The following is a 72,089-nucleotide window of genomic DNA, read 5'->3' on the forward strand; positions in this document are numbered from 1 at the left end:
GAGGGCACAGTAAAGGCCAGGCTCTGGGTGGGAGGTGGCAGAGCAGAGTGGTGCAGATTAAGATGATAAATGTCGGGATCTAGTAGCAGTGGTCTGAATAGTCTCCACTAGAGAAATGGAAAACAGAGAGGCTTCAGCAAGGGAAGGTCATCCCAGAGTATGTCCAAGATTTACTTTCATGAGAAACAGGATAGCATGGAGAAAATCTGGATTAGAGTAGACAAACCATCTTGTGCAGCCACCGTTGGCATTATATAGTATAGACCCACATAGTTTTGGGATTGGCCAATGAAGTTCTGAGTGGCAGATCATGAAGAAACTGTTTAACCGCCTGATGGAATCTAACGGGGAAAGTCCATCCACGAGGAAGAAGGAGGCCAACAGTTAGACTCTCTGGTCCTGATCCTATTCACAGTGCCTGGTGGATGTCTTCTGACCATAGCACTTTATAGACAACCCAGTAGAAGATGTTGAAGATGAGGAAAGTGAAAGGGAAGACAGCCCGAGAGATGGTGTCAATCCTCTTGGCTTGGTCCACGTAGAGTTTCCTCATGGTTTCTCTCTCCCTTAGAAGAGGGGCTGGAGGCTGGGGGCTATAAATGCTAGAACCTTCCATCGGACCTCCATCCCTTGCCTGCAGGAAGTGGCCCAGGCCATAGCCATGGAAATAGAAGCGATTTTCTCGGATGATATCTTCCTCCTAGAATTACATGGAAGAAAAGGCAGAATGTGAGGACACAGCTCTAAGGCAGAAGGATAGAGAGCCGTCCATACAAATATCTCACAGGTGAGGCTATGCAGACAAGGTGTCTAGACCACTGCTACTAGATCCCGACATTTATCATCTTAATCTGCGCCACTCTTTGCTCTGCCACCTCCCACCCAGAGCCTGGCCTTTACTGTGCCCTCTGCCCCTCCTCCTACCACAGGCTCAAATAATTAGCCTTTCCCATCCACAGGCCCTTTTGCATGCTTTTTTTTAATGGCCACAAAACTACTCATGAGATACATATATGCTAAGTATCATATGGTATGTTACGATTTCATTTCCATTTGCAGATAAGCCCCAAGCTGCTTTTTTAAAATGGATAACATCATTTAGAGCCATCTAAAAGCTGGTGAAGTACCAACCCACTGTGGGAGGAACATTTCAGTGTTATCTCTGACTGATAATAAACAGAATAAACAAAAAAAATGAAATCTTTAGAAAGCACAGTTGAGATTTTTAGACTTGGTGATCTTGCATTCAATGACTTTCAAGAGCTACAGAATTCTCCATTTACATGGTATCTTTTTAAAAAATATGTATTTTATTGATTTTTTACAGATAGGAAGGGAGAGGGAGAGAGAGAAATATCAATCAGCTGCCTCCTGCACACCCCCTACTGGGGATGTGCCCGCAACCAAGGTACATGCCCTTGACCGGAATCGAACCTGGGACCCTTGAGTCCGCAGGCTGACGCTCTATCCACTGAGCCAAACCGGTTAGGGCTACATGGTATCTTTTAAAAATTGTTTATCTCCACTCAAAGATGAAAATTCCAAAAATTTTAAATAACCTAGTGAGTTATCCAAATGAGGGTAAAGCTATTACTCTATTGCAGATATATGTGTTTCTCTGCAAATCAGCTGATTTCGACATAGGAATGAGTACATCTAGGGTAACATTTTTAAAAAATATATATTTTATTGATTTTTCACAGAGAGGAAGGGAGAGGGATAGAGAGCCAGAAACATCGATGAGAGAGAGACATCGACCAGCTGCCTCCTGCACACCCCCCACCGGGGGATGTGCCCGCAACCAATGTACATGCCCTTGACCAGAATCGAACCTGGGACCCTCCAGTCCGCAGACCGACGCTCTATCCACTGAGCCAAACCGGTTTTGGTTAGGGTAACATTTCTTATCCAGTACACATTCCTTTCATCTATGCTACATGCATTATGACGAACACATTAACACTGAGGAAGTAAATTTTATATGAGCACTAAGTAATGTAGCAGACTATGCAAAGTTCATTTATCTAATCTTCAGCTGACAACTTTACATAGCTATCACACAGCTGAGAACCAGGAAGTAAGGACAGAAATATAGAGTTAGAAGTAGAGCTAGAGAGAAAAAGAGAGATAGAGAATGGGAGAGATAGAGGGAGAGGGAGAGAGAGAGAGAGAGGCGAGAGAGAGAGAGAGCCAAAGCCCCTGCATGATCAATAGAGCTTTACTCATATAAGAGCCTTTCAGGCCCCCCACTCAGATCCTATTTACTCTTTGTTTATATACAACTCAAACACGCCTAATTTTGTCTACTTCTAAAGGACACACTACCATTCGAAATGATAGTTCACAGCTTGGAAATTAGACAGAAGACAAGTAAATATATACCAGAACCTAGAAATACTTCACTCAAAGATGGTTATAATTTTTAAGAGTATTGATGTTTACAAGAGTAAAAGCTTCAGCTAAGAAAACACCTGAAGTGAAATGCCCTCTTGTGGAATGATGCCAACTACTTTCTTGGTTTGCCCAGGACTGAAGGCTTCCTGAGACTGGGGACTTTCAGTGCTAAAACAGAATAAGAAATATGCTTGTTGAATGGATGTGACATAGATATACATAAAATGTGAATAAAGTAGATTTTTACACATGCTGTGCAATTAGAAGGACATCATAGGGTTCTTATAATGGGACCTCTGAAGTTGTGATAACATATTGTAAAGTGGATTCATAGATGAGATGTTGGTCTGTTGGGTCCCAGTGACCCTTAATTATTATATCACTAGAAGGCCTAGCCCAGTGGTCGGCAAACTCATTAGTCAACAGAGCCAAATATCAACAGTACCACGATTGAAATTTCTTTTGAGAGCCAAATTTTTCAAAGTTAAACTTCTTCTAATGCCACTTCTTCAAAATAGACTCTCCCAGGCCGTGGTATTTTGTGAAAGAGCCACACTTAAGGGGCCAAAGAGCCACATGTGGCTCGTGAGCCGCAGTTTGCCGACCACTGGCCTAGCCTATCATCAGGCATCAGGGAAAGGCAAGCTCAAAGCAGAGATTCGACAACAGATCCCATGTCTTTTCCTGCTTCCTATGGGCTCATGGTACCAACTTGGGAAAAAGCATTAGTCCGGTTCGCTGCTGTGTCCCCATGCCTAGCACAGTATCTGGCATCTAGTAGGCATCCAGTGGATAGCAGTTGAATAAATGAATGATCTGATGAGCCACATGCTTCAGAATATAGGACAGGGAATGGATTTTTTCACATGGTGCCAGATCTTACTCAGTTACAAAGTCCTTGCCAGAAAAAAAAAAATTACTCCTTGCCCTACCTCTGCACAATGTCCTCATGCTCTCAGCCTCTAGGAAGTGTAGCACCTTTGGCATAGGGAAGAATCTCTCTTAAGTTTGCCCGCAAGAGAGCTTTGCTACCCAATCATTGATTTTGCCAGGTTTTGTGGAGATAGTTGTATGAGTAGTAGGCCAGAGACAATTCACAACTGTGGTTTTTGCTTTGGCCCTGAGTCGCAGTGGGGCAACCTTAGCTCTCTGCTCAGTTATTTATGTAACCTCAGTCACCAAAGTCCCTGGCTCACCTAACCTGTATTCTCAAATTCATTTCCACATTATTCCTACTTGAGAGGTTGTGCTGGACCCATTTTAGAAATGAAGAACCAGAGGTAAACAAAATAACCCCCAAATAATTGAAAAATAAGGGGATAAATAAAATTATTTTCTATTTTGCTTTCCAGTTCAGGTCCCTCAGATCCCCCATTCCTCACTGCTCATCTTGATCCCCTCAGCCCCCCAGGAAGAAGAAACAAGCATGAACTATATTTGTTTGCAAAAAGCTCTGAAAGAGAATTGAATCCAATGGCTGTTTCAGTTTTTATAGATCTCATTATTTCCCCCTTTTCTCCAGTCACAGTAAATTTAAAAGGAAATATTTCCAAGGCTGAAAAATGCTATTTTACACAGGAGAAAAAATGTGGCTAATATAGAGTAAGTGGTTCTTGGCTTTAAGAAATTTTTAAAAATGTATTACACCATTTGTAGTTGGGGGAGCAAAGATAAGTGACCTGAAATCCAAGGGTGGGGGTCCTGGATTTGGGTATTATCTATTTAGGCCCAGTTCTGAGGGGTGTGTGTGTGTGTGTGTGTGTGTGTGTGTGTGTGTATGTATGTGTGTGTTGGGAGGGATAATAGAGACTTAAACACCACATTATTGCTTCCACAGTTATTGAAATAGAACATTTTTTGTTGTAGCTATATATAGGGGAGGAGGGCTGGGGAACTAGAGAGGGAAGATATTCCAAAACCAACCTGGTAAGGGAATGCGCAGTGTGGGAGGTGCGGTGTGGAGATGGGAAAGAGTGATAGGTATTGAATGATAGGTATTGAAGTGAAGAGAAGAGATTGGAGAATGGAGGAGGGTGCTGGGGAAGGGACAGAGGCAAGCAGCATTCTGGGGCCAAGCCCCTGAGAGGACTTGGCAATATTTTGAAATTTCTTCCATTTCTCAAGGTATCCTATTGATAATAGCAAGACTTCCTGTCTCTCCAGCTTGAAAAATAGCCCTCACCAGTCAGCCTACAAAGATTGGTGAACTGGCCGAAACTGGTTTGGCTCAGTGGATAGAGCGTCGGCCTGCGGACTCAAGGGTCCCGGGTTCGATTCCGGTCAAGGGCATGTGCCTTGGTTGCGGGCACATCCCCGGTGGGGGGTGTGCAGGGGGCAGCTGATCGATGTTTCTCATCGATGTTTCTAGCTCTCTATCCCTCTCTCTTCCTCTCTGTAAAAAATCAATAAAATATATTAAAAAAAAACCACAAAGATTGGTGAACTGGGTTAAATGGTACTGTGTCCAGAGCCTGGTGCTAGGCCTCAGTGAGGTTATAAAATCAAGAGAGACAGACCCTTCCCTGTGACACTTAGACTAGCTGGGAAGACAAATCAGAAATGTATGGGAAAAGGGTAACCTACTTTAGACAGTGACATGGAAGAAGACCATCATGCAGTGGAGTTTGGTGGTTGAGGAGAGATTAGAAAAGAACAATATTAAGCCTGGAGTCGGGTGAACAGCTGGCTGGCTCCTAGAACACACCTAAAACTCACTTGGCTATGGGTTCCCTGAAAAGCATATGGATTATCTTCCTTCCCTTAAAAGGGCTTCTCTCAGACTAGAGACTGCTGCTTCTCCAGCAGGGCCCAGAGAGAGGTTCTAAAAATGGATCAACTCTGCATCAATTTTGTCAGCCAGCTCAGTGACTTCCAGGATCCCTGCTGCCATTCCTCTGGGATAGCAGTGGCTTTAGGAAACTCAAAGTGGGCCAAGGACTAATGGTTTGGATTTTCAAGTTTTATTTACATTAATAGTAAGCCCAGCCAACTTTCAGGCAGGATCCATGAGCCTAAGTAGGGCCCAAGCTACTGTTGTAACTCATAATTGAGCACTGGTTATGACAGACTCCATTATGAGATCAGGATCCACCTATATACAACCAGGAGGGGATAGGCTGTGGGCAGTTCGGGGAGGGAGAGGTGAAGGGAAGGTGGTGGGGCTAGTGTCAACCAGTAGCTCTACATTAACTGCAGCAGTCTTCTGTTGCTGGGACACCCACACAGGCAATTTAGCTCGCAAAAGGAATCTGGAACTGTTTGGAAGCCGACTCTTCTTTTCCAAGGTAGGCATTGAGAAGGCATCAAGATAAAAATTCCTATAACAATAGGATTTTGGTAGCTGCAGGAAAGTTTGACTTAGCTAAAGAGGGGGTAGGGGCAGTTATATTAGAAAATAGTGCATCCTCTTGCCCTTATGCCAAGTCTGTATATTTTTTCTATCCTTCAGCATGGAATAGGAAGGGCTTATAGGTCTGTTGAAGAATGGGTCTTACTCAAAGAGATGCAGTTATGAATCATTCCACTAGAGGGCAAAATTCCCAGGGCCCAACTAAAGGATTAAAGCAGGGCAAGAATTGATAAATTCCTAAAAACCGTTAGATGAGACAGGAGCCCTGCCTTCATCATGACATATGGTAGGGGTTCCTCAGGAGCAGCTGAAATGGGAGGTGGGGTGTTAAGAGGAGGGGAGCTTTAGTGCTAGACTGTCTCCAACAGGGGGCTCAGAACATCATTTTTCTCCTCCCTTCCCTCTTCCTCCTCCCCAGAGATATGTGCTTGCCCCTCTGGCTTTTGAGCCCCCATACTAGGCAGAAAGCAATGAGTCAGAACTTTAGACAGACAGGAACTCTGTGTGTGATGATTAAGCGACCAGTATGTAGATCAGCAAAGCTTTCAGCTTTGCTCATACATTGGCACTTGTTTCTGTGAGAGTGGCTCAGGCATCTCTGTTGCCATGACAATGTACCTAATACATATTGTCTAGGCAATGGGGGTAAACGGCCTCCATTGTCATGACGACAAGATCCTTACACAATTTCCTCAGGTGATCACTCTATTGTAGAAGATATGGGGTTAGCAAACAAGAATAAGAGAGAACAATTCATATCCAACAACTCTGATGCATCCAATGAAGATCAAGGCAAAGAAATCCAACAGCTAGAAGAGGCAAGTGATGGCTTCTCAATTCCAGCATAGCTATAAGGGCCCTTTTAAAATCCTCCCCTAAAAGGCACCAAGGCTGGACTCTTGAATTCTTTTGTTTTGTTTGTTAATCCTCACCCGAAGATAATTTTCCATTTTATTTATTTTATTATTGATTTCAGAGAGGAAGGGAGAGGTAGAGAGAGACAGAAACATCAATGATGAGAGAGAATCACCAATCGGCTGCCTCTTGCATGCCCCCTGTTGGGGATTGAGCCCGCAACCCCGGCACGTGCCCCTGACCAGAATCGAATCCGGGACCCTTCAGTCTGCAGGCTGACGCTCTATCCACTGAGCCAAACCAGCTAGGGCTTCCATTGATTTTTAAAGAGAGTGGAGGGGATGGAGAAGGGGGAAAGACAGAAAGAGAAAAACACTGATGTGAGAGAGACACATCAATTGGTTGCCTCCCACATGGAACAACTGACCAGGCCGGGGATCAAGCCTGCAACCGAGGTACGTGCTCTTGACCAGAATTGAACCTGGGACCCTTCAGTCCATGGGCCAACGCTCTATCCACTGAGCCAAACCGGCTAGAGCTATTGAATTCTTAATCAGTATATGACAACCTGGAGTACCCTTCTCTTGGGTGGAAGGAGAGCCAAGAGCAACTATTACTAATTCTCAAAACAATTTCATATGGATTAACCTGATAAGGTTCTAATACTGGCTAACATTTTTTTCAGTGTTTATGTGCCCAGCTCTGTGCCCATGCTCTTAATCACTCTAGTAGATTGCCCTATAGACATTAGTGTTCCAATGGACAGATAAGGAAATGGAATCAAAGGGGTTAAAGTACTTAATTTATCTGTGACCATCTGGGGACTAGAATCCAGGGTTTCTGATTGCCTGTCTAGTCCTTGCAGCCCTAAGTTTGGTCTAGTTTGTGGGAAGAGTGGTAGGAAGAAAGGAGTCCTGGGGAGAAAGTTGGCCCCTCCCTAAATATACACACCATGTGCTGGCGCCTCTGCCTTCTTCGAAGTCTTATAAATTCTTTATGCTGACAGGAGACAAAATTCACAGCAGCGTACTCCAGCAGGGCAGCGAACACAAAGAGCAGGCACACAGCCATCCAGATGTCGATTGCCTTCACATAGGACACCTGTAACATCCATCAACAGAGCAGTCAACCTTTCTAGAGTTCTTCCATGGCCTATCCAGTGGGTTGCCAGCCCATATCAACTACCTGGTGTTCTTCAGTTTTATCTTGACTTTCTTCTGTTTTTTAAAGAAGCTTTCTACCATATGTTCCATTGTCTGAAGTCCTATGTCAGATTATCCTTCACCTCTCTACACTGTCCAACCTCCACTTCCATCTGCCTTTCCTCCCTCCCTCCCTCCCTCCCTCCCTCCCTCCCTCCCTCCCTTCCTTCCCTTCCCTTCCCTCCCCTCCCCTCCCCTCCCCTCCCCTCCCTCCCTCCCTCCCTCCCTCCCTCCCTCCCTCCCTCCCTTCCTTCCTTCCTTTTCCTTCCTTTCCTTCCTTCCTTCCTTCCTCCCTCCCTCCCTTCCTTCCTTCCTTCCTTCCTTCCTTCCTTCCTTCCTTCCTTCCTTCCTTCCTTCCTTCCTTCCTTCCTTTTTGTACTTCTACTTCTGATTCTGACTGATTATTCTTTTTTTTTAAATGTATCTTTATTGATTTCAGAGAGGAAGGGAGAGGGAAAGAGAGATAGAAACATCAATGATGAGAGAGAATCATTGATTGGCTGCCTCCTGCACGTCCCCCAATGGGGATCAAGCCCACAACCCAGGCATGTGCCCTTGACCGGAATCGAACCTGGGACCCTTCAGTCTGCAGGCTGATGCTCTATCCACTGAGCCAAACCAGCCAGGGCTGATTTTTTTATTCTTATCTTCTTCTGATTCTTTTATGTTGTTGTTGTTAAACCTTACCCAAGGATATTTTTTCCCATTGACTTTTAGAGAGAGTGGAAGGGAGGGAGGAAGAGAAGAGAGAGAGGGAGAGAGAGAAAGAAACATCAATGTGAGAGAGACACATAGATTGGTTGCCTCCTGTATGCACCCTGACTGGGGCTTTGGATCAAATCTATAACCTAGGTATGTGCCTTGACTGGGAATCGAACCTGTGACCTTTCGCTGTGTAGGCTGATGCTCTAACCACTGAACACACTGACAAAGGCATCTTCTGAGTCTTTTCTTTCAATAAGTAGCAACTAACATGAGTGTTGCATTTGTTGGCTCTTTCCCCCCCCCCCCTCTTTTATGGAGTTCTCAAAGCCATGGTGGTAATTGGTCAGGGTTGGTTATTCCCCTAAGAGACATGTGAGGACACTTGAGGCCTATGAGAAAAAGTCTTAGCCAAGATCACCCAGGGAGAAGGCATAATCTTGGGGTTAAGGGTTCTGAGCTTTTGATTCGGTGGCACTGCCATTTACCTAGGCCGAAGTCTCAATATCATATTAGGAGTTCCTCCCTTTTCCTCCTCCACCCCTGTTCTTCCCTTGACCCTGTGGTTTTTCCTCCAGCTCTTTGTGAGAGTCCCCTGCTAAGGAATTGAGCTCAGTGGCAAGTTGGGGCCTCATATCCCACACGGGAGAGCAGAACAGGGAAGGGATCCTAAGAGAGCGCTACCCACTCCTGGCTATGGAAACTTAACTTTAAGTTTCCATACCCTATCCAGTCCTTAGTGCTGTCCTCTCACTACCTCTCTTGGAAACCCTTAAGTACTTTTCTCTCTTGTTTCCCTTGTGAATATTGAATACTCACTTCTGGAATAGAGTTGTGGCTGAGTGGGACCAAGAAAAGGTTCAGAACTCGAGTTTATGAAGTCAGACTTGTAAAGGTTTACCTCCTCGACTAGATTGACTCCCTACATAGTTTTGAGCAGCTGAGCTCAGCCTAGAGGGGTCCCTAGCAAGAACAGAATTGATGACAGACCACTTCTTTCACCAGCTTCTGCTAAGTTGGACAGTGAAGGTACTGCAGACTCCAGGTAAGGAATAGGTCTCACTGGATAAACCGTTCTTAACTTGGACATTTGGCAATATTTGGAAACAGTTTTGGTTGTACAACTTTGGGGTTGGTGGTGGCTACTAGCATCTAGTGGGTAGAGGCCAGGGACACTGCTAAACATCATACAATGCACAGGTCTCTCTACCCCGCATCCCCTTCACACACACACACCAAGGAATTATCTCGCCGAAAATGGCAAGGGTGCTAAGGTTGAGAAACCCTGCTCTGCCTCTTTTAGGGGCATTCCACTGAGGTGGGTGACAGTGGTGGGTTGCTAGGCAGCCCTGATTAAGCATTCTTTTATTTCCATTTTGCCACCTACTACTAAGAGGGCATCCTCTTTAATTCTCTATCTCCAAGTCCCACTGTGCCCCCAGGGATGTCTAGTAACTGCTGCAAAGATTAACAATGAGGTAATGATAAGCTAGGTCTGTAAAGGGCATTGGATCATCAAAAAGAAAGGACACTTTAAGCAGCAGGAAGAGTCTTGTTAAGGATGAGTTTGTCAGTAGTATATCTTAAATATCTCTGGAATCCATCCACTCACTATCCTAGCTCATCTGAAGGACTGCAACAATTTCCTAAATGGTCTCCCTGCATCTATGCTTGCCATCTCCAATCTGTTCCCAAAACAGTAGCTAGAGTTTTGTTTTCAAAATGTAAATGTGATTATATCACTCCCCATGCTACCAACCATTCATTAGCTCTTCAGTACCCTTACAATACAGTCTATACTTCCCATAGTGTAACATCTTAGTTACCTCTGCCTACTTCTTCAGTTCCATCTTACCCCTTGCAATCTATGATCCTGCCATGGTGAAATATTTCAGTAGTTACCCACAGTATATTCCTGTCTCTCTTACCTCAATAACTTTTACTTTACTATTCACTTCAGATACCACATCCTTTGGGAAGCCTTTCCTAAACATTCCAGTCTGGATTGGTTGCCTCTGCTCTATGTGCCCAGGTTACTTACAATTTCTTAGCATCCATCAAATACAACTGGCCATTCCTTCACTAGACTGAACTCTTGGATGGCAGGGACTATTTCTATCATATCCACTGTTCAATCCCAGTGCCTAGCTGAGTGCCTGGCACATAGTAAATATTTTTTGAAAGAATGGATGAATGGATGGATGGATGGATGAGTGGATGTTTTAGCAATGTATTTTTCTGTACTGGCTTCTGTTTCCTGTTTTTGCCCTCCTCACTACTACCTACCCCAAGAACTATGGGCCATTTAGATTGCAGGATATCGAGAGAATTGGGTCACTTCTCCAACTGCTGTGGCTTTAGGTCTAATCTTTCAGTCCCTGGTAGAATATTCCATTTAGCCTTTCCATTCTACACCGAGCCACCTGGCATTGTATATATCAAGAATGGCAAGGAGACAGAGATCAATGCCTTTGGGACCCCCATATGGCAATGAAGAAGTGGTTTCCTGGGGACATGAGGAATGACTATCCCAGCTGAGTTCCTTCACAATGTGAGCCTCTGCTTCTCTCATCCTCCATAGAGTTGTACTGGGGTGGGATTGGTGTGGTTTTCAGAAGCCCCTGACCTGGCCCCACCTCTTTCTTTGGGGCTTCCACCAAATTTAATGTTGCATACACTCACGAATGAGCAGAAGCTCCCTGATTTACTCAGTCCCTTGTTCTGTGGGGCTGGTCAGTGAAACTATTTTGTTTGGGGGTACATGCCTTCATATTTTGCTTACTGGATAATAGGTCAACAAAAAGGTCATCAAAATCTACTGAGAGGGCAAGACAGAATGAGTTAGAGAAGCATCTCTTTGCGTGGCAGTGGCAGTAAACTAGGACAGAGTTATTAGGTCTGAACTACTTTTCTGCCTCTGGTCTTCATGCAAGGCCATTAGCACAAAACGGCCATAATAGCCCCTCCTTAATACCCCTGACCATTTAGAAAACATAATCATAGGAAAAGATCTCTGACAATTTCCCCTGGGACACTTGATACTAATCTGAACTTTGTCACCAATTATCCCTAAAGGTGTTGGACCACCTCAAAGATTTCCTGGTATCTTAAAAATAATTGGGATCATCACCAACTGCTTTAGCTCTAGGTCTACCACTCAGTTATTTCTACCCTGACACCTAATAATTACAATAATAGCTAGCATTTTTTGAGTGGTTACTATTTGCCAAACACTTTTCTGTGTTAATACATTGTCTTACTTATTTTTTTGTAATAATCCTCTAGAAGAGGTAATATTCTTTTTTCACCCTTGTTTTTGGAAGAGGTAATATTCTTATTCCCACATTATAGGAGAGGAGATTGAAAGGTTTAGAAATTTTCCTAAGGTCACCATTAGTAAATGATAAGGCGGGGACTTAAGCCTAACTATGCCTGACTCTAATCTCTCTTAACCACTACTCACCCTCATTTAGCAAATTGGTAAATCTACTAGGGATGTCCAGATTACCCCCTGTTTAAGTCCTCAGTAAACTTCTTAGGAATGAGCACTAGGAGATGAGAGATCACAGGTCCTGGTTCCCATCAAATCAGAACAGGAGGGAATATGTTCATTGTAAAATCCACAAGGAACTCTGTTGTTTTTGCTTCCCATAATTTCTCTGTGGCCTAGTACAGTGTCTGGTACATAGTATATGCTCAATAAATATTTATAGAATGGATGGGCTTTCTCCCTGTTTTTTTTTTTTCAGAGACTTGCTGACCATAGGACTTTGAGGTGACCTCTAAATTCCATACATGAAGACACAAGGCAGGGAGAACCTAGCCTAGTCCCATCAGCACAAATCTTTTAGCATAATCAAAACATCACCAGGCCCCAGATGAGCAGAGTCCACTGACTTTAATCACTATTTGCTACCTCAACTTTTCCTCACCCCAAAAGAACAGACATTGTCTCTAGAGCTCTTTGTAATAGTATCTGATTTCTGACACAGTAAGAGACAGCTGTTGGTTTAAAATGCTTATATTTCTTTGTTTCTTGTGGGCCATGACCTTGAAAAGGTCATTCTGTATGGGCTGTATTATCCTCATCTGTACCATGGGGGAGGGAAACTTTCTACTTGCTAAGGGTCTTTTCATCTTAGACATGGTAGTATTTCCTGGTGAAAGTCAAAGTAAATCAGGCACTGTCTCTACCTGTTCCCTAGCCAGACAGCATCCATGACCCCAGCTTCCACACTGTTAGCCGTATGTTATGGGGGAAGAGAATGCAGCCACTTGCTCTTGCTCAATGGCTCTTCTCTACCTTAAATCCAAGGAAAATAATGAGCAGGTGGGGTTTGAGATGAATGGGAAACAGGGAGCTCTATGGCAAGCAAGTTCTATTGCATGTCTCTTCACCTTTGGCAAAGAGGCTCGGGAGCCAGAGCTCTGAGTGGTCATGGTGAGCACGGTGGTGATGCCCAGGCCCACACGGGCAGGTGCAGCATCCATGTTGATCCAGAAGGAAACCCAGGACAGGATGACGATGAGTAGGCTGGGGATGTACATCTGAATCAGATAGTAGCCCATCTGCCGCTCCAGGTGAAACTTTACCTCTATGCAGGTGAATTTCCCTGCAAGGAAAGAGTGAGGTATGAGGCCCCGGTCCCCAGCCTGCAGCTGAGCCTGAGAGGCAGGACTAGGGCAGTCTTATCTCCAAGGGCTGGCCTCTGGGTTCCTCAGCTGGACCAATAAATGAGTCTTCAAAATGGTCCCAGGGAGTGCCAAATGTGTTTTGAGGAAGCTCTCAGAGCAGCCATCAAGGACTTGACCTCCTGCACCCAGCATTTTAGTTGCCAGCAGAAGGCCTTCCACACGATATCACTACAAGAGGATTAAGAGCAGAAGGGCTCCAGAGCCAGACTGCCTGGGCTTGAATTCTGAATCTTCCATTTACTAGTTATGTGACCTCAGGGAAAACACCTAACCTTTTTGAGTTTCAGTTTCCTTGCTTGTAAAACAGAGTGATAATAATATCAACTTCATCACTGGGCTATTGTGGGAATTAAATGAGATAATGTATTTTTGGTGTTGAGCACATAGGTAGCTGGTACTACCATCATTATTAAGAAAGCAATGAGCTTATACTCCACTCAAATCTCAGCAGCCTTGCTTGGGCTTGCTGGTACACTAGAAACTCTCTAACAACAATGATTCACTGAAATAAGCACTGTCTATGTCTTAAGCAAGTGAGAGCAGCTGAATAGCAAACATCTGGAAACAATGTCCAAGAGAGACCAGCTGTGGACAGCATGCAGCGGGTTGGTTCCTATAGAGCATCAGGCAGCAGCATTCTATCCACCAACAAAAGTGCATTGGCTCCAGGCACATGTATCAATGCTTTGCCTCCTCTGCCAGCCATCTTTACTTTGCGCTGCTTCCCACTCGCTGAGGCTAAGAAAACACTAGCTCAGAGCTTCTCTTAGAGGCAGAGGTTCAGAATAACCAAAGCAAAAAGCAGAGGATGTGTATACTGTTATTTTATTCTGGCTTAGGCTTGCTGTTATCAGGCCTGACTGATTCCTCAAGGCTGGTGATTTCATGAGTGATTGGTTATGGCTTTGAAATGCTGTGTGATGCTGTGATCTACTGCTCCCCTAGTCCACCCCATCTCACCTCACTCTGGGCTTCTTGCCATGACATACCTTTGCTAAGTATCCATATTTTCTTTCCGGTTATAGCAGTTTTGTTTGTAATGACAAAATTCACACTTGTTTAGTACAGAAAGAAAGTGAGAAGTAGAGAAGGAATAATACTATTCACAAGCTGACAAGCCCCTACTAAGTACTCTGATTTTATTAAGCTTGTCTCATTTAAATCCCATAGGAACTCTTTAGGGCAGGAAAATATTATTTTCCATTTTACAGATAGAAATACTGAGGCTTGAAGAGATCAAGTTATGCTTCTTAAGGGTACCCACTGGTAAATGGTGGAGCCAGAACTCAAGCTCTGCTCTGACTCCAAAGTTCTTGCTCTTATCTAAATATAGTACATCACACTACTTTAAAAACATTTTGTGCTCTTTCCTTCCAGAATTTTAAGCCACGTGCTTTTGATTTGTTTCTTTTACCACAATATATTATTCTGTGTATACAACTTTGAATCTAAGCCTTTTCCATTTGTACTTTCCCCTGTTGATATAAGCAACTTGCAAGCATCCTGTTAAACATCTGGGTAATACCCCACCAAGCAGAGGCACTATGTAATTTACTTAACCTCTGTCCTATTGGTGGATATTTACAACAATTCCATGTTTCTGCTAGTATAAACAGTGACCCAGGAGCCTTCTTGGGATCTAAAGTCAATATGATATTTTAAAATATTTCCTTATAATAAATTCCAAGGAATGGGGATTCTTGGATCATCAGGGAGGAAAACATTTTTAGCTTCTAGATTAGTTTCTCAAAACATGCCCCCTGGACCACCTGCATCAAAATGCTCAGGATGGTTTGTTCAAATGCAGACCAGAATCTCTGAGGGGTAGAGCCCAGGAATCAACATTTGAATAGGCTCCCCAGGGGACTACATACAAATTGCCAGGTTTCACCCCTCAATAAAGGTTATACCAAATTCCACTCCCACCAGCATTTAAAAAAGTTCAAAGGCCCATTCCTCTCTTCACTCCCCATACAGAAACTCACATATTCATAGGGTGGCACACCATAGGAGGTACCTAGGATCTCTCCTCTTCACCCTGTGATCTCTATCTCAGGGTCATAAGTCTTAGCGGCCAAATTGCCAAGGGAATTGAGGAAGCAGCAGGGGCAGATGCTCTGGCAGCTCCTCTCTACTCCCTAGCCCAGTGGTCGCCAAACTGCGGCTCGCGAGCCACATGCGGCTCTTTGGCCCCTTGAGTGTGGCTCTTCTACAAAATACCACGGCCTGGGAGAGTATATTTAGAAGAAGTGGCGTTAGAAGAAGTTTAAGTTTAAAAAATTTGGCTCTCAAAAGGAATTTCAATCGTGGTACTGTTGATATTTGGCTCTGTTGACTAATGAGTTTGCCGACCACTGCCCTAGCCCGTATTTCACACCTGGGTAGACAAGCCAGTCCAAGAGAGTTCAGCAGCGTTGGCAGTAGTAAAAGGTGTGGACAAGAAGCTGGCAAGTGCCCTGAGGCCTATTCCCTCCTGGTTCAGCCCAGTCATTGACTACTTCCAGATGTATCTTCACCACCTTCCCCATGAAGTTGACCCCAAGACAGGTGGCACACTTCCATTCAGTGGCACAGGCCCATTTGCTCTGTAGCATGTGACAGGGACAAGAACATGGGCTTTGGAATTAGATCAATCTGAATTTGAATTCTAAATCAGCCATTTACTAGCTGTGTGATTTGAGCGATTGATTTAACTTCTTAGAACCTCAGTTTGCCCTTTCAGAAAGATGGGGCTGATAACCCCTACCAAAATGAAATGAGGAATCTAAAGCATTTAACACTATATCTGACATAGACTGAACCTTCCATGGAAGTTGGCTGCCTTGCCCCCTTCCCTCCCATCTGGAGGCCCTCCTGTGACTCAGAGCCAGTGAAGATCCTGGGTTTTTACCTGTGTTGTAGTGTTTGGTACAATAGCCTAGATCCTTTTCATCTCGCAAGATAAACTGGGGCAGAGTCAGCCCCTCAGCCACTTGGACAGCAGGAGCATCTTCCAGCCACTCAAACACGAGGTCATTCATGGTATAGCCAACTGAAAGTGACAGAGATGGCAGAGGGTTGCAGATTGTGGGTGTTGGATAGGGGTAGGGTGAGGGTTAGAGCTCGCCAGAAAGAACAGATGAGGAGTAAGGCCTGGATTTTAGGAGCTCCATGCTCATCTTGGGAAGGGAAACCTTTCTGAAGAGGCTACTTGGTCAATTGTCTCATAGGCCCATCCTAAGTGGGCAAATTAGAAAGATTTCCAGCTTCTTTCCTACCTAGTTCTCAGGCATTAGAAAGGCCCAAAGAGAAATTATTCTGGCAGACCTAGAAAGCAGATCAACAAAAGGTTGGAAAGATGTCAAGGAACCCAGCTGGAAACTTCCTGCCATATCTCAAACCCAGGGAAGTAAGCATGTCTACCAACCACATGTCTCAAGCAGAGCCAGCCTTAGAGCCAAGGCTTCTGCTACCTCACCCCAGGGAGGAGAGAACTGTTTATACCTTGCCAGTCATGCGTGGGATAATGTGTACAACATAGACTCTTAGCCTGAGGAAAATGGAGAGCTAACATCCGAACATGCCAAGTTGCTCACAGAGAGTTAGAAGTTTGTGAAGGCTCCTGCTACATCTATGACCATATTCACACATGTCAGGTAGAAATGGAAGCAGAAACACCAAGGCTCACAAATGTCCAGAGTAGGGCCTTGACCCAGAGTAGCTTGTCATATTAGGAAAGTCACATCCCCTTCTGTAAAATGCTCTACCTACTTTTTAGAATTGTGAGAGAGTATTGTGAACCTAGTCATGAAATTGGTTTATGAACTCTAAAGAGCTGACCACACACAGCACATTCTAGCTGACAAACTCATTACATGCTGGAAACAGCTTAACGAGCCTTGTTCTCTGAGGACTGAGTGGATGTCTGCTGACCTCAAAGTCTCACCTTGCCAGGAGATGGCAAAGGAGTGGACATAGGTGATGGTTCAACCTTGTCCTTTAGCTTCTCTGCACTTGGGGCAGCCCCTGCAGGCTGGAACCTCTGCCATAGAGTAGCTCTTGGCTGACTTTGCCACCCTGGGCACTGTCCTAAGCCTAGAACTGTCCTCTTCCACCACTCTACAAAATTTATGTGTTCATGAAGTATTCAGATTCAAAGAGTACCCCACCCCTGTCAACTCTGGCAGTTTTACAGGCATCTTGAATGTCTTAACTCAGGAGGAGTTGAAGTAGAATTACTTCAGGCACTGTGAGAGGGAAGGTATTTGGGGCAGAGGAAGTGCCCCTTAAATGGCCCCTCATAACAAGATAAGGACGTTTGTATATAAGGTGGGCCTTCCCATCCCCAGCCCCATGGAACAGCCAGGTCAGCAAATTGTGGGGGAATGGAAAAACACACTGGTTTGGGTGTTTGCGAGCCCTGGCTTCTAGTCTCATCTGTGTCAAGAATTGTGTGTGCTTGGCGATGTCCCTCCCCACTCTGGGATGCCCTTTTCCTGTCTGGAATATCATGAGATGGAGTTAACTAGCTGGGATCCCAGGCCTTACTCTGTGACTCTCTAGGGACACTTACAGCTCTCCAGCTGCATTGTGCAGGTCTGAATGTCCATGGGGAAGTTCTTGAGGTCCATTGGGCAGGACAAAATGAGGGTCAGCCTGGAAGGGACAGTAAGAAAGAAGTGACATTGGTTTACTGGGACCAAGCACAACACAGGGGACCCTCCTTCCACCCCTCAAGATTCTACTGGCTTCTTCCTTTTGACCCAAACTCTCCCAAATACCTGATGCTGTAGAGCACATTCCCATTCTTGAAGATGCGCAATAACTTGTTGTCTGTGGTCACCTCATGGAAGTTGGCCCCTTTCTCATTGGCAAAGAACAGATCTGGTTTCCAGATAGAGTCCAGCATGGAAGGGTCAAGGTCCAGCGAGTCGTCAGGATATTCTTGGTAGGCCAGTCGTGGGTCATGCCATTGCTGCCGCAAGAAGACATTCACCCGATAGTCCTGTGAAGGTGCAGATATGGGCTCATCTGAGGCAGTGATATTCCAGGGGCCCAGCAAGCCATACATGGACAGGAGGGACATGAGATGGAAATGGTATCACATCTCAGGGGCAATGGGCATTATCCACTGGAAAAGGAGCCTGCCTTGGGCTGATATGGCAAGGATGGAAAGGTAGAAGACATTTATTAAGCACTTACTATGCACCAAGTTGTCTGCTGAGTGCTTTATGTGTTTCACCTCATTTAAATTTCAAACCCACCCTGTGAGGAGGGTGTTGTAATTACCCCCATGTTACAGATGAAGAAACTGAGACAGAGATTTAAGTAACCTGCCTAAGGTCACACAGCTATTCGAGGTAGTCAGGATTTGAACATAGGCTTTCTGATTCCAAAGCCTGTGTTCCGCAGCAAGCTACCTCCCAAGCTGGACCATCTGCTGCTTAGAATAATCTGCCTGTATCACTGAAACCAGGGACTGGGGAAAGAATTCCTCCCAGTGACCAACTTTACACATACCGTGGCTTTAGCCATGACCATGAAACTGGAAGAGGACAACAGAGGGAGAAAAGGCTTGCTATCTAGAGGGCTTCACCCATTCACACCAGAGTGGAAGTGGGGAACAGAGAGACCTTACCATGGTAGTCTCAGTGACGGAACCGAAACTGTTGATGAAGATGTTGCAGGTCACATTCACGGGTGGGCCTAAGGGTAGCAAAGCACAGTCACATTGGCAGGGCATTCCATGTGGCTGGGAACAGGTTCCAGGACTCCCTCCCTGAGCTTAAGGCTAGAGCACTGCTAGGAAAGGGCAGTGCCCATGGGCAACAGGGAGGAGAAGCTCCTTCTGAATTATAAGAGCTAGCCTTGTACCTCCAAATTCAGGCAATAGGAGCTATCTTGGCAGTGTGTCCCCAAAAAGGTGAGGGGAGGGAGGGGTTTTTTAGAATGAATGATTTTTACCTTTAAAATTGGGTCGAATCCTGGCATCATATCCAGATGTCTGCCCCATAAGCTTGTCAAGGAAATCAGAGGGCGACATGGGCTGGGACCCCTTGGTCCCAGATTTGATTTCCTCTTTTGCCAAGGCCACCCTGGACAGGAGAGATAACATGTCTGAGGCCAGTTGTATTCTGCCTTTACCACAGACCCTCTCTTTCCCTGTTCCTAATTACCTCTGGCTGATCTTCCCATCAGGCAGAAGGATGGGACAGAATGCATCCCTGGGTGCCACAGCCATAAACCAACATGGCAGCTCACCAGTAAAATGGCTTTCACATATATTAGATTTTTTACCCTCACCATTCTCAGTGTAATGGGTGTGAGGACTATTATTTCAATTTTACACATGAGAAAACAGGCTTCCAAAAGAAGAGGGACTTGTGGGGCTATAAAGTGGTGCAGCCACTATGGAAAACAGTATGGAGGTTCCTAAAAAAATTAAAGGTGGAATTACCATATGATCCATCAATTCCTCTTCTGGGTATTCATCCAAAGAAAACAAACACTCATTTGAAGAAAGAGATATTTAGCCTTATATTTATTGCAGCATTATTTGTAATAGCTAAGATATGGAAGGAATCTAGGTGAACATGGATAGATGAATGGATAAAGAAGGTACATACACTGGAATATCACACAGCAATAAAAAGGAATGAAATATTGCCATTTGAGACAACATGGATGGACCTAGAGGGTATTATGCTAAGTGAAATAAGTTAGAGAAAGCAAATACTGTATAATCTCACTTATATGTAGAATATAAAACAAACAAACAAACTGAAAGATGAATGGCTTGCCCCAAATCTCACAGCTGGTGAGTGACAGGATCAGGACTCAAACCTAAGGCTCATCCGGCGTTCTATTTCTTTCTTTTTAATTTTTTAAAATTTCTTTATTGATTAAGGCATTACATATGTGTCCTCATCCCCCCATTACCCCACAACCCCCCACTCATGCCCTCACCCCCCCTGTTGTCTGTGTCCCAGCGTTCTCTTTCTGAAGATGCCTTGAATGCACTCAAAGAAAAGTGACCACTCACTGGAAATACTAGTAAAGTGGCCATGGCAACATTTTGCCTACCTGACCTAGCAAAGGATTGGAAGGGCTCAAGGATAATAAATCCCTGAGAGTTGGTTTCAGTTTTTTTGGCCTTCATGCTGAGCCACTCATGCTCTATGAAAGTGATGGCGAACCTATGACATGCGTGTCAGCACCGACACGCGTAGCCATTTCTGATGACACGCGGCCGCTGAGGCGGCCGCATGCCGAGGATGAAACATTGGCTGCTCCTGAGGATGAAACATTTGCGAAATAATGTTTTTTCCTCAAAGTGACACACTACCCAAGTTATGCTCAGTTTTTTGGCGAAGTTTGACACACCAAGCCCCAAAGGTTGCCCATCACTGCTCTATGACCTAGCTCCTGGAGAGGGAGGCTTGGTTTCTGGCATTTGCTCCAACAGGAAACTGTTTTGAGATGGACTCATTTCAGGACTGTGGCAACTGCAGGCAGGTAAACATGCTTTGGCAACAAAACAGGTTGGGAAGCAGGGCTCTAGGAGCATCGGAAAGCCTCCCAGTAGGGTGTCTATGCTGAGAGGATCAACTACTATCTTTTCCCTCTAACAGCTTGATTTTGAGAAAGGAGCCAGTGTGCTTTGGCCTAGGCTAGAGGCCATCCCTTTTTTCCCTTGACAAGTTTCCCTCTAAGAGCAGCAAATAATCTTCCACATGCCAGCTTTTCTGCTTACTAGCCAACAGCTAGAGGAGGGACCAGGACTTCGGGAAAGCCTGAGGGTAAGGGTGGGGCTCAAGGCCTGAGCTCAGGCTGGACTCCTGGGTGGAACCTTTGCCTCCTGCTTCTCCTGCCATCACCACTGCTCCAGGCCTCGAGCTAGCTTCTCCACTGCTGCACCGTGCGGTTCTTCTGGGTCCCAGTCTCCTCTGAGCCAGCAGGCTCTTCTTTCCCAGTAAATCTATACACCCGCTAGTGATGGATACAACAATAAAAATAGCTAAGGCACCATACTAAATGTTTTGCTCACCTTATCTACTTTTGTTCTCACATCAATCCTCTCAATAAGTACTATTGTTATCCCCATTATATAGATAACTAGCGTTCCTGTTGTAGGAAAAATCCTGCAATAGGGTTTCCTGCTGCACTCTACCCCCCCCCCCCTGCTCTCCTCCCTTCTCCGCCCCACCTTCTCCGCCAGCCTGCCTGCTTTTCTCCCTTTTCCGACAGCCCTCCCGCTCTCCTTCCTTCGCCCCCGGCCCCGCCTCCACTCCTCCCTTCTCCCCCACCCCGCCTTCTCCGCCAGCCTGCCTGCTTTTCTCCCTTTTCCGCCAGCCCCCCCCCCCCCCCGCTCTCCTTCCTTCGCCCCTGGCCCCGCCTCCACTCCTCCCTTCTCCCCCGCCCCACCTTCTCCGCCAGCCTGCCTGCTTTTCTCCCTTTTCCGCCAGCCTGCCCGCTCTCCTTCCTTTGCCCCCGGCCCCGCCTCAGCTCCTCCCTTCTCCCCCGGCCCTGCCTGCTCTCCTTCCTTCTCCCCCGGCCCTGCCTCCGCTCCTCCCTTCTCCTCGCCCCCCCCCCCTCCGGCTTGCTTGCTTCTCCGCAGCTTTGCTCCCTTTTGCAGCTCTTGGCTTCTTTCTACGCTGTCTTGATATGCAAATTATCCGCCATCTTTGTTGGGGGTAATTTGCATACCCATCCTGATTGGTTGGTGGGCGTGGCTTGGCTGATGGGCATGGCTTGGGCATAGGAAGGTGCGGTCAATTTGCATATTTGTCTATTATTAGGTAGGATGAAACTGAATACCAGCAAGGTGAAGCCACTTGTTCACAATCAGAGAGCTAGTAAATGGTAAAGTTAAAACTCAAACCCAGAGCTATTGACTTCAAAACTAAGTACATCTACCACAATACTGTGATGCAAGCAGGTCAGGGAGGGCTGCCAATGAGCCAGAATGGGAGAAGACCAGTGGCAGCTATACCCTGACCACCTAAAATCCTGCCTCCTTGAATCCCCTGAGTAGAAGGAAACCCTTACCCTGACACAGAGGCCACCTTTGCCCCAAGCAGGAGCTGCGAGAGCAGGTGGCCTAAGGAGACTGAACATCCGAGAAGGCTGGTGGTGGTGCAGCGGTAAGCAGAAGTCCATGGCTTCACCACAGGCTGTTTACACAAGCCAGGTGCTGCTTTGGCCACCAGCCATCTGCCTGCTGGCAGGCTACAGGGCCCTGCACATGGAGCAGCCAGACCCTTGCCACCCTCCTCAGCCCCACTCGCAGGTCACCTCTCCTGGCACAAGCCTTGGTATTCACTGTCTTGGGCTCTAATCACTGAGCCCTTTATTCTGCGGTTACCTTGTCTGTGGACCTGAGAGCAGAGTCACTGTGTGTAGCCATTCCTTCCTCCCTTTCATTCCTGGGAAGACCCAAATGGCAGATGGGGAAGGTTCAGAGCTGAAAATCTTGCTCTTGCAAGGCCCTGCAGTGGGGTAAGAAGAGAACTCTGATCTGCTCCTGAGTATCTGAGTGACCTTGGACAGGTCATATCCCCTCTCTAAGCCTTAGTTTCCATGTGTACAATAAAGGAGTTGGACTCAAGACTTCCTAAGGGCCTGCCTTGCTTCAATTACTCAAGCAGGAATGCTGCCACTGAAGCTTGGGCCTTGAGGTAGCCTCCCCTCCCCTCCAGAAGGTCCAGCAAGGCCCAGATGGGTGCCCACTTCTGCCTCATCCTCCTATCAACTCCAACTTAGTTGCCATTCCACGTTGGGCTGTTTTTCACTCTTAAGAAATTTACCCCCCCCCCCTCCATATTTCATCCTTGTCTTCTAGCCAGCCAACATGTCTGCAAGCAGTAAAGCAGGAGGCTCCTCAGAGGTAAGCAGTCCTGGTGTGCTTCTTGAATTAAGAGGAGGAAGATAGTAATGCAGTGGCCCTCACCCCGCCTCCACTTTGGGAGGTACCGTTCTTATGACCATTTCAACCCAAGCCACAACCATCTTTCTTCCTAAGCACATCCTGTTCACCTAGACTGTCTCCTGGTCTAATGAGAAGTGGAAATGGGTTGGGGGACATTTGTAGGGAACCTAAAACATGTCTTGCTCCCAAGCCAGGGAATGACTTACACTTAGTGCCCACCCAGGGACAGTGAGCAGCCAGCCATGTGCGCACAGGCAGGGTGACTGCAGAAAGCCAAGGTTTGGTCAGCCTAGATTCATTCTGATGTTGTTTGGGGCGAACCCCTGCTACTCAAAGTCTCTTGGGTGGGCAGCTAGCAGATGTTGGAGTCATTTTTAGGGATCTGAGCAGTGTAGGGGGATAGGATTGGATGACAGGACAGATGGCCTCTGTTCTGCGGCTTAGTTACCTAGCCCCTCCCCAGGCCCAGAAAACTCCCACCCATGCAGAAACCTTCTTATCAGCTCCAGAGCCTTTACCCACTTCATGAAAGGCTCCTGGGTCCTGATTGGGGGAATGTGTGTCCTCCCCTGGAGCCCTCCAGAATGTGGGGTTTTTGCAAACTTAGAGAAAAAACTGACAAATGCCCCTGCTGCCCCCGGCCAGAGTTTGCATGCACCTCCTTCTTACCCCCACTCAGCTCACCTGAGGAGGACCTGCCCTGGCAGCGTCCAGAGGAAAAGGAAGGAGAGGGTTGCAGGAACTCGAGTTGTCATTCTGCAGGGACCCTGGAGAACCCTTTCTCGGCCTGGTTGCCAGGGTGAGAGGGGATGTCCTGAGGGGACTGCCGAAAGTACAGAGCTTTCCTCCAACTTGGTCAGCTCACAAGGAGCCTGCAGGGCCAGGCTAGGAGTTGTTCTTTCTTCTCTTTCTTCTCTCTCTCTCTCTCTCTCTCTCTCTCTCTCTCTCTCTCTCTCTCTCCCCCCTCTCTCTCTCCTCTCCTCTCCTCTCCTCTCCTCTCCTCTCCTCTCCTCTCCTCTCCTCTCCTCTCCTCTCCTCTCCTCTCCTCTGCTCTCCTTTCCTCTGCCCTACTGTTACCAGTCAGGGGCCAGAACACTTTCCCTAGAAATAATCTTGACATAGATAACCCTACCAGCTCCTTCTCTGGCTCGCCTAGAGCCTGGACTCCGTGAGAGCAGCTGGTGGCAGGAGCTGGGAGAGATTTTCTCCAGTCTCCAAACCCTGGAGAGTCTTGGAAGGGAGAGAGGGAAACTGGGAGAAAGATGTTTCCCTTCCTCCCACCTTCCCCCAGATGCACCCTCTGAAAGCAGAAATTTAAAGATACAGTCGCTGGCAGTTGGAGTAGATTTTGGAGCTCATCAGTGTGCTAGGGAGGGGCTGGGGCTACGATGCCGCTTGGAGAGGGCCCGAGGGGTTCTGTCCAGCTTCTAACTCTCCAACTGGAGGAGTGTATGCAGGCTGCCCTGCTTTCCGCTCCCCAGCAGATTCCCTTTTACCCTGGAGCTATGCTGGGGCCCATACTGTACAGTCTTAATGATTTTTATAAAGGAGGAAAAGATCTGAGAGGGTTTAGGTGGAGGAGCCACTGGGTATTCTCAAGCTGACAGCTTCATGTCTGAGAGAAGGATAGGAGGAGGCAGGGGTGGCTTTTCCTCAATTCCCTGGGTGGAGGCACAAGGGATGGAGGATACAGAACTTTGGAATCCTTCATAAATTTGGTCTGCTTGCTTGTCAGTCTATCCATTTGTCTGTCTGGTTGCTTCATGTCCTTCATTCTTGCAGATGCACATCCTTTTCCTGCTTTCACCCCTCGGGTCATCTCTGGCAAGCTTGGTGGGCCCTCTGAAGTTCTCAGAATCCTCATTTCCCTGACACCTTTTCCTTAACCCGGCTCCACTGTGGGAAGGGATAGATAGGTGTCCCTGGCAGGGCCAGGGCAGGACTGACACACAGCAGGCTTTGTAAGCTTTAGAGGAGTCAAGAGGTCAAGAGCAATGACCTAGCAGTTGGCAGCCCTGGACAGAGGAGAAAGGCAGGGAGGGTGGACCTTCCCCACCCTCGCCTCTCCCTATTTGCTTATAAACATCCAGGTGGTTCAACGGCTCCAAGTCCTCTGCTGGATCCTTCCCAAAATTCCCTCATGCATAATCTAAACTGCTCTGGCACTTATCCAAGTACCTTGCCCTCCCTCTTTTCCCCTCCATTCTCTTCATTCCTCTCTCTCTGAGCTTTCCTTTATCTATCCTTTCTCCATCTCCATTTCCCTCCCTATTTCTTCTCTATCTCACTTGTGTCTGCCTGCCCCTCTTCTTTTGCTCTCACATTCTTTCCACCCCTATTGCTCTCTCAATCTCCCTGTCATCTCCATTCTCTCACATTCTCCTCCTAAATTATAGCAATGAAAAGCCAAGAGTTTTGATTTCTTCTTTACTAGAAACTCATACACCTGTTCTGCTGAGTCCTGAGTGTGTGCTGGGGGGGGGGGGAGGGGGAGGGGGGCGGGGCAGGTTGGTGCCACTTTACAGGGGTCAATCACAGAGCTAATGCAGCCTCCAGTCTCGCCAGAGAAGGATTTGTGTGAATTCTAAGCTCTTCTACGGACCCACTGGGCACTTAGAAGGGTTAATGATGACAAGATAATAATGGGTGGGACTTGTGGCTGTGTAATTATTAAGAGAAGGAATTTTAAAACCACAAATGAAAGGGAAAGAGGACAATTTTAAATAATACACACTGAAATGTTGATGGGGAAGTTGGGCTTTTGGAACTGGTACTGGGAGGATTACAAACCTCAAATAGTGCTTATATGGCCAATAAGTACCAGGTACAGTATTAATTTTCCTATAAACATTTTTAGCAGCCTTTTTGCCTGCTCTTCCTCCCTCCTTGCTTTCTGTTATCATAATAATCCTCTCTCCAAAGTTAAGAACCAAGCCTTACAGCACCTCCCAGGGAAGGGCTCCAGGCTAGGGAGCTAAGGGCAGGTGGTGGTGGTGGTAGGTGTTGGGAAGCACTCGTCTTCTCTGTTTAACTCCCTCCCTCCAACAAACCTAATCATGCCCCTTCTGCTGCCTCAACTGTTCCCTGTTGTTCTAGGGCTAAAGTTCAAGGAGCTGCATGATTTGGCCACTCTGCTTGTCCCACTGATGTATCTAGACTTGTCTGTCTTTTCAGCTTCTAGGTACTTTCACATGTTGTTCCCCTCTACCAAAGTACTCTTTCCTCCACTCTTATTCATTCGTCTAGACTAAGTTTTGCTGTCACTTTCTCTAGGAGAACTTCTTGAACTCCCCCTCCTCCCCAGGTCTGGGTTAGGAGACCTTCCAAGGTGTTCCCACAGGATCCTTGCCTTCTCCCTTCCCAACATCCCTCACACTCCATTATAGTTGCCAGCTTACTTACACTTTTTCCTCACTATACCACAAGGCTATACCCTGAACTCCCTAAGGGCAGAGATGAATTATCCGCCAAATCCCCAGGGCCCAGCATTATTGGCATAGCATGGCACATTATTGGCAATTAGTGAACATTTGTTAAAATATGCATCCTGGGCACCCAGAGACACTTCCTCAAGCACAGTGCCTCTGTATCTTTCTCTGTCAAACAAGAATGAGAAGTTTGATGTGCAGAGAGAGGTCCAGCATGGAGTAATAGTAATAAGGAGAAAGGAGGAAGCAGTTTTCCTTCCATTGTCCCTTAGGCCTATGGCATCACATTCAATCATCTGGAATTCTTGGCTAATGGAAGGCAGGGCCATTGTCTTGGTGTCACCTCCTGTGTGCCTGTGGGATCCCTGAGTGCTGAGAGCAGAGCATGGTCAGCTTGCTGGAAGGAAAGATCCCTTTTTATGAGAGGCTATAGCAATGACCAAATGTCTGTCATGAAGAAGGGATACAGCTTTCCTAGGATGCTGGAAGAAGACACTTGAGGGAAGAAGGGAGAAAAAAGAACTGGGTAGACTACTCCTAGGAGTTGACAAGCATCAGGGAAGATGCCCATTCAAGAGTTCCCTGTACCAACAGGAAACCATATTCTCTCAAGATGACCTCAGCATTCTGGTCTGGGAAAAGTACAAAGTTGTGTTCAGCCTTTCCTCATACCCTTTTGTCTTTTTTTTTTTTTTTAAATATATGTTTTTATTGACTTCAGAGAGAGAAAGGGAGAAGGAGAAATAAAAACATCAATGATGACAGAGAATCATTGATTGGCTGCCTCCTGCACCCCCCCCCCCCCCACTGAGGATTGAGCCCAAAACCCGGGCATGTGCCCTGACCAGGTGACTTTTTGGTTCATGGGTCGACACTCAACCACTGAGCAACACCAGTTGAGACTTTTTTAAAAATAATTTTATTATCAAACTATGGTGTATATGAATCTCTATGTTCCAAAATGTATTGCACCCCTTTCCTGTTTTGCAATTGGCTGCCACGTTGGTCCAAAGGCTGGCTGTATTGTGATGCTGAGATTGTGTAGAAGCTATAATAAGCCAAGTTTTTTTTTTTTCAGTATGAAAGATACTATTTCATAATGAAAAAAACTATTGAGCTGCTAAAAATGGATTAAACATATTTTCATAAATGTTTCATTTTAGGAGTCTGTCATATTTCAGCCCTATGTAAGGCAAATTGCAATTGTGCTTTCCTGACAAGCAGGTTTTCTGAAACCTCAATCTGAAGAGCAGTATGTCTATATTGGGATGGGTATTATTCAGTGACTTCTAGGGCTTAATTTTGGAGGCAAAGTTGGAGAAGAATCATTTGGCATACCTTCCTGAATTACTCCATATTGTCTATACCACTATTGAAGTAGGAGGTGGTCTGAGGGGTACCTCAAAGACGCAGATTGTGTCCTCAATTTGAGGAAATTCCCAGAGCATTAGCTACTTTTCAGAAGTGTTTGGTTAAGAGGGTGTGTGTGTGTGTGTGTGTGTGTGTGTGTGTGTGTGTTAAAGATAAAGCAGATGACTTTTAAAAAATCTGCTGAGGGAGGAGGACCCAGGAGTTTCAGTAGGATCTCCAAGGAGCAACGCTGCATCTTTTTGCTGTGTGTATTTTTCTTTTCAGGGTCATTTTCAACCTCCACATTTGTGACAGTTTACTCGAATGTGAGGGCTCAACCCCTGGTGCTGAGTGAATACTGCTGGCTGAGGCAGGAAGTCCTTTTGCCCTTCAGACTCAAGGAGACATACTTATTGTGTGTTGGTAGTAGTGACAGTGGGAGTTTCACAGTCCTTGACTCAGCTGGAGGAAGAAAGAGCAAAATGGCAGATGAGTTAGACATGTTCAGTGCTCTCCTAAGATTTTTGGAGAGTGATTAGTTTGATTAAATGCTGCAGTCTTTCCGCAGCTAGGGTTCAGGAATCTGGAAAAGGGCTGCACATAAATGAATAGAGACTAGACAAGAAATATAAATTTGGAAGGCATTTGGGGGAGCCAGATGGAAACTTAGCTCTAGTGACTAAGCTCCCCCGAATCTCTGGACCCACGGCTTTTTATTTGCTGAAAAACACATTGGCCTTTTAGAAAAGCAGATATACATATCAAAGGTAAGGTTTGGTAAACAGGAAAAGATAATCAGGTTAGGGGAAATGCCTACAGCTGTTCAGCAGCAGGTAATAATATGCAGATTATCAGCCCTGCTGAAGGCCCAAGGTCCATCAGCCTTCTGATGAACTTCTTGCATAATTATGACCTGCTGGAATTTGCCTCCAGCAATTAAATCTGATGTTTTAAAGATTAGCCTTCTTTCTTTTTATGGAATATTTCAGTTGGGTTTTGCAGATAAAGCCTGGGGCAATCTAAACTTAGAGAGGGGGGAGCCTGTGGAGAGGTTAATTGAACTCCTTCCAGTTCTCAAAGACAAACCAGGTATCACCACCAGGATAGTACCAGTGAGCACTGGTCCTGAGACCTCTGTGCTAGGCTCTCTGTTTAGTGTCAGGGCACAAGAGAGAAGTGGGGCTCCAGCCAGGGAAGGTGTATTGACTAGTACCCATGTATGTACCATTTCTCCCCTACTGGATCCTCAGACTCATCATTTATCCCATAAGTCACTTGAGAGTAATTAATTCACTAGATATGTAGAAGTTTCATTAAGGTTTCCACAGTTTGCTTTGACTCTCTTTGTCTCTTGGCTCTTGTAACTCTGAAACATTGTTTTTTGGAGATGATAGGACCATATCACACCTCTCAAATGTAAATTGGTTTTTGCTTGTGATCATGCTCATGAATATCTTATTTCACTCATCTGGTGATTGTGATTGTTCATGCTACGTAGAGGCATGAAGTCTTTACATAACATAAAAGTGACAGAACTTGGAAAGATGAATAAACATTTACTGTGTGGAATGGATTGCTTTCCAGTAATTAATGGATGCACTCAACAAATATTTATTGAGTGCAAATCATATGAAATAAGTTCTGGGTGCTGGAGATACAATAGTGGACAAAGCAGATAAAGTTCATGCCTTCATGTAGCTTACACTCTAGTGGGGTAGCAATGTACAGTTGACCCTTAAACAACATGGGGGGAGGGTACCAACCTCCCAGTGGAGTAAAAATCTGACATATAATTTTAAAAATTATTTATAATCATCCTAAAATATATAAATACTTATATATTTAATTAGCTAACAATAAAAATTATCCCTTAAAAATGAAAATACATAAACTTTAGGTTGATACAGATATTATATCTGAGTTTATAAATATATGAGTATAGATTTGGTGTTTGGATTGACTCTGTTCCCACAATAACCATCATACTTCCTTCCTGACATCCTGTAAGATACTGTGACTGGGTGATTTCCGTGTAAAGCTAGTAGGTCATTTAAATTGTGGTATGATGTTATACATTGGATTAATTTAAAATTCTGGCATTCTGGGAGCCAGACAGACCTGGACTCATCTTGTTTAGCTTCTTACTAACTGGATAACTTGGGGAAAGTTTTTAAGTTTCTGATCTATTCTTTTCATTATCTGAAGGGCTATAATGGAGAAAAAATATATAATGCGTTTGGAATTACTAAAATAAAGTGGACAGTCAATAGATGTTATCATTTCTATTCCCATTATCATTTCTATTCCCCCAATATCCTATCTAATGAAAGAGTAAAATGCAGGCCGAAACAGGTTTGGCTCAGTGGATAGAGCGTCAGCCTGCGGACTGAAAGGTCTCAGGTTCAATTCCGGTCAAGGGCATGTACCTTGGTTGCGGGCACATCCCCAGTAGGGGTTGTGCAAGAGGCAGCTGATCGATGCTTCTCTATCATTGATGTTTCTAACTCTCTATCCCTCTCTCTTCCTCTCTGTAAAAAATCAATAAAATATATTAAAAAAAAGAAAAAGTGTTAAAAACAGAGTAATATGCAAATTGACTGTACCTCCACTACACCCACAAGCCACGCCCACCAGCCAATCAGGAGTGGGTATGCAAATTAACCCAACCAAGATGGCTGCAGCCACAGAGAGAGCAGGAGGCTTGGGTTTCTCCTGCAATGGAGGAAGCCAAGCTTTACGCCTGCCCTGGCCTGCCTTGGCCTCCGTTTAAGGCTACAAAGTTTCAATTATAGAAGATAAATAAATCCCAACAAAAATGGCGGCAGCCATGGAGCTGGAGAGAGCAGGAGGCTTGAGTTGCACCCAGCAATGGAGGAAGCCAAGTTTCCGCAGCCCTGGTCTGCCTTGGCCTCCGCTTAAGGCTACAAAGTTTCAATTATAGACGATAAATAAATCTCAACAAAAATGGCTGCGGTCACGGAGCAAGCAGGAGGCTTGGCTCTGCGAAGGCTACAAAGTTTCAATTAAAGAAGATAAATAAATCCCAGATACCAGGGCATCCACTTGGGTTGCTGGGGGGCATGGCCAGCCTGCAAACCACCACAGGCCCCTCTCCCAGGCCTCCCCACACCCCAAGGGAACCCCACCCTGATCCGGGACACCCTTCAGGGCAAACCAGCTGCCCCCCCACCTGTGCACCAGGCCTCTATCCTATCTCACAAAAGAATAATATGCAAATTGACTGCCACTCCATCACACAAGATGGCTGCCCCCATGTGGTCAAAGATCCTGCCCCCATGTGGACACAAGATGGATGCCACAAGACGGCCAGCAGGGGAGGGCAGTTGGGAGGGACCAGGCCTGCAAAGGAAGGAAATTGGGGGTGATCAAGCCTGCAGAGGAGGGCAGTTAGGGGTGACTAGGCAGGCAGAGGAGGGAAGTTGGGGGTGACCGGGCCTGCAGGGAAGGGGAGTTGGAGGGGACCCAGGCCTGCGGGGAGAGCAGTTGGGGGGGACCAGGCCTGCAGGGGAGGGCAGTTAGGGGTGACCAGGCCTGCATGGGAGGGCAGTTAGGGGTGACCAGGCCTGCAGGAGGGGCAGTTAGGGGCAAACAGGCTGGCAGGTGAGCAGTTAGGCATCAATCAGGCTGGCAGGGGAGTGGTTAGGAGGTGATCAGGCTGGCAGGCAGAAGCGGTTAGGGGCAATCAGGAAGGCAGGCAGGCGAGCAGTTGGGAGCCAGCAGTCCTGGATTGTGAGAGGGATGTCCGACTGCCCGTTTAGGCCCGATCGGGATCCCTCAAGGGGTCCCAGATTGGAGAGGGTGCAGGCTGGGCTGAGGGACACACCCACTCCACACGAATGTTGTGCACCGGGCCTCTAGTAATGGAATAATCATGATATAGACACATAAAATATTTTTTTCCTTAAGTTCAAACCCATTAAATCAAATCAGGCAAAAAGGTGCCTGAGAAATCATATAAATGTCACTGTGAAGGACTGAATGTAACTATGAGAATGAGAAGAGGTAAAGAAGTGCTAAAGTCAGCTCTAGAAAATGTTCCCTGAACCAAACCGCCTCTGCATGCTAGACAACCTGAGCAATCGAAATTGTGTTCAAAAGATAACCTGTTTGTAGGATAGATAATCAATAGAAGAAAATGCCAATGTTTAGAATACAGGAAAAATCAGGAAAACAAGAAAATAGAACATAGGAGCAAAATGAGAAAAAAATGCTATTTTAATAAACTCTGGGAGAAAGGATATACAGGAAGACTCCACATTAAAATGAAGTAGCATACTCCCCATGTGTACTTCATATCAGTCTTGGAAGATGAACTAGCCCATGTTCTCTTCAACTAAGATAACTCAGGAGTTACTCTGGGATGTCAGAATGACTGAGCTGAAGAATATGTATGTATTTAGAGTTCTTAATTAATTTTTTACCTTTTTATTGAATTTATTGGGGTGACATTGGTTAATAAAACTATATAGGTTTCAAGTGTACAATTCTATAATACATAATCTGTATATTGTATTGTGTGTTTACCACCCCAATTCAAGTCTCCTTCCATCACCATTTATCCCACCTATGCCCTCTTCTGCCTTCCCTGACTCCCCTTTCCCTCTGGTAATCACCATATTGCTATCTGTGCTTATGAGTTTTTTTCTTAATCTCTTCACCTTTATCACCCAGCCCCGCAACAAACACTCCCCTCTGACAGCTATCAGTCTGTTCTCTATGAGTCTGTTTCTATTTTGTTTGTTAGTTTATTTTGTTATTAGATTCCACATATAAGTGAAATCATATGGTATTTTTCTTTCTCTGATGGCTTATTTCACTTAGCATAATGTTCTCCATGTCTACTCATGCTGTCGAAAAGGGTAAGATTTCCTTCTTTTGTACAGCTGAGTAGAATTCCATTGTTTAAATATACCACAGTTTTGTTTACCCACTAATCATGGACACTTGGGCTGCTTCCAAATCTTGGTTATTATAAATAATGCTGCAATGAACATAAGGGTGCACATATTCTTTCAAATTAGTGTTTCAGGTTTCTTCAGATATATTTCCAGAAGTGGAATTCCTGGGTCATAAGGCAGTTCTATTTTTTTAATTTTTTGAGGTAACTCCATAATGGTTTCCACAGTGGCTGCACCCACCTGCATTCCCACCAACAAGTGCACAAGGGTTTCATTTTCTCTACATCCTCATCAGCACTTGTTTGTTGATTTATTGATGATAGCCATTCTGACAGGTGTGAGGTGATATCTCATTGTGGTTTTAATTTGCATCTCTGAAGATTAGTGACATAGAGCATCTATTCATATGACTATTGGCCATTTGTACATCCTTTTTAGAGAAGTGATTATTTAGGTCCTTTGCTCATTTATTTAATAAGAATATTTGGATTTTTGGTGTTGAGCTTTATAAGTTCTTTTTTAAAAAATAAATCTTTATTGTTCAGATTATTACAGATGTTCCTCTCCGCCCCCATAGCTCCTCTCCACCTGATTCCCACCCCACCCCAAACCCTTACCCCCCACCATTGTCCTCATCCATAGGTGTAAGATTTTTGTCCAATCTCTTCCTGCACCCCTCACGCCCCCTTCCCCCTGAGAATTATCAGTCCACTCCCTTTCTATGCCCCTGATTCTATTATATTCACCAGTTTATTCTGTTCATCAGATTTTTTATTGACTTGATTTTTAGATTCACTTGTTGATAGATATGTATTTGATGTCACTTTGTTGTTCATAATTTTTATCTTTACCTTTTTCTTCTTCCTCTTCTTAAATATACTCTTAAGTATTTCATATAATCCTGGTTTGGTGGTGATGAACTCCTTTAGCTTTTTCTTGTCTGTGAAGCTCTTTATCTGACCTTCAATTCTAAATGATAGCTTTGCTGGGTAGAGTAATCTTGGTTGTAGGTTCTTGCTGTTCATCACTTTGAATATTTCTTGCCATGCCCTTCTGGCCTATATAGTTTCTGTTGAGAAATCAGCTGACAGTCGTATGGGTACTCCCTTGTAGGTAACTGTTTTTCTCTTGCTGTTTTTAAGATTCTCTCTTTGTCTTTTGCCCTTGGCATTTTAATTATGATGTGTCTTGGTGTGGCCCTCTTTGGATTCCTTTTGTTTGGGGTTCTCTGCGCTTCCTGGACTTGTAAGTCTATTTCTTTCACCAGGTAGGGAAAGTTTTCTGTCATTATTTCTTCAAATAGGTTTTCAGTATCTTGCTCTCTCTCTTCTTCTGGCACCCCCATAGTTCGGATGTTGGTACGCTTAAAGTTGTACCAGAGGCTCCTTACACTATCTTCATATTTTGGATTTTTTTTTCTTTTTGTATTTCGGGTTTGATGTTTTTTGCTTCCTCATATTTCAAATCTTTGGTTTGATTCTTGGGGTCCTCTAGTCTACTGTTGGATTTCTGTATATTATTCTTTATTTTAGACAGTGTATGCTTAATTTCTGACTAGTCCTTTTCCATTTTTTTTTTTTTTTTTGGTATTTTCATTAAGATCCTTGAAGGTCTCACTAACTTCCTTGGAGGTCTCACTAAGTTTCTCACTGGTTTCTAGAAGATTCTTTTTTTTTAAAATTTCTTTATTGATTAAGGTGTCACATATTTGTCCTCATCCTCCCATTCCCATCCCACACCCCTCCCCACGGATGCCCCCACCCCCCTGTTGTCCTTAACCATTGGTTAGTCTCATATGCATGCACACAAGTCCTTTGGTTGATCTCTCCCTCCTACCCCCACCTTCCCCTACCCTCCCTCTGAGGCCCAACAGTCCGATCGATGCCTCCTTGTTTCTGGGTCTGTTCTTGTTCATCAGTCTGTGTTGTTCATCATTTCCCCTAGATGAGTGAGATCATGTGTTACTAGAAATATAAGAACTGAATGTGAGACGAGCAATAATAGTTATGCTGACAGGCAAATGAATCAGTCTGTAGTGAGTTTCTTTCTGGACCAACAGTTCTTTTGAGACCCAATTTCAATGTCCACCAGTTCCTTATGTGTACATGTCGGCACTGACCCCTCAGCTCTGGATGGTGGACAAATGGTGGTAATGCAGGTCCGACTCCCTCTGGTTTGGTCTCGCCCGGACCCAGGGGCATGGCTTCACCCAGACTCAGGGGCACGTGGCATCACCCGGACCCAGGGGCGCATGGCCTCACCCAGACCCAGGGGCGCATGGCCTCACCCAGACCCGGGACCCAGCCTCACCCAGATCCAGGGGCGCACGGCCTCACCCGCACCTGGGATCCAGCTTCACCCGGACCCAGGAGCGTGTGGCCTCTCCTGGACCCAGGGGCGTGGCTTCACCTGGACCCGGGACCCAGCCTCACCCGGACCCAGGGGCATGTGGCCTCACCCAGACCCGGGATCCAGCTTCACTCGGACCCAGTTGCACGTGGCCTCACCCGGACCCAGGGGCACGCGGCCTCACCCAGACCCAGGGGCACGCGGCCTCACCCGGACCCAGGGTCGCGTGGCCTCACCCAGACCCGGGGGCGTGTGGCCGCACCCGGGCCCGGGACCCAGCCTCACCCGGACCCAGGGGCACGTGGCCTCTCCTGGACCCAGGGGCGCGACCTCACCTGGGCCCGGGACCCAGCCTCACCTGGACCCAGGGGCGCGTCTCCTCACCCAGACCCAGGGGCACGGCCTCACCCGGACCTGGGACCCAGCCTTACCCAGACCCAGGGGCGTGAGGCCTCACCCAGACCCAGGGGCGTGTGGCCTCACCTGGGCCCATGGACGCGCAGCCTCGCCTGGACCCAGGACTCAGCCTCACCCGGACCCAGGGGCGCGTGGCCTCGCCCGGACCCGGGACCCAGCGGGGCTTCGTCTTCTTGATCCCAATTCCTGTCGATCAATTCCCTCTCAGCAATTCCTTTGGCCATTTTCTCAAAGCTCCGGGGTGGCTGCCGCGGAATTCGTTGGGCGGTGGGCTCGGCGAAGCTCCGGTGCGCCCGGTGTGCAGCGGCGGGCTGGTCTGAGGTCGTTGCGGCGGCACTCGGGTCTGCAGCGGCGACCAGTCGCTGGGCAAGAGCTCCTGGATCCAGGACCCAGCGGGGCCTCGTCTTCCCGATCCCAACTCTCATTGGTCAATTCCTTCTCAGCAATTCCTCTGGCCATTTTCTCAAAGCTCTGGGACGGCTGCCGCCGAACTCGCTGGGCGGCGGGCTTGGCGAAGCTCCAGTGCGCCCGGTGCGCAGTGGCAGGCTAGTCCGGGGTCGCTGCATCGGCGCTCGGATCTACAGCGGTGGCCGGTCGCCGGGCATGCACACCTGGCCGCTTCTGGGGTGCTGAGATTCTCGAAGGACTCGGAGGTCAGCAAGCACGGGGTCTCCCACCCCATGTCTCCCAGGGGCTCGTCTGTTCGTGCTCGGCAGCGAGTGGAGCCGTCCCCTCAGCCGGTGACCGCTGGGGGAACTGCGCCGAGCACGTTCCAGGCCGCCGTTGTGTCGCCAGAGCCGTAGTTCTTAAAGTGTGATCTTTGGCTCACCGGCATCAGCATCATCCTGTGTACCCCTCTCTTTTATTCTAGTTGTAGAGCATCTGCTCAGCCAGCCCTCCAGTGGTTCTGGATGGTGTCTGCTCTGTTTTCCCGTTGTAGTTTCAAAATTGTTGTGGTAGGCAACAATCAGGCGTCCGCCCTATGCCTCCATCTTGGTCCTCCTTTGTGTAGTTAAGTCTTGATTGTTGTTGGTGTCCCTGGGAGGAATTTTCCTCCAGGCCAATTGGCTGTGAGGACCCGCTGTATCTATAAAGGAAGAGTTGCTGTGCAGGAGACACGTTTATGGGCCAGGACTTGTTCCAGTAGGGCTTTGGCGCTCACTGAGTCTGCCTCTTGAATGTGTCCCTTATGCGAGTGGTTGAAATCTGGTGTCATCTCACACCGACCACTAGATGCCCTCGTTTTTGGGTCTCCAATGGGGTGCAGGTCAGCTACTGTCTGAGGCCACTCAGCAGGAGTTACAGCAAAAACTGCAGTTTTCTCCTCCTGCTTGAGTGGTTTGGAGCAGTCTCTAGAAGATTCTTGAGTAACCTTATAACTGTGGTTTTGAACTCTATATCCAGTAGTTTGCTTTCCTCCATTTCTTTCATTTGTGACATGTTTCTTTGTCTTCGAATTTTGGCTGTTTCCCTGTGTTGATGGAGTGGCTTTGTGTGGTAGGTGACCTATAGGGCCCAGTGGCTCAGCCTCCCCAATCACCTGAGGTGGACACTCTTGGTGCACCCCTTTGTGGGCTGTGTGCACAGTCTTGTTGTAGATAAGCCTTGATTGCTGTTGGTACACTGTGAGGAATTGACCTCCAGGCCAATTGGCTGTGGGGATCAGCTGTGTCTATAATGGAAGAATTGCTGTGCTGGAGACACCCTTATGGGGCAGGACTTGCTTCAGTGTGGCTTTGGTGCTCACTGAGTCTGCTTCTTGAGTCTGTCACTTATGGATGTGAGGAGTTGAAATCTGGTGTCGTCTCACACTGACCACTAGGTACACTGGTTCCTGGATCTCCAATGGGGTGCAGGTCAGCTACTGTCTGAGGCCACCTAGAAGGAACTACAGCGAGATCTGCAGATTTATCCTCTTTGTTTGGGGTTTGAAAGTTTTGGAGCTGTCTGACCCAGATGCAGTTTGTTAGGTTAAGCTGCAAAAGGGCAGGCCATTCATATGCAAAAGCCGCTGCGCACAGCTCAGGTGGGTTTGTAAATTGGGTGGGGCAGGGTGTCAGGGAATCACTAGGGCATGGCAACTAGCAATGGCTGCCAGCCAGCCATCTCTGCGTCTCCACGTTTCTGCTTCTCCACGTTTCCACGTCCCGCGCCCCAGCGCAGTAAACAATGATTCCTGCATGCACCTCTGCGAGAAAGCCACCCTCACTTTCCAACTCGATGCCAGACAGTCCAGTTTCTCCCCGTAGGAGTCTGGGTCCCCAGAGTCTCGCCAGAAACTGGAGTTCAGAGCAGTCAGGAACTTGTATCTCCTTCCTGATTGAAAAAAAAACAGTGTACCCAGTGGCCAGCCCAATTTGTGCGCCTCCGTACCTCTGCTTTTCTGGGGCTCTGCACCTCCTACACAGTCTCAATGAGCTTTTTTCTTTCCTTCTAGTTGTAGAACTTCTACTCAGCCAGATTTCCCATGGTTCTGGATGATAGTCGTTTTGTCTTTTAGTTGTAGTTTTGGTGTGGTTATGAGAGGCAGCACGTACAGGTGTTTACCTTATGCCGCCATCTTGGTTTCTCTCTATAAGTTCTTTATAAATTTTGGATATTAACTCCTTATCAGATGCATCATTGGCCAATATGTTCTCCCATTCAGTGGGTTGTCTTGTCATTTTGTTGATGTTTTCTTTTGCTCTGCTAAAACTTTTTAATTTGAAGTAGTCCCATTTGTTTATTTTTCTTTTATTCCCTTGCCTGAGGTGATATGTCAGAAAAATAATATTGCTATGAGAAATGTTTGATATTTTACTGCCTTTTTTTTCTAGGATTCTTATAGTTTCAAATTTAAGTCTTTAATCCATTTTGAGTTTATTCTTGTGTATGGTATAAGAAGGTTTCCTAATTTCATTTTTTTGCATATATCTGTCCAACTTTCCCAACACCATTTTTTGAAGAGACTGTCTTTACCCTCCTTTGTCAAATATTATTTGACTATAAAGGAGTGGGTTTATTTCTGGGCTCCCTATTCTGTTCCATTGATCTATATGTCTGTTTTTTTTTTAATCTTCACTTGAGGATATTTTTCCATTGATTTTTTTGTTGTTCTTGTCCTATGAGATATATTGCCAAAAATTCTGCTACATGAGATGTCTGAGATTTTACTGCATATGTTTTCTTCTAGGATTTTTTGTGGTTTCATGGCTTACATTTAAGTCTTTTATCCATTTTGAGCTTCTTCTTCTTGCTATAAGTTGGTGGTCTAGTTTAATCTTTTTACATATGTCTGTCCAGTTTTCCCAACACCATTTGTTGAAGAGACTGTCTCTACTCCATTGTATGTTTTTGTCTCCTTTGTCAAATATTAATTGACCATAATGGTGTGGGTCAGTTTCTGGAGTCTCTATTCTGTTCCATTGATCTATCTGCCTGTTCTTGTGCCAGTACCAGGCTGTTTTGATTACTATGGCTTTGTAGTATAGTTTGATATCAGGTAGCATGATTCCTCCAACTTTGTTTTTCTTTCTCAAGATTGCTGTGGCTAATCAGGGTCTTTTGTGGTTCCATACAAATTTTTGGAATATTTGTTCTAGTTCTATGAAATATGACATTGGTATCTTTTTAAAATATATATTTTTATTGATTTTAGAGAGGAAGGGAGAGGAAGAGATAGAAACATCAATGATGAGAGAGAATCATTGATCAGCTGCCTCCTGCATGCCCCATACTGGTGATCAAGCCTGCAACCTGGGCATATTCCCCAACCGGGAATCAAACTGTGACTTCCTGGTTCATAGGTCGACACTCAACCACTCTGAGTCACGCCAGCCAGGCTCCATTGATATCTTGATAGGAATTGCATCAAATCTGTAGGTTGCTTTGGGTAGTATAGACATTTTAATAATATTACCATATTTTCCGGCGTATAAGACGACTTTTTAACCCAGGAAAATCTTCTCAAAAGTCAGGTGTCATCTTATAGGGTTGGTGCTGAAACTTCCGAGCCAGATCGGAGAATCTGCAGTCGCCAGCCACACTCCATTCATTTCAATGGAGCCGGACGGAGACCGCAAGTGTCTCTGGTCAGCTCCTTTTTGTGCCACATACGGTCTCCGTCCGGCTCCATTGAAATGAATGGAGTGTGGCTGGGTGCTCGCCGCATACGGCGGGGATGCGGCCATGGCCGTTTTTAAGCTCCCCCCCGACCATATGCGGCGACCATATGAAAGCAGCAAGGGTGGCGCTGTACAAGTACGGTAGAAGAAAATCCACTCACCAGGATTTGTGGAAAGAAGTGACTTAACGCGGTCCCGATGACAAGGTGAGGGGGCACCTCACCGGGAAGGTGTAAGTGAAGGGTGGAGCAAGCTGCAGGTGTCCGGGACGTTCGCGGTATGGAAAAAAGAGATAGAGAGGTGCTGTGCCCAGAAAAACACGCCTCTTTCACCCGTCTGGCCCGCCCTTGTATCCTATTATCGTACATTTGTTTGCAGTTCAGTGGGCCAAATCTAACCCAGATCACAGCAACAGATGTAAGGCCACTGTATCCTGGTGTACTAGATTCATGGGAAGGCAAAATCTGGTACTGAGGCAAAAGACGAAAATTGCCCCAAAATTACCTACAGATCTTGATAGCAAAGTAAATAGTTTCCATCGATATGTAATACAACAGCGCACTAAACATGGCTATGTGTTAAGTAGTATTGGAAATATGGATGGAACTCCAATGAATTTTGATATGGTTGGAAATAAAACTGTCCATCAAAAAGGTGAAAAAACAATTTTAATTAAAACAACAGGACATGAGAAGTCCAGTTTTACAGTGGTACTAGGATGCACAGCTGATGGCGCCAAACTGAGACCAATGATTATTTTTAAAAGAAAAATAATGCCGAAACTCAAGTTCCCTGTTGGTTGTTTTGTACATATGAATGAAAAAGGCTGGATGGATGAAGAAGGGGTAAAGCTATGGCTTGATAATGTATGGAGCAGGCGACCAGGTGGACTTATTCAAAAACGTAGTCTACTGGTGTGGGATATGTTCAGGGCTCATTTAACTCCCAGCACCAAGCAAAGGCTTGCAAGACTAAACACAGATGCGGCAGTTATTCCTGCAGGATTGACATCGTTGGCACAGCCACTGGATGTGTGCCTAAACAAGCCATTTAAAGATCGCTTTTGAGAACAATGGAATGAATGGATGGTTAGCGGCGAAAAGTCATTCACAAAAGGAGGAAACATGCGTGCTCCACAGTTGGATGTTTTGTGCAAGTTTATCATAAAAGCCTGGAATGATATTGATGCAGAAACAGTAATCAAGTCTTTCTAGAAGTGTGGCATATCAAATTCATTAGATGGTATGGAGGACGACTACTTGTGGCAAGATGAAGAGGAAGCCGAAGCTGAGACCACACCATCTGATACGGAATTTGATCCATACGATGACTGCCTTACAAATGTATCACAAGATGTCATTGATGTAGTACTTATGATATCAGATGACAAACAGGAGGATTTTGAAGGCTTTTAAAGGGAAACTGTCACGCCAGCAAAACCTGTAAAAATACCATAGCTTGCAGTTATGATGGGCATTGCTAACTCGCCAGGGACTTGCCCGGCACTTGCTCTCTCTCTGTTGTTTATCTTCCTCCTATCATCATCAGTTCCAGTTTGGTTGACAGCTTAGAAAACAAACAGCATGGCAGCTCCCATGGGTTTATTGTCTTATCCTTCCTTTCACCTTTAGAGTGAATTAGGAAAAGTTTAATCCACTTGCACAGTTTTATGTTTACATGTTTGATGACAAACAGCCTTATGTTTATAAGTGACAGTTTTCCTGTTAAGTACCTGCATGTCATAAGCATTTGAATTAAAATTACCATATTGAAATCAAATCTGATGTTTTTTAAATTTTTATTTGGTGTGCGTTGGAAGAGGGGTAGTCTTATATGGCAAGTATATCCCAAACTCTATATTTTAACTGGAAAAGTTGGGGGTTGTCTTATACGCCCAGTTGTCTTATACGCCGGAAAATACAGTAATTCTTCCAATCCATGAACATGGTATATGCTTCCACTTATATGTGTCTTCTTCAATTTCTTTCTTCAGTGTCATAATTTTCCTAGTACAAGTCTTTTACATTTTGGTTAAATTTATTCCTAGGTATTTTTAAAGCAATTGTGAATGGGATTGCTTTCTTTCTTTTTTTTAAAATATATTTTATTGATTTTTTACAGAGAGGAAGAGAGAGGGATAGAGAGTTAGAAACACCGATGAGAGAGAAACATCGATCAGCTGCCTCTTGCACACCCCCTACTGGGGATGTGCCCGCAACCAAGGTACATGCCCTTGACCAGAATCGAACCTGGGACCCTTGAGTCCGCAGGCCAACACTCTATCCACTGAGCCAAACGGGTCCCGGCTGGGATTGCTTTCTTAGTTTCCCTTTCTGATATTCATTATTGGTGTATATAAATGCAACTGATTTCTGTATGTTTATTTTCTATACTGCTACTTTACTGAATTCATTGATCAGTTCTAGCAGTTTTTTGTTGGAATCTTTAGGTTTCTCTATATATAGCATCATGTCATCTGCAAATAATTACAGTTTTATTTCTTCCTTTGCAATTTGGGTACCTTTTATTTCTTCTTCTTGTCTGATTGCTGTGGCTAGGATTTCCAGTACTATCTATACTAATAAAAGAGTAATATGCTAATTAGATTGGGAGACCTTCTGGAGACCTTCCAGATGTCCTTCCGGACAAAGCTGGGGGCTTGGGAGGCCTGCAAACTGCCCCCAAATGGCCCTCAGCCCCTCACTGAGGCTGGCCACACCCCCCAGCGGTGACCCCCACCCAGATGGGGGTGTGGCCAGCCTGCAAACTGCTCCAGGACCCTCACCCAGGCCGGTCCTGTCCCCCAAGGGGACCCCCACCCTGATCTGGGACCACCTTCAGGGCAGACCAGCTGGCTCCCAACCGTGCACCAGGCCTCTATCTATACTAATAAAAGGGTAATATGCTAATTAGACCAGACGTCCTTCCGGACAAAACCATGGTGGCGGGGCCAAGGCAGAGGCAGTTAGGAGTGATCAGGCTGGCAGGGGAGAGCAGTTAGGGGGATCAGGCCAGCAGGCAGGCAAGCAGTTAGGAGCCAGCGGTCCTGGATTGCGAGAGGGATGTTTGACTGCCAGTTTAGGCCCAATCACTGTGGGATTGGGACTAAACCAGTAGTTGGACATCCCCTGAGGGGTCCTGTATTAGAGAGGGTGCAGGCTGGGCTGAGGGACACCCCCCTCCTGTGCATGAATTTTGTGCACCAGGCCTCTAGTCTATATATATAAATCCTAAGTGACCGAATGACTGAACAACTGGTCGACCGGTTGCTATGATGCACACTGACCACCAGGGGCAGACACTCAATGCAGGAGCTGCCCCCTGGTGGTCAGTGTGCTCCCACAGCAGGAGTGCCACTCAGCTGACTCACCCATCCCAGCAGCCCACCCACCCGGCGGCAGCCACTCACTCCCTCAGTAGTCCTACAGGTCCAATCTCCAGAGAACAGGCCAGCACCAATGGACTGGCCAATGTTGGCACGATCCTGACAGCACAGCGGCCACTTCCCCCCCTAGACGCTCTGCAAGGAAGAAATGATATAAAAGCAGCTGCAGGTGGCTCCCAACAACCGGCGTGAACGTCAACAGGATGGATCCAGATCCCGGGCTGGCAAGGGCATCCCACCGCTCACCCAGAAGGCCAGTTGCGTCCCGGGGCCCCGCACCCCCTTTGGAACAGGTGCCAGACGCACAGCTCACAGTTGGCAAGTGCAGCTACAGCAGTGCAAGCCTCTCTATCAGGACTGACTGGGTGAGAGCCCGTGGCAGGTGCAGTGGGGCCGGGATGAGTGGGAGCGGCAGGAAGGAGCGGCAGGCGGTGTTGGACTACCAGTTTCGGCCCAATCCCCACAGGCCATGCTGAGGGACCCCACCTGTGCACGAATTCATGCACCGGACCTCTAGTATTGAATAAGAGTGGTGGAAGCAGACATCCCTGTCTTATTCCTGTTTTTAGGGGAAATGGTTTTAGTTTTTGCTCATTGAATATGATGTTGGCTGGGGGTTTGTCATATATGGCCTTTGTCATGTTGAGGTATGCTCCCTCTATTCCCACTTTGCTAAAATTTTTTACCATATATGGGTGCTGGATTTTATAAAATGTATTTTTTGCATCTACTGATATGATCATGTGGTTCTTATTGTTTATTTTGTTTATATCATGTATCAAACTTATTGATTTCAGATATTGTACTAACCTTGCATCCCCAGAATAAATCCTAATTGATCATGGTATATAATCTTTTTAATGTATTGTTGTATTCAGTTTGCTAACATATATATTTTTTAATTATAAATTAAAAAAAATCATATAGGCCTAGGCCTGACATGATCTTGGATGATATAGTTCTGGCAATTCATAGTGTCTTTTTAAATTTAAAAAAAAATTTATCTTTATTGTTGAAAGTATTACAGATGTCCCATTTCCCCCCCGTTGATCCCCTCCACCCTGCCCCCCTGCCCCCCTGCCTCCCTGCCCAGGCCTTTGTTGGAGATTTTAGCATCTATGTTCATCAGGGATATTGGCCTATAATTTTCTTTCTTTGTCGTGTTTTTATCTGGTTTTGGAATTAGAATAATGCTGACCTTGTAAAATGAAAATTGGGAGTTTTCCTTCCTCTTGAAATTTTGGGAATAATTCGAGAAGGATAGGTGTTAGTTTTTCTTTGAATGTTTAGCAAAATTCACTTGTGAAGGCATCTGGTCTAGAACTTTTGTTTGTCCAGAGCATTTTTTATTACTGCTTCAATTTTACTAGTTGTAATTGGCATATAATTTTTGACACCCTAAAAACTTAACTGCTAAGAGCCTACTATTGACTGGAAACCTTACTGATAATATGAAGAGTAGCTTAACACATATTTTGTATACTACCAGTATATATGCTGTATACTATATTCTTACAATAAAGTAAGCTAGAGGAATTAAATATTATTAAGAAAATAATAAGGAAAATAAAATACATTTATAGTACTGTACATATTTATTGAAAAAATTCATTTACAAGTGGAACTGCGGAGTTCAAACTATGTTGTTCAAGAATCAACTGTAATTACTTCCCAAAGAAGGTTCTGCATGGGTCATCAGCAGTGCTGCAGGGTCTCAGTACCTCTTACAGCATTTAAGTTAGGCATTTATTACATGGCTTATAAAAAAGACCACTTTACAGCAGGCAGGAATGAATTTCATTTCGTTCATCCCAGAACCTGTTTGCTAGTCACAACACAGAGGTCATCACCTGCTAGATACCCTCCCAAGAAGCTTATCCTCCAATAATCCAATCCCAAACTTAATACACATGGTCAAGTCCCATGGGTATCTCTGGTGTTGCATACATGTTTGTGACTGCTAATAAGCACCTTTCTCACTAGGAGAGTTAGGGAGATTAATGGCACTCTTAGCCCTCTTGCTATGGTGCTTCTCTAAGTGATCTCCAGTTATTTAAGATTCTCTCTCCCCCTCTCCCACTCCCTTCTTTCCTCTCTATCTTCCTTCTTCTCTTCTGTATTTCTTTTTTGGTTTTGCTATGAATGAATTCAATGTCTGCTGCAATAGGACATTAGACACTGAAATAAGGAAAAGTTTAGTTGGTGACTACATATAATTACACAGAAAGCTGAATTTACATTAATGATAGCAATCATATAGTTATAGTTAAATCAGCACATTTTATATGGCACAAATTAGAAGTTTAACATTACATGTACTAGTTTAATATTGCAATTTTGTAGTGTTCACCGTCTGAGTATACTCATATGTGTGTATGCAGACAAACCCACAAACACAGAGTTCTTTCTGATGATCTAAAGATGATGCCCCTGCTGCCAGTAATTATTATCCAAGAGTGTGACTATGCGGTGTGATGAAGTTGGGATGTGATGAGTAGTCCTTTTCATCCTGAGTCCAGGTAGATCTTGTTCTTTGATTTGTGGCTGTGGCTTCTACATATACTGGACTAATGAAGCCATTTTAGCCACAGTCACTTGCATAGCAAAATTGGAATCTCTAGGTAAGGTGCCAAATTGAATCACTTCTCTTTGCACAGAGTGGGTTAATTCATTTTGTGAAAGTTATGCTGTATTTGGCCCAAAGCGATAGATTCTAATCAATGACAGGTGCTCCCAAAGAGTCACAAGAGATGCTAATCAGGCAACAGGCTACTCCAAACCTTAGCAGACCACTCATACCAGCTTTTGTTGCCCCCACTCCCGCACATCATATTTCAACACCAAGAGAGTGTTACTTTGAGAACTCTGAATTCTCTTTCCTGCCCATTCATTGTCAGTTTATTTCTGTAACCTTCACATTGCCTTTCTGATAGGGGGGCTAATAACTTGATAGATAGAGAGCCTGAATTAATCTGAAAAAATAATCATATTATTTTAAATCTTAGAACACATACCTGGTATACTTTTGTGAATAGGGGGTTAAGTTTCTCATATGTGAACAGGGGATTAAGTTTAAGTTTCCTTTTCAAGGCCTGTGGAAGCGATTGAGGAAGTGACTGAGCTGTGAATCTAGCAAGCATAACTGATAAGCATGGTCAGACCAACCCACCAGGAGTCAAAACATCATCTCATCAACATCATCTCATCGCCTGCTGACTAAAGACAATAGCTGATGTCTGCGGACCACCAAGACTGCATGTAGCTGCATTCCATTCCCAGCCTCACCTTAGCCCCTTCCCCTTTGTAATCCTGTCCCCTGAACCTTGCTGTGAGATAGGATTTGAATGTAAGCGCCCTGTCTTCTTGGTTGGCTGGCCTTCTCAATAAACACCTTATATGATTCAACCCTGCCTTTATTATTGGACACAGCAATAGGCAGCCCGAGCCCAACTGGGGGTTTCCTGGTAACATATTTACCATGCATTACATCCCGCATGTTCTGTAATCCCCTCACTTCCCAATGCTGAGTCAAAGGTAGGTTCTGTTTCACAACTGCAAACCCAGTATAACCAACCTCAATATAACCAACCTCAATTACAAGCCAGTTTCAGGAGAGACAAATAGGATGCTGAGGTCTTGACATTTTCAGGCAAGCAGTGGCACAGAGCCAGGGAAGTCTGTTCAGTTGCATCATCTTCAGCAAAAGTATTTGGGAGACCAAATTATTTTCCATGCATAGAACCAGATCTATGAAATGGTACAATGGAGGAGAAGAGGAGTATTTAGATAGTTCACTGAGTAAGAAAGAACATTTTACATCTCAGAGAAGCACCCAGGAGGAAACTATAAGCATGGGCAGGGGAGCTCAGCTCATCCTGAGCTGCTATAGCATTTGAAGTGGATCTTTTCTGATGGCTCAGGTTCTGGCAAAAAGTTTGTTGAGATTCCATTCAAGGTCAAGTAGCAACTAGCAGCAGTCAAAAGATTCCCAGAGAAAACTAAACTAAAGAGATATGTCTCAGACAGATCAAATCCTGGAAAAGCTGTTAATCAATGCTAAAAAGGCCAGTGCCTGGGGAGTCTTAGCTCATGTTAGTTGCATCTATTGAATACTGCGGCAGAACTGAATCTACCATAGACTAATGATACCAAAGGAGCCTCCTTTTCCTCTTACTATGAGAGGATTCTCTTGTCCCAGTGAGACGGGGAAGGAGTTCTTGTTACTGTGGAAGAGAAGTTTCTGGCATTCAACTGCTTCCAACTGTCAGAGTAAAAGAAGTTTTTTTGTTCCAAGTTGGTGGGATTCATAATTATTAGACACATTTCACTGTTTTTGTTTTAACTCCTAGTTTCAACCTGATCTATTATTTTTGGTCCTTCCTAGATCCATTTTTCAGATGGGAAAATGAAGCACCACAACACTGTTCATCTCTGCCTTTTCTACCTTACATCCTGTACCTCCACTCTCATCCCACCTGTTTACAAGTTGGTGAAAATCAAGCCAACCAATAAGAGAGACTGAAGCAGAGATGACACTAAGCTTCTTTACATAGTTAGTGTCTAGGAAATGTTTAGATGTCTGTCTCATATCCAATTCCATATTCAGATTCTGGCCTCGCTACTGCTCTGTACCTACTCAAATTTCTTCTCACCTGCACATTCAGAGTATCATCTTCCCAAGATGAACTGAAGTCTACTGATGTCTAGTGAGGATCAGGGTAGGTCTCTTCATTTGAAGAATGGGGCAATAAGAATTATAGAATGATTGATTCATCATGGGACTTGATTCTACCATGTAGCTCCCCTTGGTCTCAGAAGGTGAGTGGAGAGTGGAGAAAGGACAAGTGTCCTATTTTCCTAGGAATCAAAGGCCACTTTGGAGACTTTGTAGGAAGAAATCACACGTTCTCCAGTCTGTATTCCACAGAACTTGGTCATGGAATAAGCCTTTTCCTCAAATGTCAAACAAGTTGGCCATGAAGACAGGAGACAAAGCCAGGCAGGCCTATCCCCCAACTGGCTGCTCTAGCCAAGTGAGAACAAACTGGGTCCTTAAAACATTAAGGATTGGTGAACAGTCAGTCCACATTCAAAACTTCTTTCCAAATCAAACTTTGCTGTGGTTAGTGGTGAACTTGTCTCCATCATAGTGAGAGAATCCTTCCAACCACCAGATAAATTATAGATGAAATAGATTTTATTTGAAGGGTATGATTCTTCTCTGCTCTGCTCCACTGCTTCCTGTACCATAACCAACCCCTTTCAACCCTGCTCTGTACCTAATTTCATGCACAACTACCAAGGCATAGAACATTAGAAATGACTATGAAATTTATTTTACATATTTATCTGTTTTATTTTACAGATAAAACCCACTCCCCTCCTTTTGAAAGCCAATACAGGATTAAAAGGGTGAAATGACAGGGTGAAGGTGATTCAGATGTTTGGTACAGAGGTTGGAGTAGATCTCAGACAATTTGCTCCCCAGTCAGCTGCTCCCCATCACAGTACTGCCTTCACTAAAAGTCCAAACTGGTCCTCTGCTACCCCCATTATTATCTGCCTTGGGTTCTGTGACATTTCTCATAGGCCCCCTTCCACCAGGCATCATGTGCACATCTACACTCCGCACTGCACCTGGTAGCCAGGAGCTCTTCCTGGCAGAGCACAGGTCCAGGCAATAAAAGTTCAGCAGCAGGGCCAAGGGAGTCCCTTTATATTAAGCCACAAGTCAGCTAAATTATGCACATGCTAGCTGCTTCCTCCACTGTTTGCTCAGTAACTCATTCTCCTAAAAAACAAAAAGAACAAAAACAAAGAAACAGAGAAGAGAAATGAGAAATGAAGATAATAGCTGAGAGAGCAAGACATGGGAAAATAAATGAATGGATTTCCTTAGAATTTCTTGGCACCTCCCTCTCCTTACACAACCCATTTCTGTAATCCCTGTTCTGTGGTGCCAACTTCCTTTGCAACCCTGGGCACTCATCATCCCATTATAAAAATGATAATGCTAAAAAAATAATATTGCCTCTGCAGTGTCTTTCTTTCCCCAGAGACCTTATTAGCATAGAAGATTGGTGTCAGAACCAAATGCTGTATTCTACAGAGGGCTAGGTTTCCTTTGACCATAAGAAGTAAGCAATCTGGAAGAGGAAGCTGTGTTCTCCAGGAGGCAAATAGGTACATGCCACGGGAGCCTTGGGTTCTCTTGTTTTGAGAGTCAAAACAAGAAAGAAAGTTGGTAGAGGGTCCAGCACCCATACACTTATCTGGTCTCTTGGAGAATTTGGCACCATTCCCCTTTGTTTCAGGCAGAACTTCCCCACATAGAAGTAATTCTGCCTCTACAAAGTTGACTGTCTGTGTCAGGCACCATGTTAGATTCTTCTAGAGTCATGGTTTCCATCAGCTCAGAGATGGCAAGTGGAGAGCCAGGCCTCATAAGCAGGGTTACCAGCATCCAACAGTCTTTCCACAACACTGAACCCTGTGGATAGGCTGAGTGGGGCCTAGCTCATGGGATATATTTGCTAAATGTGTTGAAAGAATGCGTGAATCAGGAATGGAGAATCTTAAAAGAGTAGAAGCTCACAGTGAGGGCTCCTCAACTCCTGTGCTCCTCTTTCTACTCTAGGACCTAGGCAGAATGACAGTGTGTGTTATCCAATGCCTTATTATTATTTTTTAATTTTTAAAATATTGTGTTTTAAAAAATATTTTTATTGATTTCAGAGAGGAAGGGAGAGGGAGAGAGAGATAGAAAAATCAATGATGAGAGAGAATCATTGATTGGCTGCCTCCTGCACTGGGGCTCGAGCCTGCAACCTGGGCATGTGCTCTGACTGGGATATGAGCAATGTCAGCTGGGCTAAATCTTTACTGTTGAACGTATTACAGATGTCTCCCCTCCCCCCCCCCATTGCCTCCCTCCACCAGATTTCAGCCCTGCCCCACCCCATGCCTTCACTACCCTATTGTCTATGTCCATAGATAATGCATATATGCATATAAGATCTTTGGTTAATCTCTTCCCACCACCTCTCCCCCCTTCCCTCTGAGATTCATCAGTCTTTTCCATGATTCCATGCCTCTCATTCTATTTTATTCACCAGTTTATTGTGTTCATTAGAGTTCTTGTTCATTTATTTTGATTTTTAGATTCAATTGTTAATAGATATGTATTTATTTCCTTCTCCTCCTCCTCCTCCTCCTCCTCTTCCTCTTCCTCCTCCTCCTTTTTCTTCGAATACCCTTCAACATTTCATATAATACTGGTTTGGTGGTGATGAACTCCTTTAGCTTTTTTTTTTACTCTGTGAAGCTCTTTATCTGACCTACAATTCTGTGGGGAAGCACAGGACTTGGTTGGAAAGTCTGTAAGGAGGAATCTTCAAAAAGTCGGGGGCCTCTAGGGGGACCTTGCCGAAGAAGGCAGACCCTGCCTTGACTTTTCCAAACAAGTCTGAGCCCCTGGGTGTTTTGCTGGAATCTTTATGTTTAGACTTCAAAACGTCCTTGATTAAAGGACGCATATGTTTTCTCAAGGATGCTTACCATATTGATAGTATCTAATAGTTAATTTTAGTTCAAGCTATTGTTAAAATAAAAGCCTAAGAAGGCATGTGAAGGGGGGTGTTTGGTCCCTGTAGCCAAGCAGTCCCTTAGCCCTTTCTTTCACAGAAATATGTGTCAGAGTAATCCATTCATCCATTGCTCAGGGTCTGCCAGTCAGTCCTGTCACAATTCTAAATAATAGATTTGCTGAGTAGAATAATCTTGGTTGTAGGTCCTTGATATTCATCACTTTCAATATTTCTTGCCACTCCCTTCTGGCCTGCAAAATTTCTGTTGAGAAATCAGCTGAAAGTCTTATGGGCGGTCCCTTGTAGGTAACTAACGGCTTTTCTCTTGCTGCTTTTAAGATTCTCTCTTTGTCTTTTGCCCTTGGCATTTTAATTATGATGTGTCTTGTGTGGGCCTCTTTGGGTTCCTCTTTGGGATTCTGCACTTCCTGGACTTGTAAGTCTACTTCTTTCACCAGGTGGGGGAAGTTTTCTGTCATTATTTCTTCAAATAGGTTTTCAATATCTTGCTCTCTCTCTTCTTCTGGTACCCATATAATGTGAATGTTGATATGTTTGAAGTTGTCCCAGAGGCTCCTTACATTATCTTCATATTTTTTGATTCATTTATCTTTTTGTTTTTCTGATTGGGTGTTTTTTGCTTCCTCATATTCTAAATCATTGATTTGATTCTCAGAATCCTCTACTTAACTGTTGAATCCCTGTAAATTATTCTTTATTTCTGACTGGTCCCCTTTCATGTCTTTGACATTGTCACTAAGATCCTTGAAAGTCTCACTAAGTCCCTTGAAGCTCTCATTGAGTCCCTTGAAGCTCTCATTAAGATCCTTGAGTAACCTTTTAACCATGATTTTGAACTCTGTATCTAGTAGTTTGCTTGCTTCCATTTCTTTTATTTGTGACGTTTCTTTGTCTCACATTTTGGCTGCTTCCCTGTGTGTGTGTTTGTGTTTTTTTTTAATTTTTTTATTGTCTAAAGTTTTACATATGTCTTCTTTTTCCCCAATTGACCCCCCATCCAGCAATTCCCACCCCAGGCAAGCCCCCACTGCCCCAGTGTCTGTGTCCATTGGTTATGCTAATATGCATGTATACAAGTCCTTTGGTTGCTCTCTAACCCCCCGTCCCCTACCATTTGTCTCTAGATCAGTCTATTCTTGTTCATCAGTTTATGTTGATCATTATATCCCACATAGGAGTGAGATCATGTGATATTTATCTTTCTCCGACTGGCTTATTTCACTTAACATAATGTTCTCCAGTTCCCTCCATGTTGTTGCAAATGTTAAAAGTTCCTTCTTTTTTATAGCAGCATAGTATTCCATTGTGTAGATGTACCACAATTTTTTAATCCACTCATCTGCTGATGGACACTTAGGCTGTTTCCAAATCTTAGCTATCGTAAATTGTGCTGCTATGAACATAGGGTGCATATATCCTTTCTGATTGGTGTTTCTGTTTTCTTGGGATATAGTCCTAGGAGTGGGATTACTGGGTCAAATGGGAGTTCCATTTTTACCCTGTGTTTGTTTCTATGTATTAGGTAGAGCTGCTTTGTCTGTGGAATTGGTAGAGTGTAGTAGTTATCCTGTAGGGCCCAGTGACTCAGCCTTCCCAGTGACCTGAGCTGGACATTCTAGGTGCTCCCCTGTGTGGGCTGTCTGCACTCTCTTATTATAGTTGAGCCTTGATTGCTGTTGGCATAACTTGAAGGAATTGACCTCCAGGCCAATTGGCTGTGAGGACCAGCTGCGACTACAGTGGAAGAGCTGCTGTGTAGGAGACATCCCTATAGAGCAGGACTTGCTTCATTGGGGCTTTGGTGCTTACTGAGTCTGCCCCTTGAGTGTGTTGCTTGTGGATGTGTATAGTTGTAATCTGGTATGGTCTAAAGCTTTCCACTGAGTGCACTGGTTCTGGGGCTTCTTGGGAACTGCAAAGTCAGCCACTGCCTGGGGCCACCTGACAGGAGCTATAGAGAGGGCACAGATGGCTACTATTTGTATTGGGCTTAGAAGTGACCAGACAAGGCCCAGCTGTGAAGCAAGGCAGCTGGAGCTAGTACCAGATCTTGGGCATTTTATTGATAGGTTTGGGGTGTACTGATGCCAGCTGCTGCTTGTTTGAAATATTTTAGCAAAATCTGAAGCCTGAGCTAGGACAGGCCATTCATATGGAAAAGATGCTGCAAACAGTTTGGGTTGAGCTGTAAATTGGATGGGGTGGGGTCTCAGGGAATCACCATGGTGGAGGGAACAGTGTGAGCCAGGCTGATAGAGACTCAGATATGGCTGCCAGTCAGCCCTGTGATGGGGGAGGTCCCTTCACAGGAACAATGATCCCTGCAAGCACCCCCATCTGGGAAAAGCTGCCCCTGAGTTCCTGTCCCAATGCCAGACAATCCACTTCCTCCCTGTATGTCCCTGGGTCCTCCAAAACCGCCTGGTGCTGGAGTTCAGATGGATTGAGTCTGAGTAAATTCATGCACTGGCCCTTTAAGAGGAACACCTGGGTCTCCAGCAGCCTCTGTGTCACTCAGTCACAACCCCCGCTGGTTTTTGCAGCTTGAAGTTACAGAGGCTTCTCTTCCCAGTTCTGGAACCCTGGGCTGGGGGTCTGGTGTGGACCTGGGACCCATTTCTCCTAACGGGGGGCTTCTTCAGCTGAGCTATCCCTCTTGATAAAAAAAGTGGCACACATGCGTGTCAGTTCAGCCCATTCTGTGCCTCTGCCCCTCCTACCAGCCTCAATGTGCTTTCTTCTTTACTTCTCTAGTTGTAGGTCTTCTACTCAGCCAGATTTCAAGTGGTTCTGGATGATGATTGTTCTGTATTTTAGTTGTAATTTTGATGCTGTTGTGGGAGGCAGCGAGTACCAGTGTTTACCTATGCCGCCATCTTGGTTCCCAAGACCTTTTTATTTATTGACCAGACCCCCTCCAAATAATGCTGATTAAAGGACTTGCCTGGACCCTGTTCCCATTCAGTGAGTTAAGACAAGATCTTCCTTTTCAAACCTGTTCTGAAAGTAGTGTGGAAGGGGAAGGCTTTGGCGCTAGACTACCTGGGTTTAAATCCTTGCTCCACCACTTATTAGCTGTGTGACATTTTATAAGTAACTTAATCAGTCTAAGCTTCTGTTTCCTCTGTTTAGTGAGATAATAAATAATACGTGTGCCATCAGGGTGGTTATGAAGATTAAATGGGATAACAGACACAAAGTTTTAATGTAGGACCAGGTACATAGTTAGTACTTGACAAACTCTCATTATTCTTAACTCTGGAGCACCTTCTTTTCTTTCATCTGCTATGTGGCCAAAAGTGGTTTTACTGCAGTGTGTCCCCCAGCTGGGGATACCATAACGGAGGATGTGGGCTTTAGAGAGAATACCACATAGAGCTCACTCAGAGCAAAGTCCAATGCTTACTAGACTGATAAAACTGCAGCTGATGAAACATCTTGGATGAGGGTTAAGCTCTGGGAGAAGGGAGATGGTTAAAATATTGCTTTGGGGTGGGGAGCAGAAAATTTAGGGGACAGACAGAATAAACAGGAGATAGATAGCAGGGAGGGAAAGGATGGGGAGACATGGGAAGAAAAGGTTTGGGAGAGACAGGGAGGGGTTGGAGAGCTGAGGAGAAGCTAAATTGCTACTGGAACATAAGCACAAATGAGGGGAAATAAAATCAACATCTTTATTGAAAAGAAAATCAAGGAACTAATAAATATCCCTGTTTGGGGAAATCTTATGGAAAAAGGAGCAGGTGCTGGTGGCCTTCGACGCTGGTTGCCATGGTGATGCTATATGTCATTTTCCCCATTACCCTGTGAATCTGACAGCTGATAGTTTTTTTCTGCTCTGGTTTCTAAATCCAGGGCTTATTCCTTGGTGAAGCTTTGGTGTTTCCTTGTCGAGCATTTTGGTTATGCTGCAGAACCTGCTGGCTGATTGTCAGGGCTCCTTTTTGATATGAAAGACAATGGAGAGAGGGTGCATGCTGGGTTGCTGGAGGGAGAAGCACTTTGTGCAGCTCTTTCCAGATAGAGGAGAAGGCAAGTTTAGCTGGTAGGAAGCACTTTAGCCAGAGGGATTTGGATGCCAGGGGATCTTTTAGTGACTCCTTCCTTTTCAGGGTGAATCTAGGTGGGCACTTTAAGAAACGAAGGTGACTAATTCTCCTGAGGGCTTTCCTGGGACATGGAACATTCAATTATACAATGAACAGAATCCCAGACAAACAGGATGGTTGGTAACCCTAAGGAAAAAAAAACCTACTCAGAGAGTTCAAGATGAGAGGAGCCCACACTCTTTAGAGCCTGACATTAAAATATTGTATTCAGGGGCCAAGAAGGCTCTTGAGAGATAGCCACTATTTAACCCAGGATCATGGGCCATAATTTCATAGCTTGGTTTTTGCCACCAAAACATCTTTCTCGTGCTACAGAATATAAAGAGGTTCTTCAAGTTCCAGTAACATCAGAACCATTTGGGGATCTTGTTAAAATGCCAATTCTTGGGTCCTACACAAACCTGCTTAATCCAAGTCACCAAGGAACAGTGTGGCCCAGGCATCTACATTTTATCTAGCTTTCTAGCCAACTCTGATATATGCAGCCTGAGGGCTGGACATGGAAAACCTGGGAGGCAGCAGTCAGAAAGTTTATTTGACAAGTAAAAGCCAACAGTCATTTAGAGCACAGAGAACCTGACTCTGCCAAGGAAAAAGGGCTTGGAAATACTTTGGCCTCAGGGTGGGGGTCATACCTCTACCTCCTGCACCCACCGCTCTGTACTCTTTGCCTGGCTGGTGCCTTCTCTTCCTTAGGGTCAGGCCTAAACATCTCAGAGTTCTTTCCTGGCCTCTTACTTGATCTTACTAGTAGAGGGGTTCACACCATCTTGCCTTTTATTTGCTTCTGTTTGGGATCTCACATTCATGTGTGTGATTCTTCACAAATGCCACTCGCCTGCCTCCCCCACTAGACTGTAAGCTGCTTAGGTCAAGGCCCTTGCCTGTTTTTCTCTTTGCTGAGCACCCTACAGCACCTAGTGCATGGCCAGGCACAGGATAAGTGGCAGCTAAATATTTTGGAATTCATGATGGATGAATAAATAACAAAATGGATGGGGAAGCCCACTGGTGGCAGCCCCAGATTGGATGACATTACAGAATGGCAATCCTCCATGGGGCCAGTCCTAGTTGCTCTGTTGGCAAGGTTGCTTGCAACACCATCAGTGGCCTTGAAAGGTGACAAACCAGGGCCCCCTTTTCACAGGTTCCCATGTAAAGCAAGCAGAGAAGCCAAGGCCGCCAGGTCTGTGCTAAGAGACCAGTGGATGTGCTACATTTCCTGTTTGTTGGCTGGACACTTGGAGGTTGTGGGTGGGGCGGTCCTGGGACTTGCTGCCCTCTTGCCCTGGCCCTGTTTCTGGCTCACGGGTGGGCATAGAAAGGGAGCAGAATTTGCCACCCAAAATATGCCTCATAAGCATAAGGATTATTTTAGACTGATTATTAAAAAAAAACAGTAGACATAGGATAAACTCTGAAAACTGAGTAGGTTACCCTTTTGTTAGAGACCTTTATATTAATAAAGGACGTCTCCATTTGTAAGGGTGTCTCCCTCCATACCAGGAAGAGGAGACTGACTAAATCTCTAGAAACTTATCAATGGAGAAGGCAGGGACTTAAATCTGCATAACAGCCTTACCCCTGTTCAAGGTGCTTTGCCTGGTAACCTTCCTTAATTTGCGCCGCGCCCCCACCCCTCTGCTGCCAGCATCTTCTTTTGTCTCTAACTGGAGTTGATATTTAAGGTGGTGGCTTGGGTAATTTGGGGGAGTTGCTCAGTTTTTCTAGGTCTTTTCCCAGTATACAGGAGATAATACATGTTATGAAACTTTTGTTTGCTTTTCTCCTGTTAATTTGTCTTTTACTCTGCGGGAACTCAGCCAAGAGCTTAGAAGGATAGAGGGAAATTATTTTTCCACCCCCCCCCCCACCACCATAGTCCTTACTCTGCTGTATGCAGAATTATGGGCAGGTAGCCTCAGGAGCCAGGGAGCATTGGTCTCTATGGCAGTATTCCCAAGGGTGCTTGAAAATGAAGAGGGCATTTGCATGGAATCACACATGACGTGCATTTATCTGCATGTATTCTGAAGGGCTGTCTCAGGCAACCTGCAAACCACATCTTCTCATCCTCAGAATGACATGCTTCCTCTGGAATGAAAAGCCAGGTTTCAGGGACTTGAACACTGGGACCAATGATAGACGTGAAAGGTTACACTGTTCAACAGGTCAAACTCTGCAGAATGAGCATCTGTGATGAGATGCAAATAGCTAGCGTTTATGGATGTTTCCTAAGGTTTCATGCTGACTGCCATACAAGTGTTTGCAGCAAGCCTTTGAGGTGGGCACTGCTGCTGCCCCTAGTTTACAGAGGAGGAAAGTGAGGCTTTGTCAGGCTAAATGATTTTGCATGGTAGGATCAGGGCTTTTTTGTTTGTCCAAAGCTTTTGAGCAGGTTGAGACAGCTGACCACCACTGTGGTCACCCTGCAGTGAAGAGCCTCCACATGCCCCGTCACTCTCCTGCCACTTGGCTCTCAGGGATTCCCTCCCATAGGCCCTTCAGGGAGACTACCCACCCCTGCTGTTATATCTCTTTCTCCCCTTGGCTTTCTCTCTGGCTAGCTGTGGGTGCTGGGACTGGGTAGGTCACTCTCAGCCAGGGCTTTTAATGAGAAGTTGTGTCATTCCCATGCACCTGCCATCATGGACTTTAGTCTACTAACTTTCAATAAATGTTGAGTGATGAGTGAAGGCAAGACTCCATCGTGGCTCAGAAATCAACAACTCTAAGTTATTAAGGTCTTGGAAGTTGAGGCTGAAGGGGAGATTATTCTTTTTCCAGACGCTGGGACTCAGTTGCTCACTAAAGGAATGGGAAGGGTGTGCAGATGGTATCAGGCAAAGAGGAACATACAGAGGACAGGAGGTAATGTTTTTAAGGAGGAAGGAGTATCTAGTTACTTTTTCAATAGGGGAAACCAAACTCGCTAAGAACAAATTGAGCAAGTAACCCTTTACTAGCCATGTACATGAGCAAAACTCCCAAAGGTCTCCCCTGAGACCTTTCTCCCCAGTGTGCTGCCTCCTGTTTTCTTGTTAAAGCATGCATTAGGAAAGGGCCTGAGAATTAATCCACACCATTGTGGTGCAGAGCCAGTGTGAGCTGCCTGGGGATCAGCCTTGGGTGTGATTTCTGAGTCAAGGCCCAGCTCATTATGTGGATCAGTGAATTTGTTCCAGGCCCATATCCAGCTCCAGCCTCAGTTTCTTAAGTAAGATAGTGGCCAAAGAAGTTACCAGTGGGAGTTATAGAGCCTTTCATATGACTTGAAGGAATGTCTACCTTGCAAGTAGGCTGTCCATGTATGGGGATCAGTGCCCTTTACTAGATAGACTGAAAGAAATGAGGGCTGTGGCAATGGTGCCTTTGGGAGGCCTGACAAGGCAGAGTTGGAGGTCAGAGGAACCTTTCCTGAGGAGCATGACTTCCGTTTCTTCAGAGAGTTGCACTCTCACCAATGACCAGTTGGTTCCAGGGTGAGGTGAACATGGATGTCCTACTGACTTTTACTTTGTCTCTTCTTTCTGCCTGTGGCCAAAGAAAGAGCATATCACTTTGGGCTGCAAAGAACTAACTAGTTCCCCTACACACTGAAGGACTGCAGAGGTTTGCCTGAGGGGAATAGGGAAGAGAGTGGGAGGGCTTGCCTTCACTAGGACCTTTGAGAGTTAATGCAAGTTGGCATTGGACATCCTCCCCACTTTCCCAAGAGAGTTTCTGAGAGATGCTGCCTAATGGTAACCTGCCATTTCTCACCTCAGCTTTCCTTTTCCTCTCTGACACTTCCCCCTCCTTCAACATCTACATCTCCCTAGGACCAGTTAATTTGCCCAGTATTGAAATCATCTCAGCAAAGCAGCCAACCTTCACTCTTCACTAACAACTGGATTGAGGACTGAGGAAGCCTGGAGGCTTACTGGTTGCCATGGTGAGGAGTAGGTCCTGAGAGGATTAAGGAGCTGACAGCTTGAGTTTTGTTTGTTTGTTTTGATGAGTTTTGTTTGCTTTTCTTCCTTTATCCAGCTTCCTCTCTGTTCCCTTCCCATCCACCTCTCCGTAGTCTCTCACTACTTAAGCAGAAGGTGATTACTAGGAGCAAAATCAGTTCCTGATGTGGGATATACTAAATACAGACTGTCCTGCTGAGGATAATTGGCATGTACTTAGCAATGCAGACTCCCGGGAGGGTCAAGTTTGGTACATAAGCTATTACACCTTTGTGGTGTGACACAGCATCTTGAGGCAGAGGGGAACTGATGGTAGAGGAGGGTTCACTGAAGCTCTCTGAAGCCTCCATAGTTTTCCCTTTCTGGCAGTCAGGGAACTCTTGTCCTGTGTCTCCCACACGCCAAGGTCCTTTAAAAATTTTATTGATTTCAGAGAGGAAGGAAGAGGGAGAGAGAGATAGAAACATCAATGATGAGAGAGAATCATTGATCTGCTGCCTTCTGCACACCCCAGACTAGGTATTGACCCTGCAACTCGGGAATGTGCCCTGACCAGGAATTGAACCCTGACTCCCTGGTTCATAGGTTGACACTCAATCACTGAGCCACGCCAGCTGGGTCCAAGCTACTTTTTAACTGGAGTCCGGGCACCCACTCCACAAATCTCTCTCCATCAGCTGCCTCTCTTCTCACTGGTGACCAAAGTAGAGCATATTTGTGGAGAAAATGTGGGTTCTAGGAGGGCAGTAAGGGTATTATGTTATTATTATTATTTTATAAATAGTTCCCTTCAATTAAATCCATTGCTCTGAAAAGGGAGACAGCTGATTCAGGGAGATTTTGTGGACTGGGTGCTTGGGCTCCTGTCAAAAATGACCTTGCTTCTTTTTTAATTGGCACCCTGGGGCTGAGAAGCCATAGGAAGGGAGAAGTGCATGGGAAGAAAACCCTGAGTGTACCGGCAAGGCCAGATCATGGCAAATGATGATGTTTCGGTAGCTCCTATCTCCTCTTTCATTCCGTGGAAATGGCATAAAGCTAGTTTGATTGGATGAACATCTCAGAGTGAAGGTATCAAATGGTGGCCCTGTACCCCTTGTCAAATCTTTTTGTTCATTCTAACCTGGGAATAGAGACCCTGCTCCCTTTTTAACACTTCAAAATTCTCAGCTTCCAAGGTCTTTATTTATCCTCACTTAGGTGCTGCTTTGTGTATACTCTCAAGTCCTTGTATCCATGTTTTATTTTCCCAGCTAGATGGCATGTTTCCTGAAGGCAGGTTCTATGTCACAAACTTCACTAGACTCCTTCTTCAGGGCTTTGGATCACAATAGGAGCTTGGTAAATAGATTTTTTAACAAATATACTTTTATTGATTTCAGATAGGAAGGGAGAGAGAGATAGAAACATCAACGATGAGAGGGAATTATTGTTGGCTGCCTCCTGCACGCCCCCTACTGGGATCAAGCCCACAACCCAAGTTGTGCTCTTGATCGGAATCAAACCTGGGACCCTTCAGTCCGCAGGCTGACACTCTATCCACTGAGCCAAACCAGCTAGGGCGGCAAATAGATCTTGAGTTACTGCTCAAGAACTGAGGATCACAAGAAAGGTCCATGTGATGTAAAACAAGCGTAATATAGTGATAGTGAGAAAATTGGCTCTTATATAGAAAAACTAAGACTAAATGCTTTTCTCATACCATATACATAACAAACTATTAAAAACTTACATAAGGCAAAACTATACAACGAAGTAGAAAATGTAGGAGACTATCTTTGCAGCACAGGGGTAGGAAGGTTTCCTCAAGATGTGAAAAGCACAACTCATACCCAGTAAGGGTAAAAGTGGTTAGATTTTATTGAAGTCTATTAAAAGTGAAAATTTATTTTTTACAGAGGACACCATGGGCAAATAAAAAATAGAGGTAGAAAAGACTTGGAGAAAATATTTGTACAGTATATGAGCAAAAAGATTAATGTGCAGATGTTTGGCAAGAAAGAGACTGAATATCTGATGGAGAAAACAGCAAATGCACAGATAAGCAACTTACAGAAGGGGATATTTGAATAAGCAACTCAATTATCTGAAGAAATGTTCAACCTCCTTATAATTAGGAAAAGGCAAATTAAAACAGCAGGAAGATACTCTTTTATACCAATCAGACTAGTGAAACATTAAAAAAGAGCAATAACAAGTGTTGGTAACAATGTAGGGAGACAGGGATCATCACACATCACTAGAAATTATGTAAATAGATACAGGCATTTTGGAGAGAGGAACTTGGAAATATTTAGAAATTTAAGTTAGTACATACCCTATGATTTAACAATTCAATTTCTGGGTATATATCCTCCAAGAACTGCTCTCACAGGTCCACAAAGTGGCTTGTATGGAAATGCTCATTGCTCTATTGCACAAGAAAGGAATTGGAAACAATCTAAATGTCTATCAACAGCCCTAGCTGGTTTTGCTCAGTGGATAGAGTGTCGGCCTGTGGACCAAAGGGTTCTAGGTTCAATTCCGGTCAAAGACACATATCTTGGTTGCAGACTCCTCTCGGGCCTGGGCCCTGGTGGGGGCTCGTGCAGTAGACAACCAATCAAAGTGTTTCTCACACATCAGTGTTTTTCTCTCTCTTTCCCTCTTTCTTCCATTCTCTCTAAAAAATCAATGGAAAAATATCCTCAGGTGAGGATAAAAAAAAATAAATGTCTATCAACAAGGGAATGAATAAAATGAAAATTATGCAAATCATGGAATAATACTACTATGCAGTAGTCAAAGTGAACACATTAGATCCATAGACATTAACATAATTAGCTCTCTATAATTGTGATGCTGCAGAAAAAGATGTACAGAATAACATCATTTATGTACATTAATCACACAAGAGTGGGTATCCATCAGGAAAGGAGATGGGATTGGGAACTGTGTTAAAGAGGGAAAGCAGGTCCAACTCTGTCTGGTTTGGTCCTGGGCAATCTGCATTGATGCACAGCTGCTAACTGCTAGTATGGGAAGGCCACATCAGCGTCTTCCGTCTCTGGACTGCTTCTCTTCTGTCTTCATGGCTGGAGTAGTCCTGTCGATTCCTCTCTGTTGCTGGAATCCACATGGTCTCGGAAATTGGGTCTCAAAAGAACTGTTGGCCCAGAAAGAAACTCACTACACACTGATTCATTTCCCTGTCACCATAACCATTATTGCTTGTCTCATTTTCGGTTCTTATAAGTGTATTTCTAATAGCACATGATCTCACTCATCTAGGGGAAATAATGAACAACATAGACTGATGAACAAGAACAGACCCAGAAACAAGGAGGCATGGATCAGACTGTCGGGCCTCAGGGGGAGGGTAGGGAAGGGTAGGGGTAAAGGGGAGAGATCAACCAAAGGACTTGTGTGCAAGCATATGAGCCTAACCAGCAGTTAAGGACAACAGAGGGGTGGGGGCATGTGTGGGGAGGGGTGTGGGATGGGAATGGGGGGATGAGGACAAATATGTGACACCTTAATCAATAAAGAAATTTTTAAAAAAAGAGAAAGAGGGAAAGCAAAAAAAATATGATGAATGCAAAATAGAAATAAAAGAAAGTAGGTAATGCATAAATGAATGATAGTGTAACTCTAACAGAATTCCAATCAATGCCTTTCTTTGTATCTGAGCCACAACTTCCCCACCCTCCTCCTCAAAAAATAAATAAATAAATAAAAGAGATGGGAGAAGGTAGTGCCCAAGACAGTTCCTGGCAACCCATCCTTACTCAACAAATGTGAATTTCCTTTGTCCTGTTTCATATTTTTTCTTCTTTGAGAGGGAAGCGGTGGGAGGACAAAAAGCCCAGAAGCCAAAAGCATAAGCATTTGAATGTGTCCATGGATGCCAATCAGCCCACCTGGAGGATGTGTCTCTGCTGGAAGACACCACAAGTGAAATGGGGACACATGGTTAGAGACATGCAAGAGGCCTCGATATCCTTAATGCATCTCATTGGAATGTGAGCTTCCTTTGCTCCTCATGTCCCCAGTCCCACATCTTTGTACTGAAAATTTGACTTAAGGACCCCAATCAGTAGAGTTTATTGGCAGTCCTAGATCCAATGAAACTAGCTTCCTTGTCTGCCCAAGGCTGTGGAGAAGCTTTACCTCTTCTCCTGAATGAGCTAACACTACACCCGCCTGGCTGCTCTGAGAAATGGGCTCCATAGCTCAGGAACCCAAGGACCAAGACACCTAACAGCTGGTTTAAGGAAACTGTTCTCCCTCTATAGGGACACAGAGAATGAACCCCAAGGCAGTGACACTGTTGATTAGACAGCTCACACACTGAGCTGAAGGCTCCCTAGCAGGGAGGTGCTCAGAAAGCCTGCTTTTTAGTTGCCTCTGTCTTGATTTTTGCTGAAGGTCAATCAGTTTAGCCCTGTAGTCTGGCTCAGCCTGAACAGGGCCAATTCTGGAGATAATAACCTTCATGGATCTGCTGCTAAAGAAGAGAAGTGAGAAGGAATGGGAAAAGCCTTGCTCTCAAGGGCATGGTTAAGGAAGAGCAATCTGTGAGACTTGAGTCATGACAATGGAGGCAGCCAGAGAGAAACGCCTGAAGTCTCAGTCTGGCTCTGACCTATTTTGTAGTTGAGGGATGACATTTCCTCATAGAGGTCACATGACAGAATCAAGCCAGTGTTTTAAGAACCAGGTGAATGGTATAGAAGGGAAAGGAACAGACAAGTAGACATGCATAAGGGGGAAGGGCTTCTGGAAAGAGCAATTGTGTATTATTTACTCTCCTCTTCTAAACCAAGCTCCTGTTTGATGGGATTCTCACTGGGACAGTTTCAGGACTTGACATTGACCTTGGTTTTTGTGGTGCTAAGGGATATGCAGGTCTAGTCCTACCAAGCCACAAAGCTGCTTGGCTGTCTGTCTGGGGGAAAAGGGACTCAGGCACGAGGTGAGCATTTGTATTTATGCATACTTATTGCCTTGCCTTCATTTTATCTTCAGCTCCACTACTTCCCCCACCCCCAAGCTGTGGGGCTCTTGGTCCTCCTGGCTCATCCCTTTACATCTGTTGTCTCTCTGTCTGTCTCTTTGCTTCCAAGGTCAGGCAATTAGGATTTGCTGATTTATTAGTTTTTTTTTTAAACTGCATTTATAGATTTTGCAGGCTGCCTGCCCAGGAACACAAATGGCATGGGGAGTTCCAGTCAGCTTTGAAAACTCTTTTGTGCACTGTCCTTGGGGGATGAGGGAGGGAGGAGAAGCTGGGGCCAGGTGATAGGGGAACACTGATGGTCATGTGTTCCAAACCTCATTTTCTCAGCTTGTGTTACCATCTTCCCCTCCCTCCACCTTCCACTGGACTGTTTCTAAAGAGAGAGGCTCTGAGGTTGTGGTGAGGGTTCAGAGAAAAAGGAAGATTTACTAAGAGTTATGCAATACTTACTATGGGCCTTTGATGTCAGTACTATTGCCATTTCCCAGTTTATAGTTAAGAAAACTGAAGCCCAAAGAAGATAGATAACCCCTCTATGGTCTCATGGACAGTAACCTGTGAAGCTGAGAGTCAAAACCATGTTTGTCTGACTCCAGATGTGGTGCCCTTAACCACTCACTTGCCTTGTCAGAAGCACTAGGTTATGCTCCTGGCTGTGCCACCAATATATGTGGCTATTAAAGCAAAAACCTCTCTGTGCTCAGTTTCCTCTGGTACAAATGGAAATAACAGTCCTTGTCCTGCCCAACTCCTGGGATTGCCATGAAGATCAAATGGCTTTGGGGATATGAAAGAATAAAGAACCATTTCCCCCATGGTGGGAGGATGGAGAATAGAATGAACACTGGACTGTGAGTCAGGCTGTTTGGGTTCCAATAATGGTTGCGACCTTTTCTGGTTTTATGATCTTGGTTAAATTACTTCAGGTTTCTGGGCTTCAACTGTAGAACAAAGGAGGTGCCCTTGAATGTCCCATCCAGGTCTATGGGTCTGTGATCATTTCCCCTCTCTCAAGTCTTTGGCCACCTGCCTGCTATTAGAGTGAAATAGTCCTACAAAATCCTTTTCCTTCAATGTGCTCACACTGTCTGGGTCTGAAATGGTTTAGAATTAATACAGAGATGGAACCCAGTCTCCATGCCTCTCACTGTCCCCCTTTCACCATATACCACCACAGTATTGGTCCCAGGTATCACCCTCTCTGTCCCACCTCCTTGTCATTAATGGGAAGAAAGACTGTGCCTTGACTCAATCTCCTTATAGCCTAGCACAGCCCTACTCACACTGGACCTCTCTGAAGAATGACACTGGCTTTTCTTGATTCTGCTATTGGGGATACAAGAAGGTCCTGGTCCCAGGCTTAAGCTGTGAAGAAGCTCACAGTAACAGAGATTTGACTGTCATTTGCAGTCTTAAAATGCTATGCTCCCACTCATATATTGAATTATGAAGCATCATTTAATTGAGTATTATTATACACAAAATACTTTCCTGGATACTAAGAGGGGAGCAATCAGGCTGGTGGGTGAGAAATATGTGTCTTCTGGCACATGCAGCACTTTGTGTACACTACAAGAGCATTCAGAACTTTATCTCATCAGATTCTCAAAACATAGGATATACACAGGGCAGTATCAGCTTCATTTTACAGATGAGTAAACTGAGTCATGTAAGTACATGTGAGATCATGTGCCTGTAAAAGTAGGGGAAGAGTAGGTGGCAACTGCAGAGATGTATGATGATGTGAAGTGGACAGGTTCTAAGGACAGGATGGTGAGCCACTGGGAGAGAAGCACTGTGAGAAGGCTTTGCTTGGTGTTTAGCAAGCAAGTTTATTCTTGGGGAACTATGGGGTCAATCACCAGGACTATACTTTTATGCAGAGGTGTCAAAGCTTAGGGAACTGTCAGAGCCTGAGTGCTCTCTTCAGGTAGCCACCTGGTTGAGAAGATGGATGGGGTCCTGCAGGGTAAGTAGAGTCAAAAGGAAATGAAGCTGCCTCTGGGTATCTCCGTTGAGTCTGCCTTAGGAAGGTTCTAAAATGAAACCTTAGGATTTGATTGGGAGTTCAGGAGGCTAGCCACAAAGCTTTGTTCACAGAGTCTTGAATAAGCCAGTCCTGCAGAGCAGACAGTGTCTTCTCAGCATCTGCCCTTGCTAGGGGTGCTCAGTGAGCCCCAAGAGCTCAGCAGGTAGCCCCCAGTACTCTGGCCTCTTTCAAAAGTGAAGTTGGAGGGCAAGCTGCCAACCTCCCTCACTAACAAGCAATCTCTTCTCTAGCAGCCCTGCTCTGCCCTACTGCTGGAATGATTGAGCAGAGAAGTGTCTGAGTGTGTTTGTGCATCTCTCTGTGTGTGGGGAGGCACTGAGGGAGCAGTTGTATTGAGGAGGGGAGGTGATTCTCTCCCATCTTCTAGTTATAGTAATAGCTGCCACCACCTCCATACATCTGATTTAGCTACATTCCACCCTTTCCTTTCCTGGTGCTCCTAGGACTCCTAGAAAGGGCTCCCTGCTCTGTACCTTAAGGCCACCCTGGCCCAGGCCCTTACTATGGCAAAACACTAGAATTTTCTCTGAAGTAGATGAAGGCCCCATACATAGGGAAGTAGGTCCTGAGTAGAGAGGGCTAAATCAGAAGGTAGAGGGCAGGGGAGGGGGCTCATCTACACATGGGCACACTACCCAGACTGTGTGCATAGTGGTTAGGAGCATGGCATTTGGAGGCAGACTGTCTAGGTTCAAACCTTGGTTCGTATCTTACTTGCTTTGTAACTTTTCTGTGCCTCAATGGTCTTGCCTTTAAAATGAGAATAATAAGAATATCTTCCTTATAGGAGTATGTTATGAAGTCAATATATTATTATCTATAAATTAGATCAGTGCTGAACATACACTAAGCACTCAATAACTATGAGCTGTGTTTACTATTTTCCTTTCTCCATCCTACACCAACAGCCAAGGCAAGATGAGAATCATAAACTATCCCTTGGACAGCCATGCTCTTTCAAGGCTGGAGTTTGTCTGCCCTTTGGGAATGTGTTATCCACTTCACCCACATCCAATTGCTATTGATGTCAGTTTAGTCTGTTTTCTAAGGAACAGGCAGGAGCATCTATACTAATAAAAGCCTAGGTGGCCCTTGCGCCCTTGCATGATGCCCTCACATCATCACAAGATGGCTGCCCCCATGTCGTCACAAGAAGGCTGCCACAAGATGGCTGGCAGGGGAGGGGAGTTGGGGGCAACGAGGCCTGAAGGGGAGGGCAGTTAGGGGTGACCAGGCTGGCAGGGGAGGGCAGTTGGGGGTGACCAGGCTGGCAGGGGAGGGCAGTTGGGGGCCATTGGGCCAGCAGAGGAAGGCAGTTGGGGGTGATCAGACCGGCAGGGGAGCAGTTAGGCATCAATCAGGTCAGCAGGGGAGCAGTTAGGGGGCGATCAGGCTGGCAAGCAGAAGCGGTTAGGGGCAATCAGGCAGGCAGGTAGGCGAGCGGTTAGGAGCCAGCAGTCCCAGATTGTGAGAGGGATCCCAGATTGGAGAGGTTGCAGGCTGGGCTGAGGGACACCCCCTGTGCATGAATTTCGTGCACCGGGCCTCTAGTCTATATATATATAACCCTAAGCGACCAGTCAACTGTTCCACTGGTCAACTGTTTGACCAGTCATTATTATGCGCACTGATTACTAGGGGGAAGACGCTCAACACAGGAGCTGCCCCCTGGTGGTCAGTGTGCTCCCACAGTGGGAGCACTGCTCAGCTGACTGACGGGCACCAGATGCCAAGCTCACAGCTGGCGAGCACAGCTGCAGTGGCCCAAGCCTCTCCCACCTTTGTGGCAGTGCTACCCAATGGCTGTGGCAGGCGCAGCAGGGCCAGGATGAGCTGGAGTGGCGCAGCATTGGATCTAGACTTGGGCTCCTCCCCAGCCACCTGCCACTTTTGAGTACTTTGGGGGACTTTGGACTGCCGGGTATCGGGCCCAAACCGGCTGAAACCATCAGTCTGACATCTCCCAAGGGGTCCTGGATTGTGAGAGGGCACAGGCCAGGCTGAGGGACCACACTGGTGCATGAATCTGTGCACTGGGCCTCTAGTTTGTTCATATCTACCAATGTGCCCTGTTAGATGCGTGCCCTGATGAGTGGCCATGACAGTTTCTTTCCAGTGATCCTTGGCTCAGCCTCAGCTAAGGGTAACCAGTCCTGAAGCCTTGAAGACCTCTAGAAGTGCTGCTTGGGTTAGCTCTAACATTGTCATCCATTGCGGGCTTAAGACCTACATGTCTACTTCACACATATGTGAAAAATTGTCTAGATTCTGGTGGTAGGTGCTTCTGAGCATCCTAGTCAAGAAGAGCAAAAAATGCCAGAGGGAGCTGTGGAGGAGGTCATGGCCTGTATGGGATGAGGGAAGGTCTTCCATGTCCCCAACAAGAGCATTCTCCCCACTGACATCCATTAATGCAATGCTCCATAGAGGTTTCCTTAGGAGGTTAATCAGCCAAATGGAATAATCAAGTCTCAAATCAATGAAAACTCCAGCACAGATGAAAGAGGAAAAAATAGTTGAGAGATCCAGGCCAACTTTGAAGAAGCAGAGAATTAAAAATAGCTGATGTCCTAGCTGGTCTGGCTCAGTGGATAGAGCATTAGCCTGCAGACTGAAGAGTCTGGGGTTTGATTCTGGTCAAGGGCACATGATAGGTTACAGGCTCGATCCCCAGTAGAGGGTGTGCATGAGGCAGCCTATCAATGATTCTCATCACTGATGTTTCTATCTCTCTCTCCCTCTCCCTTCCTCTCTGAAATCAATACAAATATATTTTAAAAAATAGCTGAGCTTTTTGTTCTTCTGTTGAGGGGGAATTGAGGAGAGCTCTAGAACTGGAATGCAAGAAACATTTGCTCTGCCAGTGAGTGCATGTTAATTCTTTTCTGGATCACTGCCAAGAGTGGTCACCTAACACCACAGATCAAGGATCCCCTTGCCACCAGAATTATCTTTGCAGTGGGCACACCCCTCTGGATGACCCCCTTTCCTCCATCAACCCTCTTCCCACAGATGTTGCAACTTTCGGTCTTCCCAAGGCCTGGGCATGGAATTCAGTAGCACCATGTTGGCCAGTACTTGAAGAATACAGCTACTCTCTGAGTTTGGCATTATTATCTCCACTTTTAACTTTGGCAACAGAAACTCAGAAAAGTTAAGTGACTAGCCCAAAGTTGCACAGCTGGTACAGAACTGAGATTTGAATCTAGTCTGACTGACTTTGAAGTTGGTGCTCATACCACATAGCCATTGCTCATTGTAAACTCCTCAGAATCTTTGTCCCAGGAAATGGTCTAGGAAAAGATAATTTTTTCATTATATTAATCAGGATAGGGTAAGATAACTATTGTAACAAATAGCTTCCACCGCTCAGTGGTTTAATGCAATCAATCATTATTTTTTCCACTTCGTATTCCAGTGCAGCTTAGAAAGAATTTGGTGGGCTGGGCTGGTGGGCTCTGATCTACAGTCACCCAGGAACCCAAGCTTATTTCATAGTGTTGCTTAGCCACCTTTATGTCCTTGAAGTCATTTGTTGGATCCTCTGCTAATAGGCGAGGAGAAAAAGAGAGAATATAGAGGGACACACCCATTTTTAACTGCCTCAGCCTCAAGAGGACCCACATTACTTCTGCTCACATTCCAAAAGTAAGAACTGATCATTGCATTGCAAGGGAGTCTGGGAAATGTAATTTGGTGCTGGGCCCTGTAAGAAGAGTAAATGCATTCAGTGACCATGTGTACAGTCTCCGCCACTCTGATCCCATACTCTGTAGTGCAATTTTCCAAAGTATCAGCTCTGCTAAGTACTAGCTTGTGATGTTGGATGAGTTACTTAACCTCTCTGTGTCTCCATTTCTTCATGTATAGATTAAAGAGAATAGTAGCATCTACCTTATGTAATGAGGATTACATGAAGATTAATACAGGTGAAGCACTTAGCACATAGCCTAGGATAGTGGTAAGTGTTTGATAAATGGCATCTAGCCACAAACAGTATTCCCTCCATCTTTTAGAGATGAGACTACACATCAGCATATTGGAAGTTCTGAGAAGTCTCAAAGTAGAAATACTTTTTATTTTTAACTTTGGTTAACTCAGCCTTTCCAAAACATATTTGCCCATAGAGCCCTCTCTTTTTAAATTTATTTTTATTGTTGAGAGTATTACAGATGTCCCCATTTTCCCTCCTTTGCCCCCCTCCACCCAGCTGCAGCTCTATCCCAGTGCTTCACCTCACTATTATCTCTGTCCATAGGTTATGCATATACGTTTTTTGGTTAATCTCTTCCCACCCTTCCTCCCCCTTTCCCTCTGAGATCTGTCAGTCTATTCCATGCTTCTATTTTGTTCATCAGTTTATTTTGTTCATTAGATTCCACCTATGAGTGAAATCATATGATACTTATCTTTCTCTGACTGGCTTATTTTGCTTAGCATAATAATCTCTAGTTCCATCCATGCTGTTGCAAATGGTAAGAATTCCTTCTTTTTTACCGCAGCGTAGTATTCCATTGTGTAGATGTACCACAGTTTTTTAAATCCACTCATCGCTGATGGGCACTTAGGCTATTTCCAAATCTTAGCTATGGTGAATTGTGCTGCTATGAACATAGGGGTGCATATATCCTTTCTGATTGGTGTTTCTGGTTTCTTGGGATATATTCCTAGAAGTGTGATCACTGGGTCAAATGGGAATACCATTTTTAGTTTTTTGAGGAAACTCCATACTGTTCTCCACAGTGGCTGCACCAATCTGCATCCCACCAGCAGTGCAAGAGGGTTCCTTTTTCTCCACATTCTTGCTAGCACTTGTCGTTTGTTGATTTATATATTCTTTCTAATTGTTGTTTCGGGATTCTAGGATATATTCCCAGGAGTGGGATTTCTGGGTCAAACAGCAATTCCATTTTTAATTTTTTTGAGGAAACTCCATACTGTTTTCCATAGAGCCCTCTCTTTTACATTACCCTTTCAACATCCAGTGGAACTGGAACCCTCTGAAACATGCTTTGGGAAACTCCCCTCTCCTTCCAGTGAGGAACTCCAATAAAATGTGTCTGTACTTGGAGATTTTTTTCATTGATGTTAAGAATACTTTCTTTCCTATTCATTATCTGCTATTTGGAGGAGGGATGGAGAGTTGTTTATTATTATTTTTTCTTTTAAGTATATTTTTACTGATTTCAGAAAGGAAGGGAGAGGGAGAGATAGAAATATCAATGAGAGGGAATCATTGATCGGCTGTCTCCTGCACACCCCACACTGGGGATCAAGCCCTCAACTGGGCATATGCTCTGACCAGGAATTGAACCCAGCACCTCCTTGTTCATAGATTGACGCTCAACCACTGAGCCACACCAGCTGGGCGGTTTTTAAAATATATATATTTTATTGATTTCAGAGAGGAAGCGTGAGAAAGAGAGAGGTTGAAACATCAATGATGAGAGAGAATCATCGATCAGTTGCCCCCTCATGCCCCCCACTGGGGGTTGAGCCTGCAACCCGGGTATGTGCCCTTGACCAGAATCAAACCCAGGGCCCTTTAGTCCTCTGTTCGATGCTCTATCCCAAGCATGTCAAATCCAAAGGCTAACACGGGCCAAATAAACAAGGTTTAAGTTTATGTGGGCCACAAAAAAAACAAAAGCTTCAATTTTCATAGAAATGTAGGTTTATTTCGATAAAGACATGCTGAATACAAAGGGCTGAAATAAACGAGTAATTGTTAATATAAAATAATAGAACATTTTAATAAAAATTAATATTTTTTCTTGAACATTAATTTACCAGACACTGAATAACTGCACAAATTAATAAGAGTAATGCAAATAAACCTATTTTTCTTGTTCTCCAAAAGCGAAATATTTCCTGTTGCGCACACCAAACAAGTCAGTCCAAGACTAATGACGTGGCAATCAGCTGCTAAAATATTTGCTGCTAGTATTAGTGGAGAGAAATGGTGCGCCTGCACATACGGCGAGTAAGGGAAATGAATGCAACACGTTTATAGTAATCAGTCATTAGCGAACGTTGTAGTTCGTTATTAATAACTAGAGGCCCAGTGCATGATTGAATCATGCACGTGTAGGGGGGCAGCTGGGTGCCTGTCCGCTGGTGCACCAGGCCTTTCAGAAGCCTCTGGCGAGGCGAAGGCTTCTGAAAGGCCTGGTGCCTGAGCGGACAGGCACCCAGCTCCCCCACTTTTGATGGTCCGAGGCTGGACGTGAGCTCGCTGCCCCAGAGGCCCCTCCTGTGCCGCAGCACAGCCATGGCGCAGACGCTGAGCTCGAGCCGCCGCTGGCAACGCGAGCTC

General features: G+C 45.2%; 1 protein-coding gene across 1 annotated transcript; it reads right to left on the minus strand.

Moving 5' to 3' along the window:
* Window positions 1-409: 409 nt before the first annotated feature.
* LOC103302162 (glycine receptor alpha 4) lies at window positions 410-23,859 on the minus strand. Its single transcript, XM_008159189.3, has 9 exons — window positions 23,789-23,859; window positions 19,141-19,271; window positions 18,815-18,882; window positions 17,958-18,181; window positions 17,750-17,832; window positions 16,088-16,228; window positions 12,901-13,115; window positions 7,550-7,699; window positions 410-700 (listed from the first exon to the last, which is right to left on the minus strand). Exons 1-9 carry the CDS (start codon window positions 23,857-23,859, stop codon window positions 410-412), a joined length of 1,374 nt encoding a protein of 457 aa, XP_008157411.2.
* Between the last annotated feature and the right edge of the window lie 48,230 nt (window positions 23,860-72,089).

Source organism: Eptesicus fuscus, chromosome 1, assembly GCF_027574615.1.
Source record: "Eptesicus fuscus isolate TK198812 chromosome 1, DD_ASM_mEF_20220401, whole genome shotgun sequence".
Lineage (NCBI taxonomy): Eukaryota > Metazoa > Chordata > Mammalia > Chiroptera > Vespertilionidae > Eptesicus > Eptesicus fuscus.

What these genes read in the sequence shown, in the direction of transcription:
- LOC103302162 (XM_008159189.3), bottom strand. Translation starts at nt 23,859, where the DNA reads ATGACAACTCGAGTTCCTGCAACCCTCTCCTTCCTTTTCCTCTGGACG. An exon ending in GATTCGACCCAATTTTAAAG is followed by an intron (nt 18,883 to 19,140) that starts GTAAAAATCATT and finishes TGCTACCCTTAG; the next exon opens with GCCCACCCGTGAATGTGACC. An exon ending in AATGTGCTCTACAGCATCAG is followed by an intron (nt 17,833 to 17,957) that starts GTATTTGGGAGA and finishes TGTCCCTTCCAG; the next exon opens with GCTGACCCTCATTTTGTCCT.